Source organism: Sciurus vulgaris, assembly GCF_902686455.1.
Source record: "Sciurus vulgaris genome assembly, chromosome: 1".
In the NCBI taxonomy this organism is placed as follows: Eukaryota; Metazoa; Chordata; class Mammalia; order Rodentia; family Sciuridae; genus Sciurus; species Sciurus vulgaris.
The window spans coordinates 87,441,568-87,513,656 of record NC_136461.1 but is presented as its reverse complement, the minus strand read 5'-3'; the positions used below and the strand labels follow the sequence as shown (position 1 = coordinate 87,513,656).

The window sequence follows — 72,089 nt, the reverse complement described above, 5'->3', positions numbered from 1 at the left end:
AGTCGTGTTCGCTGCTTACCAACACATATGAAGCTCCACAAGGGACATGGAAATGTGCTGCCCCCAACAATACAAAATATAAAGCAAAATAATGAAGACTGTTCTAATTCTGGAGTAAAATTCTGAAAATAACATGCAGATATAAGTCACAAAAGAGGGATAAGATTTGTTTAATAAATGTGCAATCAGATCAAGTTCCCTAAAAGGATAAAGGGTTTTTAGTGTATTTAAGGAAGACTTGTCATGGCAATTCAATTTGGAATAAAATGTGTACCTGTGAAACAACATATAATAGGAATTGTAAAATAAAGTATACGTAATACACAACATCAAGTGCTACAGGTTTTAGAAAGGGAGACAGTATTATAAAATTGTTTGAAGAAGTTCATTTAGAAAATGTTGACTTGAATTTAAATGTTTATTCCTTTATAGTAAGGGCCAAAAATCTGAATGTTGGTTTTGGAGAAAATCCTTAGATGCTATAACTCTTCAGTAATTTGAAGTTAAAACACAGAACTTGAAATTTTAGCTTTCAGTGTTTGTGAATGATGGGAGGTTTACCGTGCAGGCTCTGGACTCAGGCTTCTGTTAGAAACCCAGTGTGTCAGCCCTGTCACTCTGGGTGACTGTAAAGTGGAGATAATGCAATAGATGTTTAGCTTCTTGGAGATGTCGGTTCTGTATAAGAATTGTATCCTTTGTGGCCTGGTCTCATTTGTGAGGAGGGAATGGGGCTAGGTGATCTGTGAGCACCCAGACACCTCACAGCTGTTGTGATTTGTGCTTTTTTTTATCTGCTCAAGAAATCTTCACCTGCTCTGTGGCCATTAAAGAAAATCTCTGTCTCCTCTGGAAGTTTTGTTCTCTCTTGTTTTGCTTTGCTTTGTTTTACCCCTTACATTTAGTTTTTAATACCCTTTGAATTGAGTTTGTGTGGTACATGGTAGTGAACAAGATGCCTTCATCTCGGGATGAATATTAATTAATTTTTGTGAACAAATTATCTTTTTGTTTTCCACTTTCCAGAAATGTCAGTTTGGTCATGATCCAGCAAGTTAGACAGAAAGACATGTATACATATGTATATATGCATATTTCTCAATTTACAAATAAGTACATGTATGCCAGAAATATGTGTTGTAAAAAGTACTGAATGTACCATAAATGGTGCCATTTTGGAGATATCATTCCCTAAATGGTCATTACTGGTATTACTGTTGTACTTTCTGATCTTCTAAATTCATGTATTAATTTCAACAATTTATTTTAAATATTTTGAATATTCTATGTGCACAATGGGGTCTCTTGCAAATATTGTTTTATTTCTTGTGTTTCTAGATATATATTCTTTCTTGCCCTGTTTCATTTGCTGAGAAACTCTGGCTGAATATCAGAGAGCCAGAGTGGTAGTGGGTATCTTTTTCTCATCACATGAGAAAACTGCCTATATTTTCCTTAAAGAGCTGTCTATAGGACTTTTATGTTTTTGGAAACTATCTCTAGTTAAGGAAGTTTTATTTTATTCTAGTTAGCTAAACCATTTTTATCCTGAAGGTACACTGAATTTTATTAAATACTTTCCCCATTTATTTTGAAAGACTTTTAATTTTTCTCTTATTTCTATTAAGGTGATGGCCTACAATGATTAATTTTTGAATGTTAACTTTTACATCCCTGGAATCAGACTGACGAAGTAGTTTCTTTAAAGAACATCTCTGTTTTCTTGTTAAGACTTTGTCCTATAATTTTTTTTCTTATTATGTCATTCATTGCTGGACTTAGAACTGAGAAAATGCTAGCCTGATAAAACAAACTGTAAAATATTCCTTTTTATTTTTCCTAGTCTGTGGAAGATTTTGTATATGATTGGTGTTGTTTCTTTCATAATATTTGGAGAACTCATCAATGCTGACATTTGAATCTGGAGTATTTTATAAAAATATCTTTAATATATATTCAATTTCTTTTTTCCTAGTCATGATAAGCATTAGATATATTTCTAGTAATGGGAAAAAGTTCTTTAATCTTTTCTTGGGATAAATAAAATGGCAGGTGATAACTGGACCATCCAAATTGGATAGGTTAGGTTTATGATTATATCACTTTCATAAATACAGTTGAAGAGGAAAAACAGATTTTAGTTAAGGAATTTTTAAATTTCAGGGATTTTAAAATCAGAAAAACAAATATCAAATATGTAATGTTACCAACTGTCAAAATCTCTCTCAATCTCACACACACTCCCTTGCATGGAAATATTTTCATTATTGCTCTATCCAAACTATCTTTGAGATATTTTCTATAAAATATGTCATAAAAAAGAGTTTATCAATTGGACAAAATATTAGATATTTTAACTTATCAGTTTTTGAAATCTGACTTTTTCATTTTGGTAAAAAATTACATAATTAATTCCAAATGATTTCTTCTTTGACAAACTTTTACCAATCATGTTCTCTAAGGCAGATACAGCTGGAAATTACAAGAAAGAGTGATTGCTCCAAAGAGTTGATGGCATAACTGGGAAGAAAAATTTTTAGCCACAGAATATGATTACAGTATTTAGTTAGTGATTTAAAAAACCAAAAGATAATGCTCCATAAAATGCAACCTCTTGTCTGTCTGACCTCACCTCCTTCTACTTTTACCTTCTCCTTTCCACTTCACTAGCCCCACTCCCCTCTATTTGTCTCACCTTAAGACCTCTTTGGAGCAGTTATTTCTGCCTGTAATGGTCTCCTTTTCTCAGATATTCTGGGACAACTCCAGCAGCTCTATTCAAATTGCAGTTTCTCAAAAAGAGCTACACTTTCTTCTTGGTATTTACCAAATCCACATCTTCTTTTACCTCTTCTACTCATTTTCTTTTTCCATAATAATGGATAACAACAAACACAATATTCACTTACTTATATTTTCAATCTAATTTTGCCATCCCACAAGGAAGAATATTACTTGATGGATATTTCCCAAGAGCCTAGAAGAATACCTGGCATGTAATTGTGGAATAAACTAAAATCTATCTTTGAATAAGATTATAGTTTCCTGTAAGATGTACTTTCATCAAAATGGCAGACTCAGTTAACCTGAATGTTCTCCATCTACAAATACTAAAGACAAGGGGATATAAGAAAAGTTACACATACCATAATTGATGAAAAAGAATCCTTCAACTGAAATTTTCCTGTCCTTGAAATACAATTCACCAAAGAGAGAAAATATTGAATAATACTCTTCTTAGCATGAAAATCATGACACTGAATTTATTTACTCAGTGTTTCCATAGATGTCTACTGGGACTTTTAGTACTGTATCAAGAATTACCTATGTAATTAAAAAAAAAAAAAGACACAGGGTATAATTCCATAGAATTTATCTCAAAGGGGGAGGTAAACTTTTAAGTAAATCACCACATAATTAAATTAAAAATTATAAATTGTCATTTCAAAAAAAGACCATGTCAGTTTACTAGTGAATGACATAGGCCTTCACTATGCTTCAGGAAATAAATACTGTGTCCCTAATCCTCATATCTTATTCATATAAATTGACCAGGGCTTAGAAAGATGAGGTAGATTTTCTGGAAGTGTTGTGGTAAGTATCAGATGAGGGATTCAAGTCTGCAACTGCATAAGTCTGTACCTCTAGGAAAACATAGAGTTTTCACTGGGTACTTCACAGGTATAGCCTCATAATGATTAGAGAGTTAATAGTCAACACACAATTCCCTGAATTCCCTCAAGATTTGTCCCATGTCTGCTATAATTTGGCAAGTAGTTGAAAGCATGTGTGAGTGATACATGGTATGTATCTAGAACAAATATCGTCAGAGCCACAAATCAGAGGCCCAGGAGCCTGTCTTTCTGCTTAAATAAGAGCAGACACCTGCTAGATGCCCCAAGATAGTAACAGAGTTCTGAGGAAACCCCAGTTTTCTGACTTTTCAGTCTTGCTGCATTAACAATTAATTAATTTACTGTAAAGATTAATGATTTTTAGAAAAATTAGGTATAATTACTTAGATTGATTTTCTATATTATCTAAGAAAATATATTTGAAAATAAATTAGAACACAAAAATGACTAGACAAATTGAAATTTTCTTTCTTTTTTTATAATGAAATAATGAACTGATTTTGATGCTTCAAATGAATTGCTCTTCTTAAGCTTAATATCCTTCACTCAGAATCCTGTTCAGATTTACATAACATAGTATAAAGAAGAGAACTTGTACTTTGAAGTTAGAGAAAGCTGAATTCGAATCAAAGATCTACTACTTACTAACAGTGTGATGACATTTGACAATTGTTATGGAATGAATTGTTTCAAAATTTCACCCAAATAATAAGCCGAGCTTCTAACCTATGTTAGTCTATTTCTTATTACAAGTACAAAATATGTGAGGCTGGCTACTTTATAAAGAAAAGAAGTTATTTTGGCTCACAGTTCTGGAGTTCTAAGATCAAGGAGCTGGACCTGGTAAAGTAGTACTTTCTGGCAGAGCCCCAAGATGGTATAGGATGTCATATAGGAAGGACAGCAAGTGATACATTTGTACACCTTCTCCCTCTCCTTATGAAGGCACCAGTATTCAGCTATAGGAGTTACACTCTGATAATTTAATCATTCTCAAAGGCCCCATAGTTAATATTAAGTTTCTATCCTTTTAATATCTTATAGTGGGGATAAAATTTCAGCATGTGAATCTTAGGGGTCATGCTCAAGTTGTATCCCAACCAAAACATTTTTCCTCTGGTCTCCAAGGTTTATTTCTTTCTCATAATGCAAAATAAAATACACCCATCCCAATAATCTCAGAGTCATAATTCTTTACAGCATTATTCAAAAGTTCAAACCCTAAACTCCCATCTGAGGTGCCAGCCAAACTTCTTGCAGTTGTAAGCCTGTAAAATCAAAAACATTATTTGCTTCCATTGTTTGGTGAAACAGGTACAGGATATACACTTATATTCCAAAAGGAACAAATAGCAAAGTAGAAAGGTAAAAAGAAAGGCACAAACACAGCAGAGCAGATATTTATTTGTACCTGTGCACACTGTGGCAAGGAGTAGACCCCCAAACCTTGGAAAACCCCTATTCCACAGCTTTGCTGATCACAGACCACGTGGTTATTCTCTCAGGACGATTTGCATGCTTCCTGCAGCTTTCCCTGGTGGGTGTTGCAGATTGCATGTGGCTATACATTTCTGGGGTCCCTGCCTCAGTTTTACTCATATAGCTCTATTAGGCATCAACACATTGAGGACTCTCTGTCAGGACCCTCACACTGTGCAGAATTCTGCCTGGCTTCTCAGCGTTGACTTTGATCTTTCAGTGGAAGATGCCAGGATGCCATAATTCCTGCATTCTGTCTACCTGCAAACTGAGCACAATGTGAACTCTTAGATCTTGCCCAAACGTGAGCTGCAACCAGGCTTGCTTGAATCACAGCTGTACTCGTAGAGCACTTCTACGATTGAAAACAAGGAAACAACAGGGTGGTGCTGGGCAATAAGTGAAGAGAGATTACCCAAGAAACCCAGAATCACTTGCCCTGGAAGGTCACTGAGCCTCTGATAGATTTCTCAGGCCCATTCTTATATGTTTCTTCTTTGTCCTTCCCTGGTCAGGCTACAAATTTTCCAAATACTTTTGCTCTTCTTTTTTTTTGCTCCCAAGTCTCACTGTAAATATGACTAACAGAGGCTGATAATAACCATGCCACAGCTGAAAGCTTTGTTGTTTTGAAATTTCTCCCATCATATAAAGTAGCCTTTCCTTTGAAATTTAAGCTTTCCATTAAGTACTGAGGCATGGACCCAATGCAGTCACGTTCTTTGTTACTTTATATCAAGGGTGCACCTTTCCCTAATTTCATTGTAATTCTAAATTGCATTGGAAACTGCTCCCCTGGTATCTTCATTTTTTGAGCCCTCACCAGCATCACTGTAATGCTCCATTTGTAGTATTTTAGGTTATTTTAGCCTTCCATTCCAAACTCTTCCAAACTCTGCCAGTAGCCCCATTCCCAGACCAAATTCACATTGTAAACATCCCTTATAAACAACCCACTCCTGGCACCCATTTCCTGTATTTATCTGTTTTGCATTATTATTTTTTTAAAAATACCTGAAGCAGGCTACTTTATAAAGGGAAAAGATTTATTTTGGCTCATGGTTCTGGAGGTCCAAGGTAGAGAGATTACAGGTGGTGATGACCTTGGTGACAGAATCTCAGGTCAGTATAGGATGTCACATGGCAAGAGACAGGGAGCATGGGTGGGGTCTCTCCCTCTTATAAAAGCCACCAGTATTCAACCATGCAGGAGTCCCCCCAGATGATGTTAACCAATCTTAATCAATTATCAAAGACCCAAAATCTCAACATCACCCTCAAATTAAGTTTCTGCTTAGTAACTTACAAGGATTCGATTTCAACACATGAACACATATGTACAAGCCATATGCAAATCACAGCACACCCATAGTACCATAGAATATTTGGAGATAGGTCTTTAAAAGGGATAATTAAATTTAAATAATGTCTTATGGGAAAACTCTAAGGAGACTGGTTCCTGTTAGGAAGAGGAAGAGGCATCAGGGATATGTGCAAAGAGAGAAGTCATGGACACAGAAACATAGAGCTTCATGTATGACCAGAGAAACAAGTTGTACCCCATTTGTTTACAATAAACAAATTCATCAAGTAAATAAATGAATCAAAACAGCAATGGAATCTTTAAAAAGTTAACAGGAATGGAAAGAAGAGAAAGAATTAAAGTAAAACTAAAAAAGTTGATCTGATCAAACTTTAACCAAATTGAGGTTTCAAATAAAAAAAGGAATTGACAAGGATGATGTACAGTTTCATATTTACGTTACTGGATAGATTTTAATTTTATTTAAATATAGGACGAGCAATAGATTCAGTGGAAAATTTATGCATAAGTCTTATATGTATTTGTATAAGCACCTTGTGGAACATAAATATTGAAGTCTAATAGAAAAGTTGGAATGGGTGTATTTATCTGGAATTCAGAAAGCATGTTTCCTGGACTTGGTTTTGTCAGCTATCAGCCCAGAAGTGATATTTGAAACCATGGAACAGATGGTTCCATGGTTTCAAATTTGTTCTTTTTAGATATACATGGCAGTAGAATGTATTTTTGCATATTATTCACACAATTAGGATCTCATTCTTGCAGTTGTACATGTTGTGGAGTTTCACTGGTCCTGTATTCATATATGAACGTAGGACAGTTATGTCAGATTCCTTCTTCCCATCTTGTCTTCCTTCTCTAATCCAATGAACTTCTATTCTTCCCTCCCCACCCCTTATTTTGTGTTAGTATCCACATATCAGAGAGAACATTCAGCCTTTGTTTTGGGGGATTGGCTTATTTCACGTAGCATAATAGTCTCCAGTTCCCTCTAGTACACTGCCAAAGTCAACCTTGAGATACTTAAAAGTTCCCAATATTGAGGGAAATGAGGCTCGGGGATTTTAATCCTCTTCTTAGTGAACAGAACTGGTTCTATTTGAGAATTGTGAGGGAGCACAGAGCCACTAAGCTTGTGAATGACCTTTGTGGAAGAAAGAAAAGTACAGCTAGTGAAATCCAGAAGAAGCTGAACCACGTATGCAGGGATTAGGACACAAAAATGCATTTTGACTTTAGCCAAATAAATGAAAAGCAGGCCATAAAAATGATCCATCCAGTCAGAGACATTGTGCATAATGGGTCAGCATATCATCCCAGACCATTTCTTTAAACTCAACACATGAGTTCTTTCAATAGAATTCCCTTAAGTGCTCCTTGGATCTTGCATACATAAATTGTCTTCTTCTGAGGTAGGCCTCTGTATTGGAGAGAGTGATGTGGAATTATTTAATGATGACTTCATTTCTGAATATTTTTACAGAATCCCACGACAATGGGGATGATAATGAAGAGGAGTCACTGGATTCAAGGTAACAATGAATGATCAGGGGCTAGAAAGCATGGGTAAAATAAAGGGGGTTCAGGATTCTAGAAGTAGAGAGCATGAGGACAAATGTAGTAACAGGTTTCTTAACCAAAGGTGTAGTAGGACTCCTGAGTGCAGAAGTTATTGACTCAACCAAAGATGATGGAACCCGTTTGCAAGGCTCTCTGTTTTCTTTATGATCTTGTAAGGTTGAGTCTGATCAAGGGGAACTGAGCAGCCTTGGGCACTTCTTGCTCTTAAGGAAATGTGGTGTTCTCTTGGTAAGGGCTAACATCAAGATGAGACCCAAAAATGATTTCTGTAGTGTTGGCCTGAGATCATGGGAGGTGAGCCATAAGAAGAAAAGTAGACAGAATAAATAGTATATTGTGTCATAATATTGACGTTAAAAGAAGGGAGAATGTATCCAGGACTCATCAATTCAGGACACTATTGATACCAGACAGCAGTATCTAAAATTCACCATCATTTACGTAGAGGGTGACCTTGCTATGTTTCTCATTGTGTCCTCCCTTGGTGAGTGTACCTTATAAGGTGGAGCTGAGCCTCCTTCCCCATCAGCTTGTTTTTCTGGCCAGTACACTGGGCACTGGTGGCTCTCCCTCTCTGTCTCATCCCTCGGCACCTGAACTATGTCCATCAGATGAGAATGATCTCCTCAGTCATTTTTGAAGGGAGAGACCTGTTTTGGGACTGCCCCTTCAGCTTTGAATCAGGACCAACTAGGAGGCTGTTGCTTTTGAACTACCTCAATTTCATCTGTTATTCTTTCCTATCTCAGCAGTCTCCACCATGAATGGCAAGAGGAGAAAGAGAAGGACCTACTGCCAGATGAAAAGTATTTTTCATCCTGTGGTCATCCTGATTCATCTGACTCACCAGAACGTCTTAGAACCTCTCTTCTTCATCAGATGAGACCAAAGTCAGCTCTGCTCTGGGTGGAGCCAGTGAGTACTACTATCATATTACAGATGAATCCCACTCATCTCCCCAGTAAAGTGATTGACTCCTGGTGTCTAACTGGGCATCTGCTTTTCAAACATCTCTCTCTTTCTTCCTTTCTAAATTATTTCTAATTTTCCTGCCAGAATATTTCAATTAAAGTATTACACAATCCCCTACATAAACATTCATAATTTTGTGTTCATCAGATGTATCCATTTATGTTTGGTATACACAGGAGTTATTTAGTAATAATGCATATATGTAAAATAAGTCGAGGTGTATGTAAGATTTAAAATTTTGCAGCAGTGATTCTTCCCTAGTTCTTCTCTTACCTATAGTTTTCCTTCTGTTTTGGTTTTGCTTGACTTTTATAATCTCTTCCCCACTAAAAGCACTGCCTATATCCCTAGTGGTATTATTGGCTTACATAACTAGGAGCTATATGTGTCTACTATTTCCATTTCTCATGAATGTTTTCATAAATTGGAAGGGTGCTTGCCTCCTCTCAAGTGTATCAGTATTGGATATGTCAGAGGCATTTATAAAATGAAAATATCGGTTTCTATACACTGCACATGAATCTTGGTCTTGGTTGTGCAAGTCTACTTTCTTGATTTAATGAGCCTCTTGGATGAATAGGTGTGTCACAGAAGGGTCATTGAAAGTAATAGTTCCTGTTTGTGGATTTATTTTCAGAGCTGAAATTGGATGCTTGCCTTGAAGTGAAGAACCTTCCCAAGCTTGAGGGTGATGACCTTGAGGGTTCAGCTGTCGAAACACCTGGGTTTCAGGTGCCTGTCCTTATTGATGCCACCAGTGTCCTGACTGAGAAGATTATCAAGAGAAAGCTACTCTTGAAAAAGTGGAGGATAGCATGCAGATTCGCTGGCCTTCAAGCTTCGGGTAGAGTGGCGATCACTTCTGTGACTCTGGGAAGCACTTTCCCACTTCAGTTCTCTCTATAAGTTAGTAGCTCCTTCTACTGTGATTTCTCTTTGCCATTGGTGGTTTCCAACAGCAGCTGGAGACTGTCTGGTCCTACCTCTGTTTTCCATGGTCTTCCACCCTGATGGGCCCTTCCATCTCCATCTCCTGTTTGCGCTCTGAACTCTGCTCTGTTCCCGCATCTGCTGTCCTGATATTCCCTGTAACAGCCAGAGGAAAGTCCAGCCAGATTGGGGTCCTATTCCTGTGAACAGCATCTCTCAGACATGTGCTGACTTCCCTGGAATCACTCTGTCTAGGTTTTTTTTTTTTTTTTTTTTTCTTTCTCTCCCAACTTCTTTGCCTCCACTGCCTCTTTCTTCTGGAAACATGTCTTTCCTGAGTCACTGGCATAAGGCTGCTTCCTGGACCCTGTTTGGGAAATAGAACTAAATCAATCCTGGCTTCTTATCTTGGACATAGAAAGAAATAGTATGAAATCTGTTGAGAAAGAGCCCTGATTACAACAACTAAACTTTATTTGGGGTCTAGGTGGCAGATGCCAACTGGTCTGGAGTCATTTTGTCTTCACTCCTTGGCTCACTCCCTTTTAAATGACTCCCTTTTTCTACTCATTCCTGATCTACATGGGAATAACTTCCAAGATTCCCTGCAGGTTCTTATTCCTGTCTAGCCAAGGTGACTGAAGAACCCCCATGGGCTCTGTTGAAATGAATGAAATGGCATGTTTAATAACTTCTGGATGTTTTTGAATTGTTTGCAGGAAACCATGAAAATAAAGAAGATAAAAGATCGGGATTCACTGACTTCTAGGTAACAACAAATAGTCTGGGGATAGTCAGAAAGGGTAAAATAAGGGTTTGAGGATGATTTTCAGATATAGACCATGAGGTCAAAAGTAGCCATGTGTTTCATGATCAAATGTAAAGAAAGACTGCTGTTTGCAGTGATGATGTTTACTCACCCCGAAAGTGATTGGTGCCCTTTAGCAAGGTTATCTTTTCTCTTTCTGGCACTGATAGAGGGAGTCTAACCAAGGGATACTGTGCAGTCAGTCTTGGGCATTCCTTACCATTCAAGAAATCAGTTGTTAATTTTGTAAGTTCTAAAATCAGGATTAGAGGCATACCATCTTTCTTCCTTAATGGCCTAAGATCACGGACAGTGTGCCTTAGCAAGATAAGTTGAAAGACCAAGAAAAAAATGGGAGGAAACAGTTCTAGAAGGCACAAGATCTCTAGCATTCTACAATACAGCAGGCAGTGTTCTCTGGCCAGCTCTGTGTAAGTCTCAACATGGGTCATGCACAAGGTTGACCCACTGCTGTGATTCTTAGTTTGTGTTCCCTTGGTGACTGTCTGCTCCTGATGGGCGGAGTTGAGCCTCCTTCCCCTTCAGCTTGCTACCCGGCCTTTCTCTCATGTCATGGCACCTGAACTCTGTCCATCAGATGAGAATGGTGTCCTTGATCGTTTTTGAAGGCAGGGCCCTTGTTGTGGGACTTGGCTCTTCAGCTTTGAATCAGGGCCGGGGTGAGGCCTTGGCTTCTAAACCATCTTGATTTCATATCTTGGTTTTTCCCTGTCTCAACAGTGGACTTTAGAAGGAGAAGGAGCATGACCTCCTGCCAGATGCAAAGTATTTTCCCTCCTGGGGTCATCCTGATTCATCTGAAGTTCACTAGAACTTCTTAGAAGCTCTCTGATCTCATCAGATTAGACTAACATCAGCTCTGCTCTGGTTGGAGTCAGTGAGTACTCCTATCATATTGTAGAGGAATTCAACTGTTTCCCTAGTAAAGTGCAATTTCTGTTCACTCAACTCTTGTCTAGGCTGAGAGATATGCCTGTAGACCCAGATGACCCTTTTGTTTTAGAGCGGGTGCAGATGTCAGGTGGGTCTAAGGTTTGCTATTTTCCCTATTGTCTGGTCATGTTTTTATCATTGTGACTTTTGCTCTACCAGCCATATATATGCATGTAGGCTGCCATTAGTAGGGAGGGAATCATGAGCACTTCATAGACTCTAATTGATTCTATCTCTAAAGTATGTTCACTGTTCTGCAGCCTGACCTTTCAGGGACTAGACAGGGATGTGTGCTCACCCTTTGTCTGTGAAACAAATTTTGAGATAATTTCAAACATTAATAGAAAACATGCTACTCCATGACAATGAACTCTTAGCTTCTGGCATAGATCCATGAAGTAGTTACCAGTCAGAGTACTTTGTCCATGAGAAAAGCCAGTGATTTATCCAAACCCTCCAGGTCAATCTGCAGCTCTGCAAGTGTTTATGTGGGAAATGAAGCAGGTTCTGGAAGGTTTAAGTTTCTGCTGTTACCTGCATGTGGTCCCAGTGAAGGGTTCAGTTTGGTTGTCTTGGAGTTTTGTAAATTTTTGTGATTATGTCAGAAACACCAATAGGCAGAACTCTGCTCCCACAAGAAGGAATGGATATGTGCAGATGTACATCTCAAAGATGTGTGTGTATAGCCCACCCTTCCCAGGATACTGATGATGGGCCATTAGGGGACAAACTCCCACTTATGGATGATGATGACTTGAGAAAGAGGAGCCATGTAATTGTACATGTATTCATCTGTGTGGGCTCACTGGCCCCTAATATGTGAGTAGTGTGCCCAGGGTACACATGTGACCCTAGAAGTGATGCCACAGTCTCTCTACTCAGTCCCCTCTTCTGTGTACACAGAAATCCCTGCGGAGACAGCATGAATATAAACCAAACTACAGTTGACCTTTGAGAACTTTCCCCCACCAACCCAAATACCACCATGAGACAGTATTTCAGAAGTACTACACATGTCTTTTTCGACAATATAGATATAGAGAAACTCCTAAGGTTAGTATTCATAAATATCAGGTTTGTTTTTTATTGTTGATACTGTGTTTAAACACTGATGCTGCCATTCCTACATTCCTGCATAGATGGCAAATGGTGTTGTAGGCATCAAAGTAGACAGTGAACATTAATCATAAAGTGGTATATTTGTTGCTGACATTAGGGCCACTCCTGCTCCACTCCCCAAGAGGGGATAGAAAAAGATTGGGACACTTCATTCTCACAGTATAGAGATTGTGTAGCTGATAAATACATCTCCATCGAGCAACATTGACTGTCACTTGACACATAATCTACTGTACCTGAGTCTTAATGTTTTAGTCAGCTCTTCTGCTGCTATGAGCACGAGACCTAAGAAGAACAATTACAGGAGGAAACATTTATTTGGGAGCTCACATTTTCAGTGGTTTCAGTCCATAAAAGGCTGGCTCCATTCCTCAGGACTGGACATGAGGCTGAATATGAGGCAGAAGAGTGTGACAGAGAACAGCAACCCAAGATATCACAACTTAGATGCAGAGAGACTTCACTTGTTAGAAACAAAAGATACACCCCAAAGGCATGCCCCCAGGAAACCATTCCTTCCAGCAACACTCAACCTGCCTTCAGTTACTACTCAGACTAGGAGGTCTACTGTGAATGGGATTGTTTTCCCCATTTCTTCCTGAGTTTAGGAAAGCTATTGATTTATGGGTGTTGGTTATGACATATCTTGGAGAGCTTCTCATTTGTATAGGTCTATTTGCAGGTCCTATAATACTCCTGTATGTGGATATCTATCTCATTTCTTTCTTTTAGTTGGTACTCTAAGTTGTACATGACAGTAGAATCTATTTGACATAATTATACAAGCATTAAAATTGTAGAACACTGAAAAAAGAAATTGAGAAAGAACTGAAAAGATGGAAAGACATCCCATATTCTTGGAGAGGCAGAATTATTATTCTCAGGATGGCCATACTATCAAAAGCAATATACAGACTCAGTGCAATCCCCATCAAAAAAACAATGATATTCCTCACAGAATTAGAAAAAAAAATTCTTGAATTCACTTGGAAGAATAAGAGACCCAGAATAGCCAAAGCAAGATTAAGCAAGAAAAGCAAAGCAGGCAACACAAAATACCCAACTACAAGTTGTGCTACAGAGCTGTAGTAACAAGGACAGCATGGTATTGGCACCAAAATAGACCCAAAGACCAGTGGGACAGAATAGAAGACTCAGGACAAATCCACATACTTACAGCCCTCTGATACTTAACAAAGGTGCCAAAAATATATGTTGGAGGGAAGACAACCTACTGTACTGGTAGAACTGGATAAGTACATGTAGAAAAATAACACTAAAATCCTATTTCTCACCCAGCACAAAACTCGAAAAATATCAAAGACTAAGAATTAGGCCAGAAAACTTGCAACTGCTAGAAGGGAACATAGGGTCAAGAATCCATCATATAATTACTGGCACCAACTTCCTTAAGAAGCCAATTGAAGTGCATGAAATGAAACTAAGAACTAATAAGTGGGATGCCAACAAATTACAAAGCTTCTGCACTGCAAAAGATACAAGAATATGAAGTGAGAGCCTAGAGAATAGGAAAAAGTCTTCAGCAGCTACTCAGGTGATAATGGATTAATAACCAGAATATATGAATCACTCAAGACACTTAATACCAAAAGGACCCCAAATAACCCAGTCAATAAATGGGCAATAGAACTAAACAGAAACTTCACAACAGAAGAAACAAAATGGCCAATAAAAATATGAAAAAATGTTCAACATCACTAGCGATCAGGGAAATGCAAATGAAAGTTATACTAAGATTTTATCTCACTACAGAATAGCAATGATCAAAAATACACAAAACAAAAAGGCAAGGTTGTGGGGGAAAGGTGCACTTGTACTTTGGTAGTGGGATGAAGACTAGTACAACTACTCTGGAAAGCAGTATGGAGATTCATGAAAAAACTATAGAGAGATAAGCATCCTGTGAGCATCTGCCCACTCCTTGGTATTTTGCCAAAACAACTAAAATCAGCATACTGCAGTGACATAGCTACCTCTATGTTTATAGCAGCATGTTTCTCAATTGCTAAATTATGGAATCAGCCCATATTTTCCTCAATAGACAAGTAGATTAAGAAATCTTTACATATATATCATACCATATATCATACATACACAAACACACACACTGGAGTTTTAAGCCATAAAACAGAATGAAATTATGGTGTTTGCAGGTAAAGGATAGAAATGGGAATATCATGCTAAGTGAATTAAGCCAAACAGAGAAACTCAAAGATTGAATGTTTTCTCTCATCTACACAAATTAGAGTAAAACAAAGGAAAGGGGAGGGCTGGATAGGATATCCTAAAGATAAAGGGAACAGCAATAATGTAGAAGAAGATCAAGAGGCAGAGGGGAAGGATAGGGAAGGGAGGCAATGCAGAATAAATTCTTTAAAAATTATGTGCACATATAAATATGCCACAGGGAACTCCACCTTCATGCATAGGTAGAAAGAATCAATCAAATACAAATGAATGGATGAGCAAAAGAAAATCCAGAAGAGTAGATAGAGATTGGTAGAGGTTAGGGAGGATGAGAGGAAAAACAGGGAGGTGAAAGGGGGAATTCTGAACTGAAATCAAATTGCATACGTGTATGATTTTGTCTGAATGAAACCACTACTATGTATAACTATAAAACCCTAATTTTCAAAAAGAATTAATGTAAGAAAATCATTGTAAAAACTAAAAAGGCAGAAAAAAAATCTTGAAGTTTGGCTATAAGTGGGAGATACATGGTATCCTGGAGTGAGTTTTTTCCAATTTCATTTATAGTAGGACAGATTTTACTGTCTCTTTATTTACTGTCTCTTTATTTTACTGTCTCTTTATTTTGATCCAGCTGGCAAAGCGGGGCACTGAGATATTAATAGACAAGCTGGGGTTTACAGGGCTTAGAGACCTAACCAGATGCTTTGATTTTCAGTCAGTCTTTTTTTCCCCCTGACCAGGCTGTTTCTCAGCATCACAGACCTTCCCACGCTCTCTGGAGTGTCTTCCCTTTCCTTCACCTAGTGGGAACTCGCACATTTTGGCAAAGTGTTCTTGTTCCTAAAGAAACTGGGACTATGGGAAAGTCTGGGTGGCAGGCACATTTATTCCACGCGGTAGACATCCACTTCTGCCCCAGTCTCTTGCTTGCCTCTTCGGATAAGCATGTTTACTAGACCTCTCTGGCTATCTGCAATATCCAGTCTCTTGCTTTCCTAGTTTTAATTTGAATGTTAACAGAGTCCCCCTTCCCCAACCTCTGAACACATTGTTCCACTTCTGTGTCTTCTGTTTTTCCTTTTGGTGCGCCATTTAATTCACCCTATCCAATCACCTGCAAGGCCATATCCTCACTCACTTCTGCTCAGGTTTCTCTAAGCCTGAGCCTTGACATTCTTGTGCCAGATCTTCTTGGGTCATGTTAATCTTTATTTTCTTTGGTTTTGCTGAATACTCATTTATCAGATAATGACCTCAATTGTCAAATAAAAGTGGACAATTTCATGGACTTTTTATTGTGGCCTTTAAGTAAGAAACACCTGTAGACTGCTAAGCACAGTACCCAGATGGCAGAAACTGGAAAGCATACATGAGTCTGTTGCCATCCCCTTTTGGAGCTTCCTTGGTGGGTGTGGTGTTGAGTCACATCTCCACTTCCCTCTGACAAGGCTTCCCCTGTCACTGTTTTCCCATGCACCAGCTAAGTGCAGCCCCATGGCTCAGTCCTGCACTTTCTCTTGCTCCCTGCCCCCAGAGGTCTGAACTGGAACCTGGCTCTGACCCACTCTGCTCTTACCAGGTATTTTTTTTTTTTTTTTTTTTTTTTTTTTTTTGTGATACTTCACACTTCGATCAACTTTTAAATTATTTTCTTAGTACAGGGGAATTGAACCCAGGTTCTTCTGTGTGCTAAGCAAGCTTCCACTGAACTGCACCCCAGCCCTTGATCAATATTTTAACATATATCTATATATCTGTGTACATGTGTATTATATATAAATATATATATGAGATTTTGTGCATATATATGATTTTGTGCATATTTAAGTTTCACTACAAGGCATTTACTAGATAGCATATAGGAAATTATATTCAAATATGGTTTATAAAATTATACATAACAAGTTTTTAAATTGAAATTTACATTCGTTTGGAATACCTGTCCTTAAAGAAAACATTTTTTTGTTTTGAATAATGGAAACATATCAATCTAAGTGATTTGTTGACTTTTGCTTTTTCATGTGGCGTTGTATACTAATGATATGAGAGGGAGGTCCTCTCATATCATGCTGCCTTGGATCTCGTGTGGTCAAGACTAGACGGTGCATGATTTGTGCAGTGTTGGAGATGTCCTTATCACTGTGATTGTCTTCACTCCCTAGATTCAAATTTTTTCCCTTCAGTTTGGAATGTTAGCATGAATTCTCCAACTCTGGTCCTCCACAGCTCTTCTTTCTTCTCTCCTGACTTAGATACTGTCATTGTCACCAGTTCAGTGGTAAACATGACAACTAAAGGGCTCGGACAGCATGAAGGAAAATTCTTAATGCAAATCACCATTGGTCCTCTGTGAGTGTGTGATGTGAATTCAGAAAATTTTCTCTGTGTGCTGCAAAGCCTTCAGTCCTATTCATTGAATCTTCTCTGACTGTCTTTCTTCTCGTTCTTACCACAGTTGTGCTATTGCTCTGTTTGCATCTTTGCCCTGAAGTGCCTCCATTCTTAAATGTGCATCTGAAGACTACCAAGCAGCAGAAGGAGAACATGGAGCAGCCAATGTAGGTGCCCCTGAGCTGTGGAGCAGCAGAGGAAAGGGTGGTCTTGCACATGCCCCACTTGTGCTGCAGATGAACGGTGGCCAGAGAGGCACAGGAATGTTGGGAGGGGAGAGAGTGATGTGCTGGACCCAACCCTCCTGTGCCATGAGCAATTGTGGGTGCAGAGGGAGGGAGGGAGGGGTCAACAGGAGACCATGACTGAGGGGTCAGAAGAAAATGCTTTAGAAAACGTGTTTTCTAAACAACGCAGCAACGAGGGCCTAGCTGGTAATTCCTGCTTTGTGGGGCTCTTTTGTGGTTTCAGTCACCAGGACACATGATGTGTAGAAGAAGGCAAGGACTAACTTAGAGCTAAGGAAATGGTTGTACCCTTCACAGTCACAGAGCCTGCTTCAAACACATCACCGTCTGTCATCAGATCTGTAAGTGACCCTGACTTCCTTTGACCTTCCAGAAGGAAACGTCTGGTCCACTAGGCAGGTCTCAGCTCCTGGATATCCTCCTCCTAGGATTCCATCCCTTTGCCCTAGTGCCCCCTCAGCTCCCTCCCGTGCCCTTGCTCTCCTCTTGTCATCATCTCTCCTCTTTACCCAATTTTGCCTCCTTGATGTCAGTCAAGCAAGGAGCCAGGAGAAATGCAGTTCAGTTGATCTTTGAGGGAAGAGACTTTGAAATTCTGCCTGTGAATTAGTGTCTACAAAGAGATATTGAGGCCATTTGTGCATTATGGACTTTTCTGAATTACTTTCTGAAAAAACAAATAAGGCATAGATAGCCTCATAAATTAACTTCAGTGTACAATATTAGGTTAAAGAGAGAAAAAAATCAGATTTAGAACAAAAGTCAGGATTCACACCCACTCTAAATCTTCCTTCTCCACCAATGTACTCTTCCTTTATCCCAAACTCCCTGTACCTGACAGTCCAGAAGATCCTTTGGGTCTTTGGGCCTCTGGATTCAACCCCTCCCCTCAAAATCTGTTCCCATGGTTATTCTGATAAGGAATCAGAAGAAAAGAAGGGCTGTAGGGAAAGTTGAGGTTCCTTGGAGATTACTTGCTTGAGTGTTGGTGATGAAAAATGCTGGTGAACATATGGACAATAAAGGCCATTTTGATAAGGTCTCAATGGAGATGAAGAACAAGGTACTAGAAACTGTAGACAAAGCTATCCTTTTACAAAGTGGCAAAGATTGGATGAATTCTGTTCACATACTAGGACTTTATGGAAGTCAGAAAAGTGAACTAGGGTAGTTGCCTAAAGAATGTTCTTAGCAGCAAAGTACTGAGGGAGCTGCATTTTTTTCTTTCCTTTCTTCTGTCTTTTAAAAAATTTTATTTAAAATGTTTTTTTCTTCTTTTTTCTTTTTTTCTCTTTTTAGAGTCTTGCTATGTTGCCCAGGCTGGTCTGGAATTCCTGAGTTCCAGTGGTTCTTCTACCTCAGCCTCCTGAGTAACTGGGACTACTGGGATTATAGGGACTATAGGCATGTAACACTACACCCAGCTGTATGGTTTCTCTTAAAGGCAGATAGTAAAATTCAAGAGGAAAGAAATTATTCGAGGACAATGCATATTTTGAAAGTGGCAGAATGGAAATATTTGACAAATTTGCAGCTTAGCCAGGTAAAGGATAAATGAATGTTTAGAAAGCAAACCAAGGGTATGGCCAAGCAACCATTTGCTAAAGGAGATTAGCAAAGCTAGAATGCAGTTAGAGGCTCCTCATTGAGACAATGGGAGAAGGACCCCCACAGCATTTCAGAGATTTTGAGACAAGCTAGAACATTGAAAGCTAGTTTTCCAGAGAACTCCCCAGGAAACTTTAGCATTCACTGTCCTGTGCCACTTGGAGTGTCTGCTCACACCACTTTGTCATTCAGGCACAGTTGTCTTCAACCATACCAGCTGTGGTTCAAGTGGTCTCAGGTGTGACTGGACTTGGAGTTCCAGAAGATGTAAAAGCCACAAACCGTGATGGCATCTCTTTTAGTCAGCTTCTTTGGCACTTTGACCAAAATATCTGACAAGAACAATTTTAGAGGAGAAAAAGTTTATTTGGCACTTATGGTTTCAGAGGTCTCAGTCCATAGACAGCTGACTCCATTGTTCTGGGCCCAAGGTGAGGCAGAAAACCATGACTGAAGGGTGTAACAGAGAATATCAGCTCATGTGCCTATCACCAAACAAAGTCATGGACAAAGTCCTCCAGTCATGGACTTTCCAGTCTCCAGAATTGTGAGCCAATAAATTTGCATTCATTATAAATTATATGTATGCACACAGACACACAGACTTAGAGAGAGAGGGAGATAATTAAGGAATTGGCTTACAAAGTAGTTTTGAGAGTTTGTAAATTCAATTCAAACTTTGTCAGGCTGGCAAGCTGGAGACCTGGGAAGAACTTGTGCTATAGTACAATTCCAAAGACCATTCTTTGGCTCAGAGAATGTTAGTCTTTTCTTCTACTAAGACCTTTAATTGATGAAATGAGACCCACCCACATTATGGAAGGCAATCAAGATAAGCAAATTAATTTGAATTTTTGATTTGTGGTTTATATATTAATTTTATTCACAAACACTCTCACAGGATCTTTGAAAATAATACTTGACAAGGTACCTACCTATCTGCCCTTAATCCAGCCAAACTGACACATAGAATTAATCATCTTGACTTCATTGGGACTCTTGCAGTGGCAAGGACAGTTAAATATGCTTAAAAATGGTAGATATCTTTGATGGCCACTTTGATGGCCACTTCCTGGCCTAACTGTGTAAAGCACCATCCCATGTTAATGTTACAGAGGGTTTAACCAAACACTCTTACAGTCTCTGAGACTATTATACAAACACAGAAGGTATCCCAAAGCAGAGACATCTGTGTGCTTTGCAAGCAGTACAAAGCAATATTATCTATGTCTTCTACCTACCATATCATTCTCCATCTGTTGGATCAGACAATATAATAATGGGCCTTTGAAATAGGAACTACTGTGGCAAACACACACACACACACACACACACACACACACACACATACACATTACACTACTATGACTACTATGTACATATATATGTACATAGTGTTAGGTCACATTCATTTAACTGTTCTTCCCTTGTCCCATCCCTCCTTCCTCCTCTTTAATTTCCTTAGTCTACTCCACTGATATTCTATTTTGATGGACCCCCCATAATTTCCTCTCTCATATTCTTCTTTGGACTAGTTTTTGGATAAAAGAGAAAATATTCAACCTTTGAATTTTGAGTCTGGCTTATTTCACTTACCATGATAGTCTTCGTTTCCATCCGTTTGCCAGCAAATGTCATAATTCCATTCTTCTTTATGGCTGAGTAATACTCCATTGTGAATATATACCACATTAGCTTTATCCATTCATTTGTTGAAGGGCACCTAGGTTGGTTCAATAGCATGATTTTTGGTGAATTATGCCACTGTGAACATTGATGTGGCTATATCCCTTTAGTATGTTAATTTTAGAACTTTTTGATAAATATCAAGGGGGATGAACATTTATGAATATGCCACAGTGAATCTCATCATGTACATCCACAATACACTAACTAAAAAGAAAAACTATTGCAGAAAGATCAGTAGAGGAGAGGGAAGGAAACAGGGGAAGGGATGGGGAAGGAAAAGATGAAGTACTAGAGACTGAATTAGAGCAAATTATATCCCACGCTTTTACAGTTATGTCAGAATGAATCCTTACGTACGACTAAAAAGAACCAATAGGAGAAATTAAAAGAAATAGGGTCTACTGAGAGAACTGGGAAGACAATGTCCCTGCCCCTACTTGGACACAGTACTCCCAATCACCGTATACTCATACCCCTAGGGCAGAGCTGCACCATATTTAAATACATCGCAAACTAGGAGACTGAATAAAGAAACTCTGTGACCCCTGTAGGTGCACATTCCCATGACTGACAGAATGCAATGACCTGTTTTGATGGATATAGGACTCCTAATGTTGCCTCCCACAGAAAAGGAACAGGCACTTGGTATTTCCCTCTTTCCTTTCTCCTTTACAGAAAATACAGAACCTAGTGGTTTCCTCTTGACTTGGACAACAACTTCACATGAACCTTCCATTTCTCTTCATCCAATAAAAGTTAGACAAATATCTCGCCCTTACATGGAGAGAAAGATAACCTTGATGACCACTTAACATTTCTTGCTTTTTTAAAGGCATTATAGAAGAAACCAGGACCAGCTCTCCAAAACCCAAATATAATTCATCATTCCTAAATGGGTAACATGGTTCTGGCAATACCCGGGAGAGAGTCAGTCTTTGCTCTCAGTCACAGATGACCTCTGCCTCTATTCTTTTAACCCCTCTTCTTTTGTCCCATGTCTGCAAAGTTTCTACCCTTGCCAGTGTCAAACACACACATTATATTTGAATTGGGTTAGTTTTTAATTGGATTACTTTGGTCCTATAATTTACTTGTTACTCACCAGGTAAATCAGAAAACCCAGTGCTGAATGGAGCTTACAGGGAGCTATACCATAAGAGCTAGATTGGAACAATGGGAATCATGCTGCTGGTTATTTGGGTTGGTCAACTCTGTTAATACTAACATCGACATTAATACCAGGGTTAGCTCTCCTCACCCTCTATCACTAGCAGTAGCACATCCAGTTAAGCTATGTTGTAAGATGCCACTTGTAACTCACAGATATCTTGTAAGCCCTGTGGGCCAATTTTACCTCCAATCAGACGAAGCACCCTAGTATTTGGCTCAGGCTCTGTGACACCCTGCTTTGTGGATTTAGGAATAAAAAAATGCTAAAAATAAATTGTAACTAGCACTAATATTCCTACTAACTTATTAAGTTGAGATAAGAAGAATCACTAGGTAGTAACCAGGTATTTTATTCAGGATCCAACTGGAAAAACAAGAAGTAGCAACACTGGTATTTTGACAAAGAGAATTTAATTCAGGAAATTGATTGAATATATTTTAGAATACCAAGGAGCAATAAAAAGACCATAAGGCAACTGAGTTACAGGGACTATAGTACAGGATACAATTGCTTCATTAAAGGCACACTAAAGGACCAAGAGGAAGGTTGCTTTAAGCAGAGAGGCCCCTATGGGGAAGGCCTGGAAGCAGGAAGGATGGACGAATGTTAGCGTGATGAGTTGAGAGCAGAAGGGTAAGAGTGGCAAGGGACGAGTGTGGAGTGGGTAGCCTAGGGCCAAAGTGCATAGGACTTTTTAAAAAAGACTTGTTGTGGAGGTCCTCTCTGCCACGTCCCGTGTGCAAGAGGAAAGGGTTAACTGCCAGAGGAGGGTGTTGGTGGTTTTTCTATTACCAAAAAAAAAAAAAAATGTTTTCTACTCAGTAAACTCACAAAAGCCAATACTCTTTTTACGAGAGGTGGTGTGACAGGTCTGGCCATACCAGCTCTGGCCTCTTACAACACCATGGAGTCGCCCAGCTCTCCTTTATTTATAATATACAGATAAAGGGGGCAAGAACCAGGAGGAGCTTCTTCTGTGATGGACAGGATAGGGTGGAGTTAGGGGAGCCATCCTTTTAGGGAGAAAGTTTCAGAAGGAGACAAGGAACCACTTCTACACAGCATCACATATCTCCTGGCAGTTCCTAGAAGCCAGGCCTCTGTGTCAGGGGGCTCAACCTTGTCTGAGTCTGCTAAATAAGAATGGATTTCCACAATTTGTTAATTTGGTCCTTGTTCTAAACAGTGAAAAGTAATCAATATTTTTGAGCAGGAGAGGGACAAGTTCTGATAGTGCTAGAAGATTATGTTGCCTTCAGTGTATAGAATGAATTGAAAGGAGACAGGAGTAGATTTACCGAGACCAGTGGAGAGAACTTTCACAACAGTGTGATCAGGAGATTTGAGGGGAACTGGACAGAGGACAAGGGGTTGAGATAAAGTAGAATTCTCAAAAAGGCACTGGATGATCAATCATTCTGGTATGCCTGGCATTGTTCTGTTTTCAACAACCCAGTCTCAAGCAAACTCAGGTGGTCATGTTAGGTTAAAAAGAGAGCATTAGAAATTGAATTTGATATGGGGCTGGGAGAGGGAAGATGGAGGAGTGAAAGAATGGCGTGTAGGCTTCTGGCTGTATCTCTGGTCACAGTGGTACAATTCTCTGACATCCAAATCACAGGAAAAAGTCTATTTGGAGCCGGGTGTGGTACCTTGTGCCTGTAGTCCCAGTGATTTTGGAGGCTTGAGGTTCATAAGTTCAAGGGCAGGCTGGACAACTTACAGAGGCCCTCAGCAACTTAGTGAGGCCTTGTCTCCAAATAAAAAGTAAAAGCGATTGGAATGTAGCTCAGGGGTAAAGCATCTCTGGTTCAATCCCCAGTACAAAAAGAAAGAAAAAAGAAAGAAAAAGTTGAACTGGGGTAGGGGGATTTGTGTTTGGACATTCAGTCAGAGGTTACAGAAACATTCAAGTGGAGAACATGGAAGTTGGAACTGCAATGAACAGTGTGACTAGACCTGTAATATGGGCTATTGTTGTTATATAGATGCTCATTCATAAGATTGAATTAAGCCAGGGTGAAAGGGGATGTGCTAAAAAGTGATAATGAGGCGTTACTTGTAGTTGTTCCTTAGCTCTCTTCTTATATTAATAAAATGACGTTCTAGTCTATCCAGCTAAGTAGTTGATATGAATTTCATTAATGACTCTGTAACTCACTGTTTTTTTGTTTGTTTTTTTGGCGGTGCTGGGGTATAACTCACTGTTTAGGCCTTTTGTGGAGAATACTTAACTCTCGATGCAATACGAGAAAATGGTAGATGTTTTGAGAATCCTCCAGCTAAATTGGGGTTCCACAGTGGCTACTAACCCTGATGAAATAGGAAATGAAAGGGATCTGATATAGATATTTACAGTGTGCCTGTCAGGATACTTAGTATTATTTTTTGAGTCATTTTACACAAATGGGATACAACTGCCACTTCTCTGGTTGTACATGAAGTAGAGTCACACTGTTTGTGTAATCATACATGTACATAGGGTAATGATGTTTGTCTCATTCTGTTATCTTTCTTTCCCCCGGCCCCTCTCCATCCCTTATTTTTCTCTACATAATCCATCCTTCCTCCATTCTTCTCTTACCTCCTCCTCCCCCCATTATGTATCATCATCCACTTATCAGAGAATCATTTGGCATTTGGTTTTTGGGGATTGACTTATTTCATTTAGCATGCTATTCTCCAACAATCAATTTACCTGCAAATACCATAATTTTATTCTTCTTTATGACTGAATAATATTTATTGTGTATATGTACTACAGTTCCTTTATCCATTTACTATTGAGGGGCATCTAGGTTGGTTCCACAATCTAGCTATTGTGAATTGAACTGCTTTAAACATTGATGTGGCTGCATCACTGTAGTATGCTGATTTTAAGTCCTTTGGGTATAGGCCAAGGAGTGGGATACCTCAGTCAAATGGTGGTTCCATTTCAAGTTTTCTAAGGAATCTCCACATTGCTTTCCAGAGTGGTTGCACCAATTTGCAACCCCACCAGCAATGTATGAGTGTACCGTTTTCCCCACATCCTTGCCAACACCTATTGTTGCTTATATTCTTGAGAATAGTCATTGTAATTTTGGTGAGATGAAATCTTAGGGTAGTTTTGATTTGCATTTCTGTTATTGCTAGAGACGTTGAACGTTTTTTTCATATTGATTGCTTTTAGATCTTCTTCAGTGAAGTGTCTGCTCATTTCCTTAGCTCATTTATTGATTGGGTTATTTGTATTCTTGGTGTAAAGTTTTTTTTAGTTCTTAATAAATTCTGGAGGTTAGTGCTCTATCTGAAGTGCATGTGGCAAAGTGCACTCTGTAGGCTTTCTCTTCACATTGTTGTTTCTTTTACTTAGAAAAAGCTTTTTATTTGGAATCTATCCCATTAATTGATTCTTGCTTTTATTTCTTGTGTGTTGGGAGTCATGTTAAGGAAGTCTGGTCCTAAGCTGACATGATGAAGATTTGGGCCTACTTTTTCTTCTATTTGGTGCAGGGTTTCTGTTCTAATTCCTAGGTCCTTGATCCATTTTGAGTTGAGTTTTGTGCAGAGTGAGAGATAGGGGCTTAATTTCATTTTGCTAGGGTATTTTTTTTAACCTGGTGGATGGCCTAGTGATTTGTTGTCTCACACAAAATCAGGAGGTCCTCACAGAACATCCTGATGACTCTTGTGTGACCTGTGTCCCATTTATGTCTCCCTTACAATCACTCTAGTGCTGTAAGTTTGACCTCATATTTACCCCAGCATCTTGTGGAAAACCAACCTGGTTCTTCAGAGGCAGGCCCATGTTCCATACACTACCCTCAGTAGGAAATAAAGTCAAAGATTTGTTACAGATTCTGGGCACAATGAGTAAGGATTCTTACCAAGCAGGAATGAAGAGTCAAGTAGACAGAAGCAGAGGCAGAAAGACACTATATAAAGAAAAAAGATATAGAAAAATGCCTGAATGGTTCTTTAAAGGGAGCCCCAGGAAAGTGTTTGGGAACACTGTCTACTAGGCAGGACGTATGCCTCTAAATTTCTAATTGCTCATGTTGGGCTTGAACCGTTTGAGTATGGTATAGAATTGGAAATTCTGTCAAGGGTAACTGGCCCTGCTTCTGGTATGAAAAAGTTAAACTTATATTCAAAGTGGATACCCAGGTAACATAAAAATGATGAGAATAACCACAGTAGATGGCATGAATCGGAATTTCCTTTTAATTACCCTGTTAAAGAATAACTACGGAGTAAACTATGAGGTGATAATGTGAACGGAAACAAATGGGCAAGAGATAATTATGAGCTATAAGTATATCATAAAGGATGACTTTGTGCTTGATTAGAGGTATAAAGGACCATCCTATCAGCTGGAAATGGGATGGCAATTTTATGAATTCAGATTTGAGTTTTGTTAGCAAAAATGGACTAAGTAGGTAACAAATGGTATTAAGCCAAAAGACCCAGCCAGGAATGCTTAAATGATGTCCACTACTCCCTGTGATCCCTCTGAGAAAGTTTTATGTGCAAGGGAGAAAAAAGACCAAAGAAGTTTTTATAAGCAGAAGTCAAAACTGAAACCCCAAATCCCAGGTCTCTGTTAAAGTAGATTAGAACTGATGCCTAACTTGACTATTGAGAATTGTGCTGAGGTAAACATAGGAATGGTGGTATCTCTAAAGTGTGGTGACTTTACACACAAACCCCCAAAGCAACCAGTATAAAAAGGAGAAAGATAACATGCTGGTGAAAAGATAAAGTGGAATAAGAAAAACCAATCAATTGTCCAAAAGAAGTCAGAAAATGGAAGCAATAAACAGAAATGACACAGAAAAAGCAAGTAGCAATATGCAAATTTTGCTGTTCAAATAAGAGCTTATCAATAACCAAGTTAAATTAAAATGTCTAAATATCTCAATTTAAAGAAAAGGTTTAAAGGAAGATCTAAAGAAAGATATTTCATGTTGGAGAAAAAATTAAGATCCAACATGTGCTTCCCCACCACCCCCCAGTGCTGAGGATCAAACCCAGGGGCTCAAGCATGCTAGGCAAGTGTTTTACCACTGAGCCACTTATCCAGCCCAACATATCTTTTTTTTTAAGTGTACAATTCAGTGTTTCTTTTTTTTTTTTTTTTTCTTTTAATTTAGTATATCGACAGAGTGTTGGCCAACACTTTTTTTTCTGGAATATTTTCATCAACCCAGAAAGTAACTTAATGCTCCTTCTCAGTCACTACCCTTTCCCCAGCCTCTGGCTACCCTGAGTCTACTTTCTGTCTGATTAAATTTTTTTGTTCGGGCGACATCTGATTATGACTGGCTTACCAGTGTGGCACGAAATCAGTACCTCATTTCTCTTATTGCCAATTGTATGACTACATCACATTTTTTTCATCCATTCTTCAACTGTTGGGACATTTTGGTTATTTCCCCTTTTTTGATATAACCAACATATACTTTTCATAAGAAAATTACTTTAAATATAAAGACAGATAAACCCAAGCAAAGAATTTAAAAATTGTGTGCTTTAACATTAATCAAAAGAAAAATAGAATAGCAATATTAATGTCAGATAGATTAGATCTCAGAGTATTATGTGGGCTAAAAGAATGCTATTTTTTAATGATGAAGAGGTCATTTCTCCAACCAGTGAAAACAATCCTCAGTGATCCTGAACTTAATTATCAGCTTAATTATCTCTATCAAAAACTGATAGAGTTAAAAGACTGAAAATCAGAAAGGACACAGTAGATATGAATAATAATATCAAGCAATCTGAATTAATTGACATTATTCCCAGAGCATTCCACCAAACAATAGTAAAATAAGCACTCTTATAAGCACAAAGAACTTTTACCAGAATGTTTGTAGACCATAAGATATGCCTGAATAAATTTAACATAATTCAATCATATAATATATATTCTTATATCACAATGGAATTAAACTATAAATCAATAATAAAAGATTTGTGAAAAATCTACCATTAATTGGATTTTGAAGACTACATTTCTAAATAATCCATGGGTAAAAGAACAAAATCAAAATAGAAATTCAAAGGAATTTTGAATGAATTTTAAGAAGGCTAGTATAACATATGAATATACCACACCACCAGCATGTATATTCACAAGAAGGGAGTCCTAATTAGAATAAGATATAGTCCAGGCTTGTATAATTATATCAAAATGGATTCTATTGTCATGTATAACTAAAAAGAATCAATAAAATATTTCCCATTATAGAGGCAGGGTCTCTTTTTCATTGAACAAATATATAATTGATCTCAACTTTCCTGTTATTGCCCAACTAAATATTTTTTTCAATAAATTATTTTTTGGTACTGGGGATTGAACCCAGGGGCTTTGCCACTGAGCCACACACCAGTCTTTTTACTTTTTATTTTGAGACAGGGTCTCAATTTTAGAAGAAAGCCTGCCCATGGACTTTGCCAGCTGTCCTGCCCATAATCTCTGGATGGAGAGATTAGTAAATAGTGCTTCTTATAGAAACACTACTTCCTCAAATTTGTAAAGATCAATGCAAGACCACAAAGATTCCAAATAGTAAGGGACACAGGGCATCAACAAAGAAACAAAATTAGCCAAGGAAAGGAAAGTTTCCTTCGTGTATATCCAAGAAATTCTCAGAATTCAAGTTTAGAGGTAGAGGTTAAGTGGTTTTTAGAATATGAGAGATCCTTGGTCTTTCAGACTTGCTCTGACGTTGCTAATTTTGTGACCTTGGGCAAGCTACTTGTCTTCCTCATACATGAAAAGAGAATTAGGATAGTAGGTAACTCACAGAGAAATTTTGAGGATTAAATGAAAAAATGCACATAAAGTCCTTCTTGGCATACAGTCTGGTGCATAGAGCAAGCATTCAACTACTTCTGGGCTGCTACCGCCTTCGCTGTTTTTAGGAGTGGTTCCATGGATCTGGACACCTGCATTGATCAGATGAGATATTTTGTGCATCTCTGCTTTAGTCAACTTTTTCACTGCTGCCATCACAAGATCTGACTGGAAAAATTTTAGGGGAGGAAAAGTTTATTTGAGGGCTTATGGTTTCAGAGGTCTTAGTCCATAGAAGGCTGGCTCAACTCCTCAGGGTTCTAGGTGAAGTAGAACATCATGTTGGAAGAGTGTGGCGGAGGGAAGCAGCCCACATGATGACCCGAAAGCAGAGAGAGATTCCAATCTCCATATACAAAATAGATACCCCATAGCCATGCCCACAATGAACCATTTCCTCCAGTCACACCCCACTTGCCTCCAGTTACCACTCACTTAATCCCACCAGGGATTTTTCACTGATTAGGTTAAGGCTGTAACCCAATCATTTCTCCTTCAAACCTTCTTGAATTGTCTTACACGTCAGTGTTTGGGGGACACCTCACATCTGAACTATAAAAATCTTCATAGCTAAAAAGCATCTATACTGAAGCTTGGTCTCACAGACTGAAGCAACAGCATGGCTTCCTGCTCCTCCAATCTCAGTTTACCTGTTCCAGGGAATGGGTTAATCAGAAGGCAGCAAGTGCTGTTGTAGAGGTGGGAGACAGTGGAGCAGCTCTGATTGCCAGGCAAGCTGACTCCTTATAAAGTATGAATATGACACTGGCATCTGCCCACCAATACTTCCTGCCTTAATAAGTTAGATATAAACTCATGGCAAAAAAATTAAATAAGAATGCTTTTATTAAAAGGGGGATGAGATTCTTTAAGTAAAGTTATGACCAACTTGATTTTAAATTTCATTTTAAAGTTTTGTACTCAGAAAAAATTTACCACCAATGTTCAACAATTTCTAACCCCTTTTAAAAACTTTTATTTTTATTTGCTCTTTTTAGGTACACATGACAGTAGAGTGTATTTTTGCATATTATACATACAAGGAGTATAACATTCTAATTAGGATCCCATTCTAATGGTTGTACATGATGTAGAACTTCATGGTCATGTATTCATATATGAACATAGAAAGATATGTCTATTCATCTACTGTCTTTCCTATTCCTACTCCACTTCCCTGCCGGGGACCAGCCCTAGCAGCAGAGTCCAAGGGTCCTCAATGGCCTGAAAAGCAAAAGCCCCCAAAGAATTAAGCGGCGCAGCGTAGGCGATGGACAGCAAACCACACGGACTCGGGTCAGTGTTGGAATGCTGCCAACTTTATTGAACTCCTTTACAGCTTATATACCCTTGCTCCCACTTCTTTAAAAGTTTCAATAGATAACAGAAGTTAGGTTGTAAAATCAGCCAACTGGTGCCACCTGACACTTAACATTTTTCCGTAATGGGCTCTTCTTGACCCGAAACCTACAGAACATGCTGACGCACATTTTTCTTTAAGATTTAACCTTTACCTAAAGCTAACAACAACATCACAAAACATGTTGCTTCAGAATGTTCAGCGTTCCCTATAGGAAAATTAGTGTTTAGTGTAATCAATTGAACTTATTTTGTTGGAAATGATTTGAATTGTTTGTGTTCCTACCATCCCTCAACTGAGAAGCTTTATTGAGCATAATCACTCACTGTAGCAAGGTGAGCTTCCATTAGAAAAACAAGAAAGGGAAAAAGTCAATATTTTGAAGAAGGGGCTCCGGCTTTACTCAACTTACGACGAGTCCTTGCCAGCGTCTTCCAAGGAAGGCCTTAGCAGAGCCCAACTTACGACGAGTCCTTGCCAACATCTTCCAGAGGAAGTTTCCAACCTCTGGCATGGGCTGTTATCCGCCAGGCACATTCCCTTGGCATGAGTTCTATATGCCGGGCGCCCCCGCACTTCCCTTCTGTTCCTTCCCCTTTGTCTAATCAATGAACCTCTAAGCCATTTTTAAAGTTTCCATTCAGAATAGTGGCTTACATGGGAAATAAATGCTGCCTAGATCCCTTATGCTGGCAAACTTAAAAAACTTAAAGTTTTTAGCTATGCACAGCTAAAAGGCATTTATCTCTACAAGATCATACATTGATGATTCTTTAATTGGGATGCTCCTCTAAAGGAAAATAAAATCCCACAAATAGCCAAATATTTGCAGTGTATCTGAGAAGCATGATGAGAAAATAGATCATCGGCTGATGAACTGTAAACCTAAGACACATAGCAGGTAAGTCCCCAGTTTGGGTGAGAATAGTGACACCTATGTATATCCATAACTGTCCATTCTCGGGCTTTGTGGTTGTGAGATGTCTTCTTGCTATCAGCAAATAGGATCTACGGTGCCTCTGAAATGACATTATTTGTACATTGTTTAGAGACAGGCTCTCTTATAACTTTGATTTTATGAGCCAGGTGAGTTAAATGCAGCTTCCCTAAATTACCATTTCTTCTACAGGACAAAAGTAACAGAAGATTCAAGTCTTTCAGTCATGCTCATGGCCATCCTGCTGCTCTACAAAGCTCAGTAGACAAAAAGTAGTTTCCTCAACCACTGCAAGGTCCATGGTGGAGGCAGCTGTAAAAAGAGACACTTAGTGAGAGAAAGACATACACATATATTTAATGTAAGTTTTATGTGATGTCGGAGCTTTATTAATGGAGACCTAAGCAAACTGGGAAACATGCTTTCTATGCTGGGTTTGCTGACGGCAATAGTTCAGCAGAGGTATGATGGCAAAGGGGGTCTCATCTAATGAAAATGATTTTGGGGAAATTGAGCAAAATCTGTTCATTTGGATTCTTCTGTATGTTCCTGTTCTTTTTCTCTTGAACATCTTCTTTGTTCCATTTTGTGACTGCCCGAGAATATCTCATAAAAGCACATAATGCACTAAATCATCAGCTATTCTCCAGGTGCCAGTCATGATTTTTAAAATATATTTTATAGTTGCAGGCAGACACAATACATTTATTTCATTTTTATGAGGTGCTTAGGATCTAACCCAGGGCCTCATGCATGCTAGGCAAGCACCCCACCATTGAGCCACAACCCTATCTCATTAGTACGAGCTTTTAAAAATGTCTAACACTAAGGCTCAAACTATAGTCCAATGGTAAAGCACCTACCTAGCACGAGCAAAGCCATGGGGCTATCCCCACCACTGCAGGAACAAAAAAATGAAATACTAACACACAAAGAGAGCAAGCAAATTTCCCCACTACTTATATCTTCAGATACCACAATGTTTTTTCAAACTCAGGATGTAGTCAGTGAGCATTTGTATTCCTGTGACGCTGTTTCTCCTGGTGCTTTTTGTGCAGAAAGAGGATGGAACTGAGTTGATTCTGTGTCAACACTGCTGGGGTTGTGGCTGTTGTTTGTACATACTTTTACATGTGAGTGTCAGTGAACATGCATAGGGTGGATCCTCATACAATGAAGATGGTCTTTTCATTCTTCTCACAACATCAATAACAGCAAATGTATCCTCCCCTGGCTTATTAATGTCCTGGCAAGGAAGTGTCGCATCATGCATACCTTCTGAGAGATGTCTTCACATTTCTAATCCTCATTGGACACAGTCCTCCCTGTGGGTGTTTCTGAGACACAGTACCAATTTTTTAAAAAAGATTTCAAGACACTCGAACTCAAGGCCTCACTGGGAACATGCAATAGAGCGGAAAGCCTGGGTGCAAGTGCTGAGTCAAAGCCCTTCCAGCGCAGGACAGATTTTTCCATAGAGACCCTCACAAATCTGCAGTTCCTCCTGAAAGCATTCAGTGAGGTGCTGGCTCCATTCATGGACAAAGTGCACTCACTTTAATATTTTGGTGTCTGTGTCATGGGCCATAGGACCTCTTTGTATCTGGCTGGTAAAGTTAATGCTTAAGTTTGAAATTATTTCATAATAATTCTTTACAAAAAATAATGAAGGAAGGTTGTTAATCCTTAACAGGTCAGAATTCAGAACAGTAGGCCCACCTTAACTTTGGAGGCAGGCAGACATTGGGCCCATGTTCCCACATGTGGATTCTTGAACAGTTGTGGATTCTTGGGAAGGTTTAGTGACTTCACTGAGTTTCAGTGTCTCAGCTCAAACAAAAAGATACTACCAGGAACATGAAAGGATCTGTGGAGGATTTAATGGACTGCAGTATATAGAGAACTCACTTGGCACTCACTGGTCATTGTGCACAAAGGTGCAAGTAAATGAGGATTTCATTATAGCCTGCTGAATTTCTGTGAATGTGAGAAAAAGAACCCTTTATATCATTGCATCTAAGCAGAATGGAGTTCAGGAAAGATGATGGATGCATTACAAAATGGTACCAAACAAAGGGAAACTGGGGAACAAAATTTCTCAGCTAATTTCACAATAATACATTCAGATAGAGTGAAAGACATCAGAGTTTTGCTTTTCCTCCGAGTTGGTTTACTGAGGAAAGAATCCTCAGAATTCTAAAGGTTTCTTTCTTAGGAAAATTTCAACACTTTCTTGAATTAGTAGATAGGAGAATTGAACTTTTTCTCTGCATATTCCATGAAGCTGCCATTCCATAGTTCTTGCTCAACAAGTGGACATTTCTGGAATTTGTGAAGAAGAGAACTGTTCTATTGGCCCAGACACTGGGTAAGGGCCTTGTCATGCACACTGGTGTTGACATTTTACATGAGACTAGAACTCTGAAACAGGATGCATAGCTGGAACTATGAACTCAGATGGGGAAAAACCATTGGTGTTGCCTAGTCATGTATGGAGGAAAGTGAACTAGATTGTTCAATTGGAGGAAAGCTACCTCAGGGGAAACAAAGAATCTGAGTTGGGACCCAGGAATCACAAGACCTTTAAGTAATTGGGCAAAGGATTTGCTAGCACATGTGCCTGTCTAGAGAAGAGCAGAAGGCAGTCAATGAATGCAACTCATCAGAACATTGTGGGAGAGATAAGAAAATCCTTTAAAGACAGATGTTGATAGATCCTTGATGTGCAAGGCAGTGTGACAGACAGGTTGTGGTAGTGGCGGTGAGGTGCTCATGATCCCCTCCATCCTAACTCCCTTCTACCTGCAAATCTATGGCCTGCACTGTGAAGACCAGGCTCAAAGAGATCTAGACAGGTAGTAGGAAGAAGGCAAAGCTGGAGATTCTCAGTCCTCTTAATCTTCTCTAAAACAAAATGAGTCTCCTGGACAAGCACATTTATCAGCTTAGACAGTGGAGAATTTGGAGGATACTTGGGAGACCAGTTGGATTATGGTAGGAGTACTCACTGCTTCCAGCAGGGCTGACACGAAGTACAGGACAGTACTTCTGAGACTGTCTTGTGAATTAGAGGAATCAGAATGACCAGAGGGTATATGACACTGTTCGTCTGGCAGGAGTTCATTCTCTTTCAAACTCTCTTGCAGTTCACTGTCAAGACTGGTGAGATTGGGAAAAACAACAGATGAAATCGAGATGGATTAGAATCATAGCATCCCAGCTGGTCATGGTCAGAACAACATGGACCCCTCTCTTCAAAAGGAAGGAAGGAAAGCATTCTGCACTGATGTTCATAGCTAGGGTGCCATGGGCATGAGGATGAGAAAGAGAAAAAGAGCCACTAGTATCCCATGCACTGGGAAGATTACAAGATGATGAGGAAGGAGGTTTAACCCCACCTATAAAGTACAGTCACAAGAGGGGGCACACAATGAGAAGCGTAGTAGTGGTTAGACTTGTGCATAACCAAAGTTGAATTTTACACTCACCTGTCCAGTGATTCAGCCTCAGCATTGTAGAGTGCCAGAGACCTAGTAACTTCTACAACTTTTTCTATCAATAATGTGACATGGCATATGATTTTTTCCTCTCTGCTGTTCTTGCTGTGACATACATATCAATGACCTTGGGTAACAGTCTAGAAAGAAGTTATTCATATCATCCTTATTTTAGTCTTTACAAACGAACAAGTGACTTTTAATGGGAAAGAAGTCCACAAGACTCCTTAGGTCCCCTTGGACAGACTCACTCTACAACTACCAGAAAGAAAATCAATTACCTAGCTAAAAGGAATACATCATCTTTGGTTGAGTGAACAACATCACAGCAATCCAAAACTTTTTTGAGCCTTTGATTATGGAATCTGCAACTAATCTTGACCTCATGGTGTATATTTCAGAACACTCAAACTCCATTATATTGCCTTTCCTTATTATCCCTGATCATTCATTGTTACCTGGAATCCAGTGCCTCTTGTTCTTTTTTTTATCATTTTCATCACCATCATATTTGCAAACCAATTCAGAAATGTATAGAAGTCATTAAATAGCTATGTTTTACACATTTCAATACAGTGGCCTACCTGAGTGTGGGGACATTAAATTATGTATGCATGAATTTAGGATGCATATACAGAATTGTACTGACTTATCTCATATGTTGACTTTCTAGAAGTGGTCTGTGTTGATGTGCTGATCCTTCATGTACCATGTCACTAGTTGGTTGGATCTTTAGTATGGCATGCTGAGTTAAATGGGTAGAGTCAGAATATATTTTGGTCTCCTAACCTCTGGATACTTGTCCAGGTTCTTCTGGATTTCTCTAATTACATCTCTCTTCCTTCTAAAAGCTCATTCCCAGGCTTAGTGGTTCTATGGCCCCTCACAATCCTCAAATAAAGCCTATTACCTGTTCCTCATTGCTTTGCATATTGTGAGTTTTGTGCTGAACTCCAAACTGGCTTCTGTAATGTAGTAGGGACAGTTTCTCTTTTGGAATCTGTTTTAGTATGAACCAACATTTCTACGACCTGATTCTATTCATTGTTTTTGGATTCTACTCTTTATAGCTGAACACTTATGGATTATATTCCTTCTTAAAGGGAGTTTATGAATATTTCTTCATTCAGTAGTTAGAGCTAAAAGTAGCATACTATTTGATTTATTTTATAGATAATGAAGCAATAAATCAGGAAGGCATAAGTGAACCACATCCCTATAGGTATAAAAGCAAGTGTTCAGGAAGAACTTGGGAAACTGTAATTCCTAGTCCAGGCTCTCTGCACTTTAGGAATCTGCCTCCTGTCCTTGAGCACTGGTAGAGTTGCCCCTTGCTCCAGAGGCCACACACCACCGGTGAGCACAGAAACAGTTGGAATACTGTGGCCTCCAATACAGCACACTTATCCTTTGTGCTCCAGCCGTGGCTGTACTCATCTTGCAATGGCCTCAGTAGAGATGTGGAATCCAGGACAGCTGGTGAGATGTTACTGATGGAGGTGTGGGGTGTCCTGGGAGCTAAGGACTTCAGAAAATTCAATGCAATCAAGGCCTGTGACACCTCACCTTGGCTGAGCCTGTGGAGAAGCCTCTCTGCCAGCCTGCAACCCTCCGACAGTTGCTCTCAGAGGCCCTGGTGCTGGTGGCTGCCGGAGGCTTCATGGGTGAGGAGGTTGGTCAGATGATGAATGAGGGAGAAGGCAGCATCACTCCCTCCCTTCAACTGCTGGCGTGAATTAGTCGGCCCTAGTGCCTGGACTTGCACCAGGAAGTAGTAATTCCTAAGGTGGGATAGAAGATATTTTCAGAGTGGGAATGACATGATGATAGGTGATGAGGACATTGAGAATAGCTCCCAAACACCTTCCACTTGTGATTTTGGCTCATTTTCATGTGCATTGTGAATTTTTCTTTTCTTGTTATATGTGTACAGCAGCCAGGTGACAACCTGCTCCTTAGGTGTTTATAGACACCCAGAGGACTTGTGACTACTAATGTTGGGACAGGATAAGAATTTTTGTCTCCTGCAGACCTTTGCTTGCTATGAAATACTTGCTAAAAGGCAAAGGTGAACCCAGCAGGAAACACCTGCCTCCCACTCTAGATCTCAACCACAAAGGAGAGAACAAGTCAACTCTGAAAGTGCTGGAAATTCCTACTCCTAGTCAATTCACTTTTAATGAGACAAGCGATACAAATGTCTCACAGAAAAGGGGCAATGCACTGATTAAGTGAAGGAAAGCAGTGTCATCTGTAGTTTTTCTCTACTCTTGCATCATGAATTTGGCTACATTGGTCTGTTTGTGTGCTCCTTTTTGCCTGCTCCATTACCCTCCCCTGACAACCCATTGCTACCTGGTGGTCAGTCATTCTGGTGATTCCTTCTTTTCCTTATGCTGCTGTTCCTGATCTCCTATGATCAAATTTACAAAGAACCTATTCAGGAATGAGGCAGTTTCACCTCATCCATTAGAAATGCAGTGGCTTGTCTTGGAAGAGAGAAATAAATTATTGATGAATGAGTTCAAAAAGTTGTCATATTTTTCTTTAAAGAAATGACCTACCAGGGTGATTCTTATTCATGAAACAAAGTGACCTCTATCTAATGGACCTCCTCAGTAGCATACTATTTGTTTGGGCAAAGAGAAAAATGTCTTCTGTTCCCCAGATCAACAGGCACTGGAGGCATCTTTGAAAGATGAGACTGCTCCAGCTGTACCTACCTCCTGCCACATGGCTGCTTCCCAAGATCAGCAATTTACCTGCCACTATGACTTCACAGAAAACCCACTCCTTCCTCTACATAGAGGAAAGAGAACACTGTCTTGTGATTCTCTATATATGTGGGACTTTACAGGATCCTTCCAGCCTATTTCTGCCACTTAACCAGGGAAAATTCTTGCCATGCAACCTGTTAAGTATTCCAGTATACCCTATACCCACTCCCAGATTCCTATTATATGAAGTCCTTAAACCAACTCCTGGGAGTGCCTTTATCCTATGAAAGTACACTCATGAACATTCCCTAACTGAAAGCCACAGTTGCCATGCAATGCACATTTCCAATATTTTTGTAAGATGGGGAAACAGAAATCCAGAAAGGATAAATTATCATTTTGCCCACAATGAAATCAGCATGAAGACACCCTAAAGTTTTGAAGCCTGAACTCTCTTCAATCTCACAAACTTCCACCTGTCACACTCTCCTTCCTGCAAGAATGCTGGGGGGAATGCTACCTACGTCTAAATGCCACATTCCATCAGGGAGGATGGTGACAGGGGGGACACAATGGTTTCAACCCAGTACACTTATCTACTGTCTTTCCACTGATGCAGTCCTCATTTTTCAAGACTCTAAACAAAATGTTGATATCAGGAACGCAGGTGCAAATATTGCTTGCTTAGTGGAGTCCCATGTGAACTGGGCACCTTGGAGTAGCTCTGTGTGAGCAGGACCTCTAGGCACTTTACCTGAACTCAGCTTATCAGCAAGGTGTTCTGCCAGCCTGTGACCCTCAATCAGATGTTGTTCAAGGCCCTGCCCCTGGTGGCAGTCAGGGTCAGGCTGGGTGAGGAGATCTTCAAGATGCCTTTTGATGTCAAGAGAAGCATCTCTCCCTTCCTGAACCTTCAGCCTTAAGTTGGCTAAGTCTCTTCTTTGTATGGCTAATAGAAAATCAAAATCCCTGAGGTAGGATACAAGGGGAAATTTATGATCAGAACTCAAAGAATGATAGGTTATTAGGGCAAGGACACAATTTTTATAAGTATCCCTTTGAAGCTTCAAACAGAATCCTTGTACATTTTTCACAATTAAAGTTGTTTCTTTTCTCCTAACTACTGTAACTCCTGGATATCTATAAACTCTCAGAGCTCTTTTAAAAGTCTTTTTCCCTGAACACTGTGAGAAAATATAGTTATATAGAGACAGAGATACATGTGTATGTATGTGAACATGTATGTGTGTGTGTGAGTGTGTAACTGCCTTCCTTGTTGTGAGGTCCCAGCCAATGTAGATGATTTATGCAAAAGGTCAGAATCTTACCCTTTTTGCCATACATGAAGGATGGATGCGACCAGGGAGTACAGAAAATCCCCTGAGACTAATTTGTGCTCAACTTATAAGTACCAAAAGGAGAATACACAACCTTGCCAAGGGCTAATGGCAAGGTTGTTTGGGCAAGTGAAATTAGTAAGTCAGTAGTTTAAGTTTAACTTTGCATCATGAATATGGTCACATTACTCTTTGTCCTTTTAAGGACCTTTTCTCTATTTTACCTGTCTTGCTCATTCACTTCATAAAATGGTGTTTTTTCTTCATCATCTTCATCATTTTCATGACAATCTGCAAATTCAAAAATGTCTGGTCAGTCATGAAGGAGTTCTGTGTCACCCTGGCCTATCTGGGCATGATGACACAAATATTTATGCATGGTGTTAGGATACATTATGAGAACTGCTGAATAATCTCATATTTTGTCTTGAAGGAACTGCCTGATTTCCTTTTGCAATCCTTCTGCAAAGACCATCTTTGACTTGGTGAATCACCTTGACATGTTCTGTCTAAAATGGGGAAATGATGAAAATGACTTTGGTTCTATAGGTCATAGGGAATGCATCCAGCTTTCCTCTCTACCTCTCTATCTGTGTCCTCACACCTACTACAAAGCTGGTGCCCAGACAGATTTTGTGTCCCATCACAGTTGTCACACTATCTCCTTCCTAAGACAAGTAGGGAAAATCCTGGCTCCAGCCCCTCTACAAATCTCAGCATCATGGTGGACTGACAATTATGTCTCTGCTGTGTTATCTGGGAAAATTCTGCGAGTGAAAATTACTTCAGTGTAAAGCACTTTCCCAATACCATCCTCCTTCATATCAATTTCTCTGTTCAATCCAAAAAGAAGGACCTAATCCTTTTTTGAAATGCCTTTGGAATAATTTCTATCTTTATCATGAAGGTAACCATGCAAGACCTTTGTCAACATTTTACAGGTAATGAAATAGAAATTCTTTATGGATAAATCAATTAATTGTACTCATTTGGCAAACATAGCACTAAGAATAGTGCTTAGAAACTCACTCTTCCCCCTGAGCTCTTTTCACTCCAACAGTTTGCCTCCTATTCTGATTTAATTCTGGCCTCCACCACCCCTGTATGTTTCTCCTTGTCTTTCCAACAAAGCCAACTTGAACTTTCCATGGCCCAAATGTGATGTGAAAGAATAAACCTGGTTAAAATGTGACTTGTATAGGTGTGGAGTGTCCTGTGACACAGAACCAGGTACCTTGGAGTAACTTGGTATAACAAGAACCTGAGGCCTCTTTCCAGGGCTGAGCTCTTCCAAGCAAAATACCATACATGGGCCATAAGAGTTTGGGGCCAGAGAACAGAGCTGAGAAACCATGGAAACATTTCCAAAAATATAGGCTATATTATCATCCTCTGCAGACAGCCACAAAAGCTCAAAGAACATTTATCAAGACATTCAGAGGAGAAATGAGACATCCCACTGTATCAGTCTGTTGGACAGAAGATGGGGTATCTGTGACAAAAATGTCAAGAGTTTGTCAGTGCACCTTCACTCCCATCAGCCCAGCCTGCATTAGTTCACATCCTTCATTGACCAGTGAGTGTCAAGGTGGGAGAGGTGTGGCTGGAAGTAGGAAGAGTATAAGCTGTGTGACCCAACTGATGTCTTTACTTCAAACTTTGTCCTAGTGTTTGACTCAAAGCAGCAAGTAACTTCAGGACCTGTCTGCAGGGAGCCCTCAATCCACACAGAGGGCTGAGATTAAAGAATAGGGAGACTTCCTGAGAAAACATTGGGAAACATTCTCCTTGTAATGGGTGTACTCACTGGCCACATCCAGAGTAGAGTAAACCACATGCTCTTCAGAGCGGGAGTCTGGACCCTTGGAGGGCTGGTGGTAGTCACGGAAGTGACGGCAACTGGAAGGAGTCAAACACATCTCATCCAATGAGTCCATCAACATTTAATCCATTTCCTCATCCTCTTGTACCTCCGTGCTGAGTCTAGGGATGTAAGGAGAACAGAATGTTAAAAAAAATGAAAGATTGGAATTTACAACTGCTCAGCAGATTATGACTGGGATCCTCAATGAGAAGCCACAGAAGGAACAGTGGCTATCCCTTCAAACTGAAGAATCAAAACAGTCCTCTCTGACTAGGGTAGTGTATAAATTTTATGGGAGTTTAAGAAGGGGTGTAGAGTGGGGAGAGGGTAGCAGGTGCTCAGTGCACTGGCCAGGTAGTACACTGGTGAGGAAGGAGTCTCTGCTTTCCTTGTATGGTCCAGGCATGACTTGACACAATGATATCCCTAAGTGCATTTTGTTCCACTTTCATGCAGGGTTCTAGTAAATTGCTTCCTGAGGTGTTACTGACTCCATATGATCATGGGCATTCCAGGCCTATTCTTTCAGTAGTGTTATTTAACTTGAATTTTCTTGACTCTTCTCACATTTTTTGCTGTCATTTGAGTGAACCAACTCAAGATAAGTTTGCAAGAAAAGGGATGTGAACTTTCTCCCAATTACCACAGGAAAGTGCAGCTGTTCTCCCCAGGTGTAAGAACAGTTGTTTATTCTTCTTTATGGCTGAGTAATATTCCATTGTGTATATGTATCCATTCATCAATTGAAGGGCAACTAGGTTGGTCCCACAATCTAGCTATTGTGAATTGAGCAGCTAAGAACATTGATGTGACTGCATCACTGTAGTATGCTGATTTTAAGTACTTTGGATATAGGCCAAGGAGTGGGATAGCTGGGTCAAATGGTGGTTCCATTCCAAGTTTTTTAAGGAATCTCCACACTGTTTTCCTCTCCACACTGTTTTCCAGAGTGGCTGCACTTATTTGCAACCCCGCCAGCAATGTAAGACTGTACCTTTTTCCCCACATCCTCGCCAACACCTATTGGTACTTGTATTCTTCATATAGACATTCTAATTGGGGTGAGAGAAATCTTAGGGTAGTAGTTTTGATTTGCATCTCTCTTATTACTAGAGATGTTGAACATTTTTTCATATATCTGTTGATTGCTTGCAGATCTTCTGTGAAGTGTCTGTTCATTTCCTTAGCCCATTTATTGATTGGGTTATTCATATTCTTGGTGTACAGTTATTTTAGTTCTTTATAGATTTGGAAGATGAGTAGTCTATGTGAAGTATGTGTGCCAAAGGTTTTCTCCTACTCTGTAGGCTCTCTCTTCACATTGCTGGTAGTTTCCTTTGCTAAGAAAAAGCTTTTTAGTTTGAATCTAATTATGGAATTTGCAGGTAAATGGATGCAATTGGAGAATATCATGCTAAGTGAGATATGCCAATCCCAAAAATCCAAAGGCTGAATGATCTTTCTGATAAGTGGATGGTGATACATAATGGGGGTGCAAGGGAGGTAAGACTGCAGGAAGGATGAATTGTGTAGAGGAAAAATAGGGGTAGGAGGGGTGGAGGGAAGAAAAAATAACAGAATGAGACAAACATCATTACCCTATGTACATGTATGATTACACAAATGGTGGGGTTAATACACAACCAGAGAAACAATAGCCGTACTCCATTTGTGTACAATAAATCAAAATAAATAAATTAAAAGAAAAAGAACAGCTGTTTAGTTCACTTTGGATCAGTCTGTCTTTGGGTTACTAAACTAAAAAAAAAAAAAAAAAAAATGAACCCAGGCATGGTGGCACATTTCCTTAATCCCAGCAATTCAAGAGGATGAGGCAGGAGGATCACAAGTTCAAGGCCAGCCTCAGCATCTTAGTAAAAACTTCAGAAATTTAGTGAGACCCTGTATCCAAATAAAAACTAAAAAGTACTGGGGATGTAGCTCTGTGGTTAAGTACCCCTGTGTTCAATACATAGTACACCCCCCAAAAAAGTAATGAAATGTGGAAACCTATAAAAGAACCAAAAAAGGAAAAAAGCAAAACAGAACAACTTCCTGTTTAGCAGAATAAATGAGATATAGTCAGCACTTTCTGCTTTTTCTGGACCTGAGATTTCAAGATGTTACCCTTGCTTTCAGATTCACCTGGCATCCATCTGTGCTTCCTCTTCCTCTTGCTTCTAATTTTGTTCAGATTCTGCAAATATATTCAGATAATTGGAGGAAAGAGAGCCTGTTCAACAAATGGTGCTTGGAAAGCTGGAAATCCATATGTAGGAGAATGAAACTTAACACCTATCTCTCATCCTGCACAAAAAATCACTTAGGTATTAGACTAGAAACTCTGCATGTATGAGAAGAAAATGCTGACCCAATAGTACAACATGTGGGCTCAAAACTGACTTCCTTAACAAGAGTTTTAAAGGGCAAGAAGAAAAATAAAAACTCAAGAAATGGGGGCTGGGGTTATGGCTTAGTGGTGGAGTGCTGGCCTAACACTGGGTTCAATGCTCAACTCCACATAGAAATGAATAATAAAAGTAAAGGTATTGTTTCCATTTACAATTCAGAATATACATACATATATATTTTTAATCAATCAATGGGATGATATCAAACTTAAAAGTTTCTTCACAGCAAAGGTAACAATCAAGAGCATGAAGAGGAAGCCTACAGAAAGTAAAAATTTCTTTGCCACCTACTCCTCAAATAGGACATTAATTTCCAAGATATATAAAGAACTAAAAAATATTTCCACCAAAAATAACAAATAACCCAATCAATAAATGGGCAAAGGAACTAAACAAGGCTTCTGAAAATAAAGAAAAACAAATGGTCAACAAATGTATGAAAAAATGTTCAACACCTCTAGCAATTTGGCAAATACAATTTAAAACAACACTGAGATTTCATCGCACTCCAGTCAGAGTGGCAGTTGTCAAGAATACAAATAACACTAAATGTTGGTGGGGATGTGAAGAAAAGGGTACACTCACACATTGTTGGTCAGAATGCAAACTGGTGCAACCACTCTGCAAAGCAGTTCCTCAAAAAACTAGGAATGGAACCACCTTTTGACCCAATTATCTCACTTCTCCATATATATACAAAGGAGTTAAAATCAAAGTTCACATTGATGCAGTATAATTGACAATAGCTAAGCTATGGAGCCAACATGGGTGCCCTTCAACAGACAAATGCATAAAGAAAATACGGCATATATACACAATGGAGTATTACTCGCCCATAACTAAGAATGACTTTATGACGTTATGATATTTGATGATAAATGGATGTACCTGGAGACTATCATGATAAGAAAAATAAGTAAATTCACACAAACCAAGGTCAACTGTTTTCTCTGATAGGTGGATGCTAACTCACAATAAGAGGATGGGAAGAAAATAAATAGAATATCAGTGAAGTACACAAAAGGGAAAGAAAGGAAGGTAGGGGGAATGAGAAAAGGAAAACAGTGGAATGAATCGTACATAACTTTCCTATGTTCATATATAAATATACTACAGTGAATCTCACCATTGTTCACATTCACAAGAAGTTTTAAAAAAATAACTTATGGGTAAATGACATAAAATAAATAGAAAGGAGGGAAGTAGGGGTAGGGGATGGGAAGGATAGGTATGGAAGACTGAATTAGAACCAGATATATTCAGTGCTTTTAAAATTATGTCGAAATGGATTCTGCTATCATGTATAACTAAAAAGAACCAATAAAAATAAGTAAGTATATAAATAAATAAAAACAACCACAACAAAATCTTACTTATTCTTCATTACAAACCCTGTGCCAATTTAAACACAGTGTGTGATGAATATCATTGGTTTGGGGGATGCACACTCTGGGAGGAACACTCAAGGAATTCTCAGCTGTGTCTTGAGAAATGGAAAGGCCTCCTGGGCATACTGTCCCATTCAGTTAAATAAGAAAACAATCTTCCCTTAATTAAAACTATTCTTTTCTCCAGGATCAAGGCATAGCTTGATCAGGAATAGCTTGAAGACTGTCTCCCAGAACAGTTTCTTCAAGATTCAGAACCGACTCCATTCAATACACTTGAACTTCTTGGTAGATTTGAGATTATATAGTGAGAATAAACTCATGGATAAAATCTATACACAGTTCAAGTGGAAAGGTCTTTTATCTAAAGAAGGGAATAGAATACTTTTTATTAAAGGAAGCAGAGGCAACCAGGATCTAAGCTATGCCTTCAGGAATAATTCTAGACACATTCATGAGGTACCATGCAAATGGTATCTCCAATGACATAGTCAAGAGTACTAACCTATCCAAATGGTCACCAACACTCAAAGAACACTCAGTGTTCAGGATCAAAACTTAGCAATAACCTTGTAGGACAGATCAGCTGGCCCAGTTTAGAAGACAGGACTCATACACACCCTGCTACACACATGCTAGTGGCTGTGAGTGTGGTATAATCTCTGCAACCTCCCCAATGTGTTTAGTTCTGTGTTCACCACCCTGAATTTCTCATTGAACACCCAGAAATATGACTGTTGGAGTGCTGTTCTCTTTTTAATGGAATACTCACAAGATGCATCCAGAGGAGAAGAGACTTCATGCTCACCCAACTGGTCAGCACTAGAGCAGGGAGGCTGGTGGATGTCAGGCAGTACACAGTGACTGCAGGAAGTCTTATGGCCCTCATCAAATGAATTCTGCAGGGTTTCTTTCACTTCCTCCTCTTCCTTCTGTTCCTCTTTGCTCAGCCTAGTGGGATAAAGAGTATGATTAAATAAGAAGAACTGGATGCAAGAGCCCCAGGGGTTCCTGATAGAGGCCACAGGGAGTGGTCACAAAAGGTCAGGGGTACTCCCTTTAAAGAGAAAGAAACTAATTCTTCTGGATAAGGGTAGAGTGTAGCTACCTTCATGACATGAGACAGGAGGAGAGGTTCATTACATCATCTGGATGATTAGCTTAAGTGGAAGTGTCTCAACTCTCCCTGTATGATACAACCATGACCTACCAGCACACAGAACATATAAAAGAAGTTATATAATATATATAATATATTATATATATATAATCCAATTTTATGGCTACAAAAAGCCTGCCAACAAATTAAGGTCAACCATAAAGAAAAGTTATACATCTCATCCTCAATTGATCCATATCATATATATATCTTATCCTCAATTGATCTGGTATGTAGATTCTGTGAGTTAAAAGAAAACTTTATTGAGGCTGATTACTTCTACTTGCATACCAACCAGCACCACAAGGACAATGGACACCTTGTTAAAAGATGGACTTCTTAATTGGTTAGAAATATAGTCATACCAGCACTTTTTGTTTGCCTTTGCATGTGAAATGTGGGCTACTTTGGACCTCTTGGGTTGCTCATCTGAGGACCCTCCTTTTAGTTTACCCATCCTCTCACAGGCCCTTAATATTCATTGTTACCTGGGAGCCAGTGAATCTGCTTTTTTCCATTGACCTCATCTTCACAATTCTCTGAAATCAAATTGAGAAATGTCCAGTCAGGCATTGAGTAGTTCCAATCACTCATTACAAACACAGTGGAAGCTCTGAGCATGGACACATAAACATCAGTGTGGGACCTTTGGATGGGCATGGCATTCTTCTCTGGATGCAGCTCATGAGGACTCCATTGGAAAGAAACTTCAGTTGCACCAACCATACCCCAAGTGTTCAGTGCAATTTATGAGGGTGTACATAGGACTAACCAGATTGCAGAGGTACCAGGAACACAGAGTAGTTGGGAAAGTCACAACCCAAGGCACAGGCTGACTAAAACCTGAGAATGAATTGCAGGACTGTGGAAGGAGTCCTATCCTTCCACAACTCACTCACACATCCACAGGACTCAAATAATAACAGAGGAATAAATCTGAAAGAAATACAGTCTCAGATGTAAGAAGAGCAATCCAGAGAAATTGAGATGCTAAAGTAGAAAAGGTAAAAGCAGTAGAGGAGATTTTAGTTAGTGACATCTATAGCTACAGCATACACATAACATAGCCTAGAAGCTGCAGGAGGAGGGTGGATCTCCACATAGCAGAGCTCAGGTATTCCTGCTCTTCCTCCATTTGCCCACACTCTGCTGCTACCCTGCAGCCTCCTCCTTCTAACTACCCAGGAAAGAAGCCTCCTTGGCAACAAGGGAAGATCATACTCCATCCACAGCTGAGGCTTCCGGAACCCACTGGGTGGCTGGCATTTGGGGTAATAGGTGTGTCAATATAGTTAGCAAAAATAGTCTTTTCAGGAATTCATGTCTTTAGATAGTACATCCAGCTTGTCATGTTAAATATTTTTCCCTTAAAGTGTTCAGGATATACATCTTTCATTTCTTAATACTCATAAGGAATGCCATGCATAGAATTAAAGTGATCAGTATTATATTGGCCAGCAGACTCCAGGTTTGCTCACTGCAGACATTAAACCAGGAATCCTAACCACAAACATCGTGGTTTTGCCTTAAGCATCACATTTCTTAGTCTGATGCCACTACCTGATGCATTTATTTGCAATTTGAGCCACTTAAAGACCAATAAGCTTTCACTAAATGAAAAAAAAAAAAAATACTCTGTTCACTAGGGAGGTAAACTGAAAAGAGAACCTCACTGAAATTCGGATTTACTTCCATTCACGTCACCCAGGTGACCTAGTGTGATATTTAAGAAATAATTTAAAGGCATACTGGGAGTAAACATTTTAGAGGAGAGACCAAACAGACATTTGAGAGTTATCAAATTGAAAATTTAAGGTCATTTGCAGGAGAAAGGAGACTTTTTATCAACTGGTGCCTGAACAAGTGGATATTTACATCCCTCAAAAATGAAACTGAACATGAACCTTATACTTTTCACAAAAATTAAATAGAAAGAGATCATGGACCTAAAATATAAAGCATAAAATATTTAATAAGCCTTCTAAAAATGGTGAATAAAAGGATTTGATCTAAGAGACCTGGAGTATGGACTTACCTTCTCAGGCACAACACCAAGGCATAATCCATGAGAGAAAGAGCTAAGTTTCATTTTGTTAAAAATCTATCTCTGCTCTGTGAAAAACAATGTTAAGAAAGTTAAAAGGTTTGCCATATGTGGGGAGAAAAGTCTTGCAAGTACACAACTGATGATACACAAAGACATGATGCTTTGAGCTTCTCAGTGAGGGAGGGATGAGTAGGTGGATGACAGTGAACATTTAGGGAAACTGTGTGGAACTTCACGTGGAAGATATACACCGTTACACATCTTCCAAAGTCCACAGAATGTACAAATCAGAGCAAATCCCACTGTAAACTATTGTTTTTATTTAGTAATAATTTATGACTGTTTCTTCATCAGTCATGACAAACATAAAAATTCAGCCTGGGCTATTATGAGGAGAAATTCCCTCTATGGAAGTTGTAGAAGTATAAAGCAACATTCCTATCACCAGATGGCACTGTCAAGGCCCAGAACAAGCTCCAAAGGCTGAAAGCCTATATCATTTTTTAAAGTGCATTCATGAACATTCCTTTCCCACATGATAGCTCCAACTACTACCAGATCCTTATTTAGAGATGGGCTCCTGTCACATCCCTGTCCTCTTTAACATTAGATGGATGCTGCCTCCTCATCCGGAGACCACATTCTATCAGGGAGAAAGAACAGAGTTGCGCTGCCATGACTTTCATTTGTGCACTTGCTTTTGTGTTCCCACACAGGCAGCCCTGATGTTTCCATACCCTAATTTTGACATGGAAAACAGAAGACCTGGTCAAAAGATCACTTTGGGAGTGGAACATTCCTTGATCCAGGGACCTTGGAGCAGCTCAGTGTAATTAGGACTTCTGGTCACATTACCTGAGCTGAGCTTGCAGGCAAGGCACTCTGTCAGCCTATTTCCTTGAGCCAATAGCTCGTGAAGGTGGTGTCCCTTGTGGCAGTTAGAGCCTTCCTGAGTGATGATGTCTTTCAGAGTATCATTGATTAAAGATGACACCTCTCTTCCTTTTCGTAACATTTTTTTTAAGTGGCAAATCTCCAGGGCTTGCACTTGAATTTGATGATCAGATTCTCTGAAGTGGAATAGAAGGAAATTTAAGCCTGCAGAATTACACAATAGATTATATGGACTTTGACAGGGATTTTGGTGAGAACATGTCCATGGAACCATCTAAGCAGAATTCTCTTAACCAATGGAGAAAGAAAAAATAATAATAAAGTCAAACAAAGCCTCCTCTGTATCAGAGAGTGCTCTGTAAGATTCCTAGACATCATCTCATCTACTCTTCCTTATTCAAAGTCAAGTGTGTTCCTGAATCTCCTTGGTAAAGATGCCCCTTCAATTCCTCTTTTGGTCAGGGACATTTCTATGTGGACATAGAAATAGTGCATTGTGCCCGGATAGGATGGAATCCATGCTCATAAACGAGTCCTGATTCAACTAGCTGGAGTTAACAGGAAAAGGAATTGACTGGCTCTAAAACTGCAAACGAGGTATTTTTTTTTTTTTTTATGAACCATTTGAGTCCATCATTTATCATATTATGTGGATCCAAATTGTTTAAATATTTGTGAATATACCTTTCATGTGACTTTGTGCCCTTCTTAAAGGTAGATCTTCACTCCCCCAGCTGAGCTGCCCCACTTCAGAGTCTCACAGACCTTCCCACCTACCTGCACTGTGCACAGCCCCCTTACCTCAGCCTCTTGGCCAACAGCAGCCTCTCTGATAGCTTCCCCTCCTTCCACTGCAACTTCTCCCCCAGCACAGACTCGATGACATGTTTGTGCTTTCCACACGCTGACAAAAGACAGATGAAGCTGCCTCAGTGGACAGTTGGACAGGCTGCTATGGGCACTGCCTTCAGAGGAGGAGGCAGGCCCACCCCAAGGACAACAGGAACTTCAGTCCCAGAGCCTATACTGGGCCTCCACAGCTTTAAATCTCCACAAAAATATGGTATTTTATTACTTCTTAATTTATAGATGAGAAAAGGGAAGTATCGTGGCTGTATTTGGCAGTCAGGCTCACATCTGACTCTGAATCCTGGCCCACTATAATTAGCAAAGCTAAAGCCTCTTAAATCAAACCCTCAGGCTCACTTGAGGTTGAAGGACCCTAGGACTGCAGGGCTAAAACTTCCCTTGTGCTCAGAATTTCAAGACTAAGTAAGTATCTCAAATATTTTTTTAAAAATGTGTCTGGATGCTTCTGGGTAAAGAATAATATTTAAGACCTTAAAGACCTGAAAGAAATTTACCCAGCAGAAATAAATTTGTGTTAAATGAGATGCAGTATATCAATGAACTTCCAGGGTTTACTCTGTTCCAGGCAAAGATTGAGGTAAAACCTTTATGAGAACTAACTCCCATGTACATTAAAACTCATAGTAGGTACCATTAAAAACCCCATGAATGGAGTAGGAACCTAAAGACAGAGAAGACAGGATACCTGGATTACAGCCCAGGAAAATCAGTGCCCATAAACCTACACACTGTTACTTCAACAAGGTCTTGGGGGATATCTTCCTTCCTACAATTACAATTGTGATTCAAAAGTATTATGTTGGGCTGGGGAGATAGCTCAGTTGGTAGAGTGCTTACCTTGCAAGCACAAGGCCCTGGGTTCAATCCCTAGCACTGCAAAAAAAAAAAAATAAATAAAATAAAATAAAATATCTTTTGCCCTTTCCCAAATCTCATCTACTGACTTTGTAAGGCTTCATTTTTAATTTTTTCTGTAATCATTTTTCATTGAGAAAAATTATAGCAATTAATATTTGGAAAATCTATGTAAAAAAGGCAATTTTTGGATCAGAGGTGGCAAGATTCCTTCTAACAATGGGGATTAGAACACATCCCTATTTCCCAGGATTCCTGGAATCCTAACAGCCCACCTTGAAGAGCAGGTCAAAAGCTCCCTTGCTAGGCTGAGTGTGGAAGGAGAGGACCTGCCATAGAGAGCAGCTTGAGTTTTACTGGGGATGATGATCTCCTCCACCAACCCTCATTCTCACTTTGGTCTCATATATGTGATAATTAAAATCCTAGAGATTTTTCTGTACCTGCTGGCCATCTATATTCGGCAAGCACAAAAGGCCTATAGTTAGGCTCCTTCTAAAAGGCTTCCAGAAGACTGTTTTTAGTGTGTAGTCAAGATCATAAACACCCTGACTCACCTATGTACTCAAGGTCATAAACATTTTTTTTGTGGGCATGTGCTCACTATGTGAACTGTTGGCAGTATGCCTTTGTTGTTTGACCTGTATATTTTAAAAAACCTCAGACTGGGGCTGGGGTTGTGACTCAGTGGTAGAGCACTTGCCTAGCATGTGTGAGGCACTGGGTTTAATCCTCAGCACCACATGTAAATAAAATAAAGGTCCACTGACAACTAAAAACATTAAAAAATAAATAAAAAAGGCCTCAGAGAGTGAAATGGTAGCTGAAAAGCTGAAAAACTATCTGAGGCCTATTACTGCCTCCAAATAAAGAGTCTACTATCCCAACCATGCCTCACATTTTTTTCCACTTGCCAGAGCCCCAGATCTTGTGTCCTGGGCCTGAGCTCCCATAGGACAACATCCTCCAACCCTGAGGTTCACCAGCTCAGGAACAGACCTGTAAGGTGCTATAGATTCTCAGATGTCCCAGAAACACTTTCCACTGCACTGTGGGGAGAAGAATTTCCTGGATTCATAAGAGCCAGTGTCTCAGGAATCAGGAATTTCTCTTCACCAGCAGAGTCCCTGGTCTTGGAGGTGTCACTTCTGGATACCACAGTTTCCATTAGCAGCAGACTGCTTTTTAGGTCTTTAAAGAAGGTATTGTGCACTGCCACTGTTCTCAGCATAATCAGAAAGTGCTGTCCAACCAGGACTCAAAAAAAGCTTGAACTGAATGGAAGATCATTAGTCTCAGACTCTTAGACCAACAAGACTTTTTGAGGCCTGTAGCATCTGATATGATACGGAGACAATCCTGGTTTAAAAAAAAAAAAATAGTGCGAGATACTCTAGAGAGAGAAAAGGCTATTCCATGCTTTCAGTAGAAATCAGCAGCTGGCATAATAACCCTATCTCCGCCCTACACCTCACTGTCAACTAGAAGTTGTGCAACTCTTTCTGCCTCATTTTTCCATTGCCATTATATTGAAGGTAATACACCAACCCCTAGACTTTTAGTAAATTCCAATTTACTTTAAGGAAAGGAAGAGAAGAATTCATTTTGGAGGGCATCTTCTATCTTAGAGAGGAAACAGAAGATCATTCATTTGGTGACTGCGATCCTATGTACAACTTACCACATTTTTGTAGCTGGTTTGCCAGGGAGTAGGCCGTAGCCTCTGATATAAGAAGTTTTCATAGAGGTCTCTCAACTGCTGTTTACTTTCTGATAGTTGATGTTGCAATTCCTGGATGATTTCTTCCAGCTTTACTTTTTCCCCTACATCAGGCAAGATGGTAGGTACTACCATGATGACTGTACACATACAGCCAGGGATTGAAAAGAAGAAACCCAAACATGTTCTATGTTAGAAACAAATCAAATCAAGTAGGATTCATCAGGGCTAAAGGAGGATAGTAGCTGTAATCGTTAACTTACTGTTAAGAAGAGGTTGATCACCAGCCTGCAACACTTGAGATTCCTTAACCCCCAAAACAAGGCTCTGGATGAAAGAGCTAAGAGCTGAAGGCTCTGCCTGAGTTCAGACTCAGACAAGAGTGAGGAGGTAGGACTGAGTGTGCCAGGACTGTCTAACAGAATTAAAAGTTTGGAGATTTCATGGAATATGGGTAGCCCCTGCCTTCCAGGCTGGTCCACAGACTCATTGATCTCTTCAGAAGGTCACCACAAATGAGGAATTTCTACCCAAAAGGCAGTCAACAGTTGTTTACCCTCATGCCAATACTCTCTTCCGCACCACTCCATAATAACCCTACTTGTCTCTGTTCATTATTGGGCATGTGGAAGATTATCAATACAGAAATAGTTTCCCAAAAAGTTATATTTTTTTCAGGGCTACCCAGAAGTTACCTCATCATTTGCTTAAAAATGCCTAAGTTGTCAGGGTAAAACTATGATGATATTCTCTGAATAATCATCCATGATTTCTAATAGGTTATGTATAGAACAAAAACCACTGTAGAACACTAAAAAAGTACATTATTAAGTCTTTAAATTTTTTCTGCTGTTTTTCAATATTATCATCACATTCCATTTTCATGTTAGTAAATTTTTTCTGTTGTTTTTTGATATTATCATCACATTCCATATTTATGTTGGTATCTTTTCTCTCACTAGACAGTTTTCAGTGTTTCAGTAATCCTAAGTCAAGTTTGACATCCCTACCTCTTTACTTTCTCCTCTATGACTGTTCCTTTGTTTTTGTTTCTTAAAGTTATTAAGACTACATTTAATATTTGGTAGCTTTGGATTTCATTCTAGCCACACATGAGTTTTGTCTAAGATCAATGTAATTAAACAATTCATATATATAACCTTGAATACACGTACAGGTCATGCATTTTGGGAAGAACTGTAAATGTGATGCTATTTTTGTTGTCATTCACTTCACTCACATATCAAACAATTCAGGAACCATGAAGTGTTTTATGGACGCTGCTTAAAAAATTCTGTGTGACCTTTCTCAGCCAACATCATTTTTCAATTAGTCTGTGTAATGACACTCATCTTGACCTGGTTGGGGAATCACTGCATAGACTCATATTTTTCAGGCTTATCCACTCCCTCTCTGTGAGGCTTCCCTTGAGTTTGCTACTATCTAAATATGATCTGTTAATGGAAAACATGGAAGGGACCCATGCTAAGTATTTGTGAACCTCAACTGTGGGACACTTGGAGAATTTCCAGATTCCTTTTGTCCTAAATCCTCGATAGGTTGAAAATCCAGTGTCGACTCTGCTCTATATCGCCATCTCCCATCACCAGGTTGGGCATATTGGTGTCTGTTATCGAGGTTCTCACCTACTGAAAACTCTGGCTGAATTTGGTACAGAAATTTTAACCCCCTTTCTGTAACGACTGGCATCCCCATCCTCTGCATCGCCCAGTGTAATTAACACAATGCTTTACCCACAGGGGCTCAGCAAATGCATTCATTTAATTTACTTAAAATGCAAGTTTTCTAGATGAGTAGAGATGCTATTTATTATATGTATTGAATGATAAAAAGAGAAGCAAAGCAGGAGTGTTAGCTTACTGTTTCTAAGAGCACTCATTGTTCATCAACCACTTGAATTCCAGAAAGCCAGGATTTATCCCCACACTGCCCCCTAGCTTTCTACTGCAAACACAAAAACTATTTCAATCCTATCTCTCCTATTTGATGTGAAATTTGAGAAAAAAAACAAGAACTGCAATACCACCAGTGTTTAATCTGCTTTCATGTGAAGAGACAATACTAAATTAAGGAAGGAATACCATAATAATTTAGAAAAGATAAATGGAAGAATCTCAACTTACTCCTTTTTTCTTCCAGCTGGACACAACACAGTCAGTAGCTATTGACACTATCAGTTTCATCTTCAGACCTTGACAGTGGGGATTGTTCTGAGCCAGCCTGGAGCCCATGCACTGGTAATAATCTGAGAAGTAAAAAATCATTACCCTTAGACAGGTCATCCTGCTGTTGAAAATAACCATGTATATCAACACAGCATTGATGTTTTCTGACATAGCATTGACTACTTCCTCCGTGACCCAGCTGTCACTTCTTGTGCCTTGCTGGTCACAAGATTGACAGTTTTGTGAAGGCTGGGAGAATGTTTCATTTGTCTCTCTAGACATAGTTCCATGCTCAGGGCCACAAAAGGAGGAGGCTCTCAGCAGTGTCCATACAATGAATGCATAACAGTGGTTGCAAAGCTCCTATCATCTCACCTACACTCCTGCCCAAGTGTCCTCTTTTCTCCCAGGATGCAACAACTTCTCCTCCTTAGAGAAGCATGTCCTAACTATCCCTTATAACTTTCCACTATGCAAACCAGTGTTCTCATGGGCTCCTGCTATGGGTCATCTATGTTTTTAGAACAGATGTCTTGACTCGCCTACCCAGACTCTGTGCTGCCTCAAGACCCCGTTAGGAGCACTACCATGTTTTACTGAAACTGCTGACATTCTCCCTACAACTACTTTGCTTTTTTCAGGGAAATCTTACTGATATCCTAAGTCCAAGTGTTTAATACAGGGTAAGAAAAATAATATATTTAACAAATATATTGTGTGCAAACCTTCCTCAACTGAAAGTTCAGGACAGCATAAGCATCACTAATTCTGGTGCAAGAATCCTTTTAACTTGGCTCTGCTTAAATTAGAGCAGAACTTTTTAAGACACAAATGGATTCTTACAAATTCTCCAAGCATTCTGAATTCCCTTTAGCTCATGTTGGCTGGGTGGGCATCAACTATGAGAGCGGTTCCAAATTCAAGGCTCTGAGATCTAGGGCAGGGCCTCATGCTTATATCATCACCCTCTTAGAATTGATGCTTCCATGTTATGTCTTCCTGCTCTGAGTCTACCTAGCTCTACTCCTTGGTCAGGTGCACAAACTCACTGCAGTGGATGTTTTTCTCCCAGTTGCCACTGCTCAGCTCAGGCTGCTCCTTCAGGGATTGGGTGATGTTAAGCATTCCTGTCTGAATGCAACTAATTCTCATTCCAAGCTCTTTGGTTTCTACCTGTTCCACTACTAACTTTTTGGATTACTCACAATCTCCAAATCTTCTGATTTTCTTCCTTCCTTCCATCCGCTTCCTCAGTTCTGGGTTCTCAGAAAGTGGACTCGGCTCAGGATCTTGTGGAAGACACATGGAATAGGGCCCAAGGTCAGGTCTCAGCTGCAGTTCCAGGTCACATTCATACACTTCTTAGTTCCTGATAGACACCTTACCAAAGAAGAAATATAGTTGATGTCAAATAAGCATTTAAAAGATGTTCAAAATTATTTTTTAACTTTGGCATTGAAAATTAAAGAAAACTGAGATAACTTGACACAATTGTTAGAATAGTTCAAATAAAATATTGACAATTCCAAATATTGTTAAAGAAGTGGATGATAGAAATAGTCATTGCTGGTAGAAATGAAAATGATTAGTCACTTTGGAAGTCAGTTTGGTGGTGGTTTTTCTTTTCTTTTCTTTCCTTTTTTTCTTTTAACAAAACTAAATGTATTCTTACCATATAATCAAGTAATTGCCATCCTAGATATTTATCAAAATGAGATGAAAAGTTATATTAACACATACAGAACAAAATAAAACTGCACATGAATGTTTGTTGTGCATTTATTCTTAACTGACAAAAACTGGAAGTAACCAAGATGGATGAACAAATTGGTGAATACCTAGAATGGATGAGTATTAATTAATAAAATGAAGTGAGCTATGGAGCCATGAAAAGACATGGAGGACTTAAAACATATAATATGAGAAAGAAGCCAGTCTGAAAATCTTTGAGATATACCATTACAACTAGAGGGCATTTGAGAAAGAGTAAAAAGATGAGCAGTTGCTAAGGAGAGGCAGGTGGGATGTGTTCAGTGGTGAAACTTTCTGTATGATGCTGTAATTGGGGGTAAAGGCATCCCACATTTGTCAAAACCATCAGGACTGTATAATGCAAACAATGAAATCTAATTTAAACTATAAATGTTAGTTAATAAGATGTATCAGTATTGGTTCATTAATTATAACAATGTACTATATTAAGGCAAGATACTAATAATATGAAAACATATTCAGGGAAATGTGGTATGCAGGAACTGTGTACTATCTGCTCAATTTATGTATAAACTTAGAAGTATTATAAAATAAATATCAGGATGGAACAACCCCCAAACAAATTGTTAGTGGCATCCTGTGTGCATGGTTAGTAGCACTTGTTTAGGGGCACCAACATTTTAGACTCATTTTATAATTGTGTTAATCGTATTTCTGAAACTGACAAAATTTCTAAGATAAATAATTTTGGGCTCATGATTTGAGAAGTTTCCATCCATGGTCACCTGGACCCAGAGCCTTGGGCCTTTTATGAGACCAGACATCCTGGTGCAAAGGTGCAAAAGTAATTCAGTGAGAACCTCTATTCATGATTAAAACTTACAATATGTTAGAAATAGAAGAGAATGTCCTCAGCTCATAAAAGATATCTGCAAATATGCCACAGCTAACATCACACTTCATGGTGAAAACCAACCCCCCATGTTGGTAATAAGTAAGGATGTGAACTTCACCACTCATATCAACATTTTGTGCAAGTATTAACCAGTGCAGTAAGGCAGAAAAATAAATAAAAGGCATTCATTTGGGGAAGGGAAGAGAGAAAACTGTCCCTATTAGGCTATGATTCTTCATGTAGGATGTTCTGAGAAATCAGATGGAAACAAACTCTCCAAACTTCCATATCTGACAGAGTTAAGCAGTTATGGAGGGTGCAAGGTAAATAAACAAAACAAAACATATTTCTGTATATAAGCAATATATACCTAGAAACCAAATTTTAAAAATCAATACTACCTAAAACACTTTCCCTAAAAAGAAATAGTTTAATGTTTCTCTAAAAGATGTGGGATGTTCAAACGCAAATGCTTTATGATAAAATATGATAAAAGAAGGCATAATTAAATTGGGAGACATAATCATTTGTGGATTAGAAGACTCAACAGAGAAATATCTACATATACCTTCAATTTAATACGATACCAAATAAGACACTAGCATAGCCTTTGTAGCTATAAATAAATTCCAAACTTTTGTGAAGATGGAAAAGCAAAACAAAATAACAACTGCAATACTTTCTATAAAAAAAAGAATAAATTTAAAGTAATTATGCTACCATACTTCAAAACATTATAAGAAAGCAAAAGATGGGATAATATTGGCTATTGACAAAGGCCTTAATTAATAGATCAAATTAACAGAAAGATTGAGAGTCCAAAAGTAGGGCCACAGAAGTATGGGCAATTAACAATTGACAACAGTGCCAGGGCAATTGAGGATCTTCAGGGACTTGGTACTCAGGTCTTCTCCAGGCCCTGCCCTGCTAGCAATTGCCCCACAAGGGGAGAGAAGGGGGAAGACGATTACTCACCAGGTTACTCCAAGGAACCCAGCAACATTCTGACTTGGCTCTCAGTGAGTAACAAAATTGTCCCATTCCCCAAACAATGACAAGAAATGTCACAGGTACAAATGCCTGAGGATTAGGTTTGTACCTTCGCTCTAGAACCAGGTGCTAGCATGCTCAAGGACCTGGGTTCTATCCCCAGCACAGTAAAAAAGGTGGTGGGGGTGGACCGTTTGATTCAAACAAAGTGCAGAAATGTTCCAGAAATAGGACCCTAGGTGGCAGGAAGTGACAACCTTCTTGTGAATGCCTGGCTCCTCCCTACTTTCATCTCTTCCCCCGCCTCCCCGCCTTTTTTTTGTTCTGGGGATGAACCCAGAGGCACTTTATCTCTGAGCTACATCCAAGCACTTAAAAAAAATTTTTTTTTTTTTTTTAATATTTCGAGACAGGGTCTCACAAGTTGCAAAAGACCTAAGCTGCCAAGGCTGGATTTCAACTTGTGATCCTCCTGCCACTGGGATTATAGGCATGAGCCATCACACTTGGCTCCCATCTTCTTTTTTGGGGTGTCTTTTCTTCCTCCCTAAGCTACCTTTCTTGGGTCCCACCCATTTCAGACCTTCCAAAGAGAGGCCTGAAAAACTCTCATATTTTACATTCTTGTAAGCACTAGAAGTTTCAAAATGAGCGGTTTTATGGTGATCATTTTAGGTATTTGTAAATTACTTTCACAGTTCTTAATTTTTTGTTGTCTTTTCTGTTTGTATGTTTGTCTGTTTATTTGTTTGTTTTTACTGAGGAGAAGAGAACAAATGTGTCTCCAACTGGTCATATACTAAGGCATTTGCTTCTGGCAACAGGAAAAAGGAGTGCCAGCTCCCTTTCACCCCAGGAGGAGGCTGCCTGGGTCTTGGAATCCCTGGCCAGATTCCAGGGGATTTGTGGGGATGGAGGCATTTACCTGGAGACCCCTGTCGGAATTTGTGATGACAGAACCATAGGGTCACTATCCACAAAAATGGGAATGTTGGGAATCTGCTGGTAGGCAACTGGAGAGGATTCACTGACAATGAAATGAAATGCATCCAGTGAGTACTGGACCTGCAATCAGAAGATAAAAAGCTGCACCATGCTAATGGATGAAGGATGAAGGAACAAGAGAAACGTATTTGCTCTCCTGGTTCATTTTCTGTCCAGACAAGCAGAGGGGAACATCTCAGTTACCAGGTGTGTTTGGGGGTCATGTGTGAAAGAACACTCTGAGCACAGGAGTTAGTAGCCACAACCTTTTCAGTCATTGAGACCTTTCACCCTCAAGGCCCGAGGATCACCTGAAAACAAACAGTATGGGACTTTCCTGGCTGTTGGGTGGGAGCAGGAACTCCTAGGCCAGCTAAGGGCAGAGCTGCAAGGGGCCAGGCAAGTTCCCTGAGGAAAGATCACCTCAGACTTGATTACCCTGATTGCATGAGTATGCATCTTCCCTGTGAACTGTACCTTGTTGAGATCAGGACTTCCTGGACCCGGGCTCCTGAGGAGTCAGCAGGAAAGTACCTGGGACACAGGTGAGTGGGGCAAATGGTAGCAGGGTCAGGGACCTGGAGCAGTGACTACATTATGCAGCTTCCATCCCTAGATCAAACCTTTGTATTCCCTGAACTAGGATGGGGTGAAGGGGCGGGCTGTAAGGCTTCAATGAAAGGCAAAAGCTAAGTCCAATCCAGCGATGTTGGAGGAACAAGTCTACTTTGAGAACCAGTTCTGGCTGCAGAATAAAAGACAGCTTTATTTTCCACTAAACAGAATGGTCCCCCAAAACTTGAGTTGGATCACATGGCTCAGAGTCCATCATTACACCTTGGAAGCATATGAACAAGGAAGTTCAGGCTGTGGGTGTCCATGTCCTTTCTCAACCAGATCTTCCCCCAGAATTTCCTTGGCACTTTTCTTTGTCAGTTAGGATCCTAGCCCTGTCAATCTGCAATGAGGCCTTTCCTGGCCTGCCACTGCCTGTGCCATTGCCACCGCCTCCTGGGGCTGCAAACATAGTGAGCAGTGATCCTCCCACCCCCCAGCGCTGCCCAGCTGCCCTCACAAGAGGGCCTGGCTTGGGCACCCACCGCCCTCCTCCTCCTCAGGTGCCCCCAGGCCCTCTGTGCCCTCTGCCCTCCCTGCCCAGTGCCATGCACCCTGACTGCACCGCTGATCTCTACTCCCCACAGCACCTCCTGGTCCTGCCCGCCATGCCCAGCCCAGTCGCAGGTAGTAGGGCCTGGGTCTTCGCCAAGGTAAACAGCCTAAGGAGACGTGAGTACTGGGGCTTCGAAGCTCACGTCCAGAGCTGGGGTAATCAAGATGATTCCCAATTGGTTTAGAAGCTTGGTTGGGGGAATCTAGTGAAGCAGTTGAGGCCATTAACATCACCAACAATGAGAGAGTGCTTGTGGAAATTCTCAAGTCAGTGAAGAAAAAGAAGATAAAACACGAGATTAAGATTCTGGAGAACTCTCACGATGGAACAGATATCATTAAGCTGATTGATACTGTAAAAGATCCTGTGTCAAAGACACCTGCTTTATATCAATAATACATATTTTAAGCAACTCCACCAGATCCTGACAAACTTTGATATCTGGTTTTATATGTAGGAACTAAAAGCTCTGGATTAATTCTATAGCAAGGGAATCACGCACAGGGATGTGAAACCTCACGATGTCATGTCAGATCACCAAAGAAAGCTAAGATGGATAGACTGGGGCCTGGAGGAGTTCTAGCACCCTGCTCAGGAGTACAATGCTCCTGTAGCTTCCAGGTACTTCAAGGGACCAGAGCTACTTGTGGACAATCAGATGTATGATTGCAGCTTGGACAAGTGGAGTTTGGGCTGTATGTTAGCAAGCATGGTCTTTTGAAAGGAACCCTTCTTCCATGGACAGGACAACCATGACCAGCTTGTTTGCACTACTAAGGTTCTGGATACAGATGAGATGTACAGGTATCTGAAGACGGGTCATATAGACCTAGATCCACATTTCAACAATATCCTGGGACAACAGTCACAGAAATGCTGAGGAACTTTATTCACAGTGAGAACAGACACCTTGTTCACTTATGTCTTCTGGACAAAGTTCTGTGATATGACCATCAACGAGACTGACTGCCAAAGAAGCCACAGAGTACCCATACTCCCACCCTGTGGTGAAGGAGCAGTCCCAGTCTTGTGCAGAGAATGCTGTGCTTTCCAGGGGTCTCAAGGCAGCCCGGCAGCCTGATGTAGACTGGAGAGCGAAGGGTAGTATGGGATTGATGTTTGCCAATAAAACCAACCTCCAAACACAAATCTTGAAAAAAACTATAGTGTGATAAAAAGAAATTCTAATCATTTCTTATAAAGGCAAAAAAACAGTAGAGACCTAAAAGTCTGTCAAAAAGAAAGAAATTCCCCAGTAGTAGTTCACAGGGAGCTGCTGTTGTGGCATCCTAGCCATGCACATAGTTCAGAATCTGAAGAATCTCTCCCTTTGGAATGCATGGGAGATGAGAAACTCAGAATTGTTGTGCATTTATCTTCACTTAACAGGACACCAATATTGAATTAACCCATTTGGTCAACAAGCTCTGAATATCTGACTTCCTATCTATTGCACTGTGTTCTGGTTTCCTTTCATGAGAATTTAGGTTCAAGTTTTAGTGAAATGTCAGCAGCCTATCCTGATGCACCAGCCTCATTTATGAAAAAGAGATATGAAAACAGTGGTGGTATTTTTAAAAAATATTTTACAAATTCATGTTTTATGTCTTTTTTTTGTTGTTGTTATGTGATATGAGCTCTCTAGGAAATGTCTCTCATCCTTGCAGTTTTCCTCTAAGTGTATTCAGTGTATTCATTTAGGAGCAAACTGCAGGCAATTTTACAGAGTCCTCTGATGTCAGGAGACGTCATTTTGAATCTTGAGATGCCATCAACAGGTCCATCTGTTTCATTAGCAGTTCCATGCTAAGTGGCTAACTGGAGCTCACCATAAATCTTTGTTGATTTGCCTAACCATAGTCTCATTGCTGGTTTTGTTTTAACCCCACCTCCCTACCACCTTTTTTTTTTTTTGGTAACCTTGTAAGGAAAACTTCACCATTTCCCATCACATCCCTGTGTGCACATCTATTTTTAATGCACCTCTCTGAAACAAGGACCCTCCTTCCTTCCTTCCTTCCTTCCTTCCTTCCTTCCTTCCTTCCTTCCTTCCTTCCTTCCTTCCTTCCTTCCTTCCTTCCTTCCTTCCCCTCCTTCTCCTCCCCCCCCCTTCCTTCTCTTCCTCCTTCTTCTCCTCTTCCTTCTTCTTCTCTCTTTTTAACAACCATAACTAAAGCCAAAAAGTCAGGCAGGTTGGGGAAGGAGAAAATGTCCTTATTATGATTTATTCAGGAAAAACTTATTGAAAAAAATATATCCCCAACCTTTTCCCCTCTTTGATCCCCATGACTATTACCAGCTATACTCATGGTAATATACATTTTAAGCTCTGATTTGTGAATGTGATGGCAAAGATAAGTCTCTCATGCAGGTACTGACATTGTATGGGCAAGGCCATTCCATAACTGAGCAAAGAAGAATAACAACAGGGGTGTTGGGGAATGAAATTGAGCTCCTGGACCCAGTGTTAAAAGTGTTTTATCCACTGTGCTAAATTTCATGTTAGCAAAGAAAGCTACTTTTTTTTTTAAAATAGGGCTGATTTCATTTTGGGGACTTCTCACCAACAAGGTTTGCTTGTTGTTTCCCTGTCCCCCACATGAAGAGTCATGCCAGAGCTCTTTATTAACTATTTAATAATGCCATACATTTTATGAGGTTAGATTGTTCAAAACATCTGTTTACAGTCCATATTTACAGTTCACGTTCCATAAAATCATATTGGTATTGATAGCAGAAAAAACAATTCGATAATGGGAAGAATCACCCCCTCTCACATTCTCTCTGCCTTCTTTCTAGGTTTTATTTCGAGAATGAGAATAGATCCATTTTGGATTTAGGAATGGGCAAGAGCATTTTAGGTCTCCACTAAATCCCTCTGCCCCATTTGGATTGCTAGTGTTACAAGATTCCTGCCCTCCCAGTTATGCTTTTCTTTTTCTTGGTAATTGGCCTCTTCCCAAGGTTTATGGGCACTTATGACTTTGGAACAGACTTTCTTTTTGACTGGAATTCCTCTTCCTCTTCCTGCTCCCATTCAATTCCTGATACTTGACCACTTCTACCTCCTTTCTGTCTTTTCTCTCTCACTTATTTCCCCCAGCTTCCTCCAAGTTGCCATAATTTCATAATTTCTCCTCCTCTCCTTCCCCTCAGCTAGTCCTCCTTTTCTTTCTATTCCCTCCCACGTTGCCCATAACTGCTGCTGTCTGAGAGCATGGTGAAGGATGATTATCCTGTCAGGAAGTTCTGAGGGTCTCTGCTTGGAAGGACAAGTGAGGCGATACCAGCCCAGTTGCTGAATGTTCACAGTCATTTCTGCAGACCTCGGGTAAGACTGGTGAATCTGACACAACTCCATATTTGGGGTGACCCAAAATAGGCAAGCTCTGGTTATGACAGGCAAAATCTACTGCCAAATTCCAAGGAATTTGAAACTTTCAGGGGCTCTTTTCTTTGCAAGCTATCTCAGGTGGGAGGATATGGGTGCTTGCTTGTGGTCCCTGGAAGGTGACACAAAATTGCAATACCTAGGATGTAGCACCTAGGAGCCACATCACCTAAGATTCCTGCACCAGTGCTGCCTGACTAGGGTGAGTTCAAAGAAAAGCTATACTTGGGCTCAATTAAGACAGAGGCAAAGGTTACTGGGGATTTAGGTGCCCACAAGATATTGTCCCCTTTTATCCTCCTGGAGCCATCAGGAGCCACAGCTCCCTATGCTCTTGTCTCAACACTTGGGGGCACTGCTTACTCCAATGTTCTAGGACATTCCATGGAGTCTCTGTGCCTCTGAACAATGAGTCATCCTAATGGAGTGAATCAAGAACTGAGTTGTCCACCCAAAGTGGAGAAGTGCTGGACTGAAAGGATAAAAATCACAGGCCAATGTAGGCCTCTCTTGGGGGCAGAGGGTCCTCTGTTGTGATTTAGATTCAAATTGAAGGCGAACATTCCAAGATATAATGGCAATACTGTGACAGGCCACCCAAGGCCTCCAGTGCTGTGATAAGATGTGTTATTTGATCTAATTAGATAACACTATTCTTTTCTGAATTTATTTGTTCTCTCTCCCTGATTCCCCGTATCATCCTTTATTCTCCCTGTTCCTTTTCTCTTTGTTCTCACCCTGTTGCCACACTATACCGCTGTTCAGCATAGTTTCAGATGGTATCCACTAGATGTTTCCAGGGACACTTGGTTCAACTGCCAGCATATAAGTGTTCAAAAGAGCTACCTTTGAAAGCCTTCACACCTCCCAATTCTGGGAACCTTAATGACTAAAAGTTGTTAGGCCACGTGGAATTCTTGGTCTCTCCCCCTACGACATTGTGGCAGAACCTCTTATTTCATGGAGTATTTACTGGGTGCTTTGGTACCTGGCCCTGCACTGGGTGAGGGGCTGCATGTGGAGGGAAGCCCAGTTCCCTGACTCATGGACTCCACCTGTGGAGGTGTGGAGGCAGCGTGGTATGGGCACAACTCTGTGGGCACAACCTGCCCATGTCCTTCCTACTTTCTGGTCTATTGGGTCCTGGGAGACTGGCAGTGAACATAAAAAGTAATGTGTACTGAAAAATGGCAGATGGGTTATTTCAGAACAAGGGACTATGGCTGCCCCTGCAGGGAGGCAGTTTCTGAGAGGGGAGGAGGAGAAGGTCATGGATCAGCATTTGGGTGTCAAGTGAATTAGCCCATTCATGTCCAAAACTAAATTTGACCAAAGGCAAGACTCAGAATCTGCAGTACCAGTGGGATTTGACTAAGAATAAGGAGCTGTGGAGCATCTTCTCACCCACTGATAACAGCCTATGGTTTTACTGTGTTTTGTGCCTGTGCTATAATCAGCACATGACTGTTTTGGAAGACTGGTGGTTCAGGGTCACACTAGGATATTTGGTCTTCACTTTAAACTCTTTTCCCAGCTTCTGAATCTCTCTCAGAACTTACCATTCTCTGAAATTGTTTTGATTTGTCATCCTGCAGCACTGTTCCTCCTGGATTCCTACTCTCAAAGCTGTGGGTGTTGCTAGGGCACTGTTAAGGCCCAGTGGTTGTGGGCATTCACTTAATTCTGTCCCAAGAAGTGGTTTCTTCCTGTCTTAACTGATGCCACTGGTCTCTCTCTTCACTCTCCAGAGCACAGAGGCTACCTCACTGGCTACCTAACTGGATTCCAGGGGATATCAAGGACCAAGCATGGAACTGAGAAATGACTCTGAATCCAGGATGGTGCACTCCTCCAAGGAGTATTGACTTTGCCATCACAGGATGCCACCAACACTTTGATTTGGGGCACTCAGTTACTTCCATGGCTTGACAATTTTGGGGCATGCTGACATTTGTTTAAGAATACTTCTAGGTTTACAGATAAATTGAGCACAGAATACACAGTTCTATATACCCCTCTTCCTGCACAGATTTCCCTATTAGTATCTTGCTCAATGTAGTACATTTGTTGTAATTGATGAACCAATATTGATACATCTTTATTAATTAAAGTACTTGGTTTAACGATTTCATTTTTTTGTGTTGTACCACTCTATGGCCAATCCAGAATGTCTTTAATCCCATTATAGTTTCAAACTGAATAGTTTCACTATTGAAAATATCTCTATGCTTTGTCAGTTTATCATCTCTCCTCTTTTTGGCAATAGCTGTTTACTTTACTATGACTTTGACTTTTCCAGAACATCTTAGAGTTGGAATAGAATGTTGGATAGTAGGAACATTTTCAGACTGGCTTCTTTCTCACATTAGATTTTTAAAGTTCCTCATGTCCTTTCATGGCTCCATAACTCAATTCATTCTGTTTCTTAATAGTCTTCCACTGTAGGGATAAACCACTGATTGTTCTTCCATCACTTAGTGAAGAAAATCTTGGTTACTTCCAGTGTTTGACAAATAGGTATAAAGCTGCTATAAACACGTGTAGTTTTTGTGTCTGTGAATATAAGTATTTGGCACATTTTAGTAAATGCCTCAGACTGTAATCACTTGCTTATATGGTAAGACTACATTTAGCTTTGTAAGAAACTGCTCAACTGTCTTCCAAAATGGCTGTATATTTTATCATTTCTACCAGCAATGTCTGAGTGTCTCAATGCTCGACATCCTTGACAGCATTTGGAATTATCAGATATTTTTATGTTAGCAATTATAGTAGATGTGCAGAGGAGGTATCTCATTTTTGTTTAATGTTCAATGTCACAGTGAAAAATAGCTTTGGACATCCTTTCATAAGCTTACTTGACATCATCTATATTTCTTTTTTGGTGATGTGTCCAGATCTTTTGCCCATTTTTAATTGGGTTGTTTGCATTTTTACTACTGAGTTTTAATAAGTTATTTGTATATTCAGGAAACAAGACTTTCATCAAATCCAAATTTTGTAAAGATTTTCTACAGGTCTGTGAACTGTTTGTTCATTCTCTCAACAATACTTTTCACAGAGCGGAAGATTTTATCTCAGTGAAGTTCAACTTGCCAATATTTTCCCTTCATGGATTGGGCTTCTGGTGTTGAACATGAGTCAGCAACAAAACAAAGATTGAGTAGATTTTCTCATGTTATCTGTTGGGGGTGTGTTAGTCCTTTGACAAAATACTTGAGTCTGGGTACTTTATATAAAAGGAAGAGATTTATTTTGCCTTAAAGTTCTGAAAGAGAGATGGGCAAGCACGTCAGGCTGATGTTGAGTTTTGTTGCAACATGGTAGATAGCACCACACAGTGGAAGTGTGTGCTAGAGATGCCAAAAGGTGAGAAAGGAAGTAGGAGGCACTGGAGACTTCTTTTTATTACAACCTGATCTCACAGGAACTGACCCAGCTTTGCCATCCTTAAAGAACAACATTAATTACCCCAATGGTGGTAACCCCTCATCTAATCTCTTAAAAATCCCATCACCTCAATACTGCTACAGTGGGGAGTTAGCTTTCATCACAGGACTCTTCAGGGGACACATTCCAATCACATCCACACCATAGCAAGGACTCTGACAGTTTTACACCTCACATTTATATATAATGATTCATACTGTGAAAGGTGTGAGACCTCCCTCTAGGTTCCTTTTTTGCATGTGGATGTCTAGTTGTTATAGCACCATTTATTGTAGGAACTCTCCTTTCTCCATTAAACTGACTTTCAACCTTTGTTGAAGATCAGTTATCTGTAGGCCAGTTCCTGGCCTCTGTATTCTTTTCCATTGATATTTCAGGGTTGTTTTCTTTCTTTCTTTTTTTTTTTTTCTCACCAATTTGATACTGTTCTTACTGTAAGAACAAGTTACCAAGTTCTAATGTTTGAGTATCAGTCTTCTGGGAATTTTTCAGATCTTCATTATGAAAACCTATTTCGTTTTTGTTATGGTTTGGATTGGGAATGCCCCCCAATGGCTGGTGTCATGAAGGCTTGGTCCTCAATGCTGCAATGGTAAGAAGTGGGACTTTCAGAAGATATGGAGCATGAGGACTCTGATCTCCTGATTGTACAAATCTACTGAGAGCTGAGTCAACTATGGGGAAGTGAGTGAAACTATAGACAAAGGGGCAGGTTTAGAGGAAGGAGGTCAATGGAGGGAGGCCCTATAATAGTATTTCTTTCCCTTTACCCTTTCTTTCTTTCTCTTTCCTTTTCTCACTTTCTGGTTGCCATGAATTGAGAAGTTTTCCTCCACCACATCCTTCCACCATTATCTTTTGCCTTAGGCCCAAAGCAGTGAAGAGAGCCACTCATGAACTGAAACCTCTGAAACTATAATTCAAAATAAATCTTACCTCCTCTGAATTCTTTTCTCTAGGTATTTGTCATGGTGAATAATAGTTTCCCAGAGTTAAAACTTTCATAAGTGTGGGGATCCTCCTAAGCCTCAACCCCGAGGAATTACAACTTTTAAGCCAGGCCCCCCTCATGTTCTAGAAATTTGTCAGTTACCATTTAAGTGTTCTACTACTTGCTGATTCCAGCAGCTTCTAGTGCTGGTGGGCTGTGATTCCCTGCTTATACCTGATTTTTAAATTTGGACTGGGTGGTTTCTCATGGAACTTTATTTCAATACAAGAAGAGCTGTTGATTTTCAGTTTGTTCAGCTTTTTCTTTTTGAGGACAGGCGATGACTCCCATGCTCTTTGCATGTTGGAGTAGAAATCTGACATTTCCTTTCAAAATTACTTATAATAATCTTTTTTGTAAATGTAGAATTTAATAATTTTAGCAGGTATATGGAACTATGCAACCATCACCAGTATCACATTTTAGGATATTTAATCGCCTACCTGATTGCATTCCCTTGAGTCTCTTTGCACTCATTCTGCCATCCCAAGTCACCACACTGGGTCTGAATACAAGAAAAATTTGGAAAACTTTAATCATTTCATTTTGATTTCTATTAGATTGGGACTTTATGTAATGGTTCATTGAGTTACTTTTCAGACCAAAAGAGGAGAGGTGGCATTTGGGGGGCTTAATTTGGGGAAAGTCAATACTAGTGTTTATTTATTTGTGTCCTTGGTGACTGGTACTTGTGCTTGCCATAAAATCTTGTCTGATAAAACTTAGCTGAAAACATTCTGCTGTAAGAAGCAGAGACAGATAATTTGCAGATAACGGGATCTGAAGCTAAATATTTCACCATCTTTATTCTTTCAGAAATTTGGGAGAAAACATTAAAGAGTCATTGAGTGACTGCAATGTCCTTCATGTCTCTTACTTTTCTAGGGTCAGACAAGTCACATGAATTGACCTTAGGATCTTTGCTATAATTCTTTGATGATTTTATTTTTATTTTGGCTCTTACAAGTATTATCACACGTCTGAATATAAAAATTAGGGGAGTAGAGATAGTCATCTTTACTGGTTTCCTATTGATAGAAAATAGATAAAAGAACCCTTTTGATTCTTTTCTTGGTTTCCACCTTCCATTATTTTTTACCTATTATCACTTAGAGATCATCGATCCCATGGTGTTATACAACAATCAGGTTTCCTTCACTTACAGTGAAGGAACTATCCTGTGCAAGGTCATTAGGAGAAGATGCATATTCTTTTCTGCCAAGTATGATCCGAGTTTGTTGGCTAGAATTCCGTAACAAGAAATGTGACCAAACCAAAGACATAGTAAATAAAAAATATTAAAGAGCAAGGCCTGGAATGCCCAACATCTTTTGGAATCAATAATGCCCCAGGAACCCTTATTTATCAGAACACTGCAAAGAAAGTGGAGCAAAAGACAGTAGGGTAGTACCAACCATTATGACTGACATTGTGGTATGACATGCCTGAACCACACAGAAAAAACTGAGTCTCCTTCCTGGTCTGCAGTGTTACCTTACCAGTGAACGGAGGATCTACTGCCCTCTCCCACACTCCACCCCCTTGTCAAACTGCCATGAAAGTCAAATCTACTAGAACCAAAGGGGATTGATTTGTTCCTCTGCTTTGAAGGGACAGCCACTCTGCCTTCTGGACCTTTTCCTTGAAGTTTTCAATCAAGACCAGGTGAGCAGCTGGAAAGTCCAATCCTTCAGTTTTTGGCATTCTGCATGTACACACCTGGGCTCAGCATGGAGCTGCAAGAGCAGCAAGACATGAATGAAGTGCTGACAGACTCATTGCATGAGGTGTATTTGGCTCATTCCAGTTGTCATGACTTGCCTGACTCCCTCTAGCATCCACTGAGTCCAGCCTCCTCTGAGGAGCATGTGGTTCACTCTACTCTGGATGTGGCCAGTAAGTACATCCATTACAAGGAGGTTAAGGCTACTGGTGGCTTTCCAGGTAGTCTCCCTATTCTTTAATTCAGCCCTCTGTGTAGGTTCAGAGGTCTCCGTGCAGGCAGGTCCTGTCGTTGTTCACTGGGTTGAGTCAAACACTAAAACCAGGTTTGAAACCCAGACATCAGGTGGGTCAGGCAGCTTGCACTCTTCCTACTTCCAGCCACAACTCTCCCACCCTGGCACTCACTGGCAAATAAGGGGTGTGGAATGATGCAGGCATGGGAGAGAAGAGTGAATGCATCCAGAGAAACTCAGTTCTTCAACATGCATATTCCTCGTCATCTGTCCAAAAGAGTGATTTGCAATGGGTCATATCACCTCTCCTCTACTTGTCTTGTTAATGTCAATTCTCAACAGTGTTCTTTGAGCATTTTTGGTTGTCCAAGGATGGCAAAATTACTTACATTTTTGGAGATGGTACCATGGTTCCCTTCTTCAGAACCTATGTATTTATATACATTTTTGTACATATTTTCACATCTATATTCTTGAGAACATTTAAGTTTCCTGATATACATTTTCATTCCCTAATCCTAACCTGAACCAAAATTTGTATATTAACTCTAACTTTACAACTTCACCTAAACAGAATTTTATAGAAAATTATATAGCATATTTGATATTCATGTGTCTTTCCAGTTGTATAAACAAAACTCAATGGTATATTTGCATATATTGTTATATACTCAGATATATAATTGATCATTTCATCCACAAATTTAAAAAGGCACTTACAGAAATCACATTAAACTATTCCTTTTTTCTGAATCTATGTATTTATACACATTTTCATACATAGTTTCAGGTGTACATTCTTATGAATTTTCTAGTTTCCTGATATAAGTATTTGTTTCCTAACCCTCCTATCCGACCTAAAATTTTTATACTATCCCTATATTTACCCTATACCTTAAAGGAATTATACAGGAAAACACATATAGTAATGTGATATTCATCTGTATTTCCACTTATTTATATAATATTCAATGGCATATTTCCATATATCATGTTATTCACATATAATTTCTCAATACTTCCACAAAATACAAAAGGGTATTTCTATGAATCACATTAAACTGTTCCTTTTTTCAGAATCTACACATTCATATACATTTTCATACATATTTTCACATGTACATTTTTATGACTATTCAAGTTTCCCAATTTACATATTCATTCCCTAACTCTAACCCAACCTTAAATTTAATACTATCCCTCTCTTTCCTATATAATTATAGCCAATTTCACAGGAAAGTAATTTCATATAATGTGTATTTCCACTTATACAAGTAAAAATGAAATATTTGTCTATGTATATTTGTATATATAATTTATCCATGCATCTGCAAATTAAAAAAGAGTATTTATACAATCATGTTTATTTCATTTTTATAACCTATGCACTTATATACATTTTCAGACTTATTTTCATGCGTACATTCTTATGAATATTCAAGTTCCATAAATACATTTCCTTTCCCTAACCCTAACCCTAATCTGACCCCAAATTTAAAATTAACCAATCCTTACCTCTATAGCTAAACAGAATTTAATAGGAAAGTACATATAGTAATTTGATATTCATGTGTATTTCCAGTTTTATATATATTTCAATGATATATTTCATATAAAGTTATGTATTCTTATATATATCTATGAAGCTGTAAATTAATAAAGGGTATTTATATGAATCACATTAAACTGTCCCATTTTTCAGAATCTATATATTTATCACTTTTCATATGTATTTTCATGTGTACATTATGAATATTCAAATTTCCTCTTATACATATTTGTTCACTAACCCTATCCCTAACCCAACCACAAATTTAATATTAACCCTTTCCTTGGCCCTATAACTAAACTGAATTTTACAGGAAAGAAAATACAGTAATTTGATATTCATGCATATTTCCACTTATAGAGCCCATTATCCATGGTATTTTTGCATATATGTCATTATATATTTCTATATATATTATTTGTACATGCATCTGCAAAATTAAAAAGGGGTATTCATTGAATTATAATAAAGCATTCAATTTTTCAGATTCTGTATTTATATACATTTTCATACATATTTTCACTTGTACATTCTTATGAATATTCAAGTTTCTGGGTATACATATTTTTTCATGACCCAAAATTTAATACTAATTTTACACTTACCCCAAACCTAAACCTTATTTTACAGTAAAGCACATATAATAATGTAATTTATGTGTATTTACATTTATATATACAGTATCAATGGTATATTTGCCTATATATTAATATATATTCATATATAAAATTTATCCTTACTTCTGCTAATTAAAAACAGTATATTACAAATTATATTAAATTTTTCCCTTT

At 39.4% G+C, this 72,089-nt stretch overlaps 1 protein-coding gene and 1 pseudogene across 4 annotated transcripts; one reads left to right on the top strand and one right to left on the bottom strand.

The window, feature by feature from the left end:
- Positions 1-45,184: 45,184 nt before the first annotated feature.
- On the bottom strand, positions 45,185-71,086 carry LOC306639413 (uncharacterized protein). 3 transcript variants are annotated; one of them, XR_013757640.1, is made up of 7 exons: positions 68,235-71,086; positions 55,412-55,586; positions 51,982-52,160; positions 51,417-51,659; positions 49,377-49,479; positions 46,123-46,173; positions 45,186-45,426 (listed from the first exon to the last, which is right to left on the bottom strand). XR_013757640.1 is itself a non-coding variant. In XM_079102920.1 (6 exons), the coding sequence occupies exons 3-6, from the start codon at positions 52,041-52,043 to the stop codon at positions 45,364-45,366; spliced, it is 279 nt and encodes a 92-aa protein (XP_078959046.1). In that variant the 5' UTR covers positions 52,044-52,160; positions 55,412-55,586; positions 68,235-71,086; the 3' UTR covers positions 45,185-45,363. The 3 variants fall into 3 exon arrangements, 2 of the variants coding, with proteins under 2 accessions (XP_078959046.1, XP_078959045.1); XM_079102920.1 differs by lacking the exon at positions 51,417-51,659 and having other exon boundaries at positions 45,185-45,426; XM_079102919.1 differs by lacking the exons at positions 49,377-49,479; positions 51,417-51,659 and having other exon boundaries at positions 45,187-45,426.
- On the top strand, positions 59,969-61,131 carry LOC306664880 (casein kinase II subunit alpha'-like; annotated as a pseudogene). Its single transcript has one exon. The product of its transcript is annotated as a casein kinase II subunit alpha'-like (transcript).
- Positions 71,087-72,089: the final 1,003 nt, after the last annotated feature.

Coding starts and splice junctions, on each gene's coding strand:
- LOC306639413 (XM_079102919.1), bottom strand. CDS start 55,511: ATGTGTCTTCCACAAGATCCTGAGCCGAGTCCACTTTCTGAGAACCCA. Junction 52,161..55,411: donor AATCAGAAGATTTGGAGATT/GTGAGTAATCCA, acceptor GTATGTGTACAG/TCATCATGGTAGTACCTACC. Junction 45,427..46,122: donor GCAGATTCACTGGCTCCCAG/GTAACAATGAAT, acceptor TTATCCCACTAG/GCTGAGCAAAGAGGAACAGA.